Here is a 60376-nt window from a genome sequence, read left to right as displayed (position 1 = left end):
AGGTTATTTGTCAAAATAGCGTGCTTGTTTTGAAAGAAATGTCTTCATTACTCCGGTATTTATTAAGAAAGCCTAGTGCATGCTCAGTTACTCGTTTGTTTTATTGCTTGTTTGTCTTATTGCTTGTAAAATAATTACAGTTTCAAAAGAAATCAGTTGCGTTTCAGCCCATATACGAGGTTTATCCCAAACAATGCAGGACTCGACAAAACTGTGTCAGAAACCGTCGGATCACGATGATGTCGAATTTCTGAAGTCTGAGGACTTCACCGTGCGAGGCAGCTTTAAAATTTGCCAGCCAACAGAAGGCGTGCTGGTCGCTTACAACCTTTAAGGGCCTGCCACCGGCACTAAAGCCAAAATTTTGCCATAGCACTATTAATCGCAAGACATTCTTTTTTCGTCGTAGAATAATTGGCTTCCGCTATTGACAGCGACCGCCTAGCCTAGCAATGAACTTTTCAAATCAGTCTTCCCTTTGAACCAGCACAGCACCGAAACCTACGCTACTTACGTCGGTGTGTATTTCGGTGTCGGTGTTTTTCGTCGAAATGTGCAAGTATCGGTGGTGACTGCACGGTGTCATTACAGTTCTTGAAATGATTCGACTAGCGGTGCTTCCCACTTGAACTCGACGTCATATTTCATCAGATGGGTCAGTAGCTTGACGATGCACGAAAAGGTCTTGATAAAGCACCTGTAATATGCACCGAGGCCGAGTAATCTGCTCACTGCCTACTCATCGATCGGCTGTTAGAACCTTGCAATGGCAGCTGTCTTCTGCGTGTAGGACGGACTCCAGACTTGCATTTCACGTGCCTATAGGGACAGGTGCTCTTCGTACGCGATGCCAGCAGTTTTCAGGCTTCAGGGTGAGCCTTGATGACTGCCTCTATAGTACTGTTCCAAGCCACTTAAGGTGTTTGTTAAATTTTGCGGAAAAGACGATGACGTCGTCCATGTAGGCGAAACAGATGTGCCACTTCAAGCCGGCCAACACCGTATCTATCACGCGATTGAAATGTTGCAGGTGCAGAGCAATGTCCGAATGGCATCACCTCGAACTCATAGAGGCCATCCGGCGTGATAAAAGCTGTCTTCGCTCGAGCCCTCTCACCGAATTCAATTTGCCAGTGACCAGTCTTGAGATACATCGACAAAGACTACTTTACACTTCTAAAACGGTCCAGTGCGTCGTCTATCTCTAAGGGGAGGGGCGAAGGAGGGTGGGTTATACGTCTTTCTTTATGACGTTGTTGAGGCGACGATAATCGACGTAAAAACGCATAGTTCCGTCCTTCTTCACTAACACCACGGAGACACCCATGGGCTATTCGACAGCTGGATGATTTCTTCGCGTTGCATTTCATCGACTCGTTGCTTCATGCCCTTTCTCTCTATTGTCTAATCTTAGAAGACGACGAAAAGTTGTCCTTATATTGCAGAAGGAGAATTTTGAGCAGTCGTTGTTTATCCTCCAGAAGAGACTCGGGTTATTATGGAAAGCGGGTTCAGGTACATGAATCGTCGATGCAGGTAGGTAGAATCCAAGAGCACAAACATATTGCTTGCCGCAGTAACTTCGTCCATGTTTACGATATTCGCGCCCTTGTTAAGGCGTTTGCATTTCTGGCTCAAGTTTCTCACCATTACCTGCGCTTTACCTCCCCGCTATTGTATGATTCCCCTTGGATGCCGATTTTATGGTCGAACAGCAGGTGTTTGTCGTTCTTTACGACGGCTTAAAATCATGATGATGGCGCTAGATGGGATACTGGCTTGATCGTCAACTGCATTCAATGCACGGCGACTGAGAGCCTTGTCCGGCGGTATCCTTTGGCCTATAGACAGCGTTACCGACTGGTACTTTAGGTCTATGCCTGCGCCATGTTGCCTCAGAAAGTCAATGCTGAGGACTAAGTTACGTCCCGTGATCACTGTTGCAGTGAAACGAAGGTCGCAGTGTAAGCCTGGCCATGCAGATTCCAGTCAACGCTATTAGTTGACCTTCAGCTGTCGGGATGTAAGGGCCTGTCCCATGCAGACTTAACTTTCTTCAACCTCGCGGCACTGCTGTCGGAGTAGTCTGCTCCTGTTTCTGCAAGAGTGGTGATTTGTCGTCCTCAAGAAGCACGTCGAGGTCGGTGGTTCTTGGTCTTGCATTGCTGCTAAGGTCGTGGCGTCGGGTCACGGCTGCGTCACATCATGCCGGTCCTGTTACGTCGCGTCATTGGGTCTTCTTTATGGGGCGTTTATTTTGCTTCAAGGTTTCGTCTGGATGGCGGCATATCGTTCCTACGTGGTCAGGATGGTCTTGCACGCCTTCTTCGGCGGCGGAGGATCTTCGACCTTTCGATGAACAGCAACCGCAGCTCTATCTGTGGCTGCTTTAATTTTTCCGGAAAAGGACTCACAGACCGGCCACGAGTTGGGCCAGTGAACGGTCGGCGCTGCGGCTAGAAGAGGTACTGGCCTACCGATGGCGTACGTGAGGATTGTCGAGGTTTTTGACCGTGCTGCACCGAGGTAGTCGATAATCTCACGAGGTCGTTCGGCGCGTTGACGGCGAACCCTCGTAGTCCCATCTGGTGGTATTGGCACCATCCGTTGACGTGGCTCGCTGCTGGCGACGAAATTGCAGCGTTGGGCACTGAGGTGGGCGCGGAGGAAGCACGTGACGGCGGGCGACGGCGGCGTGGGTCATCACTTCTGGTTGAGGCTGTGGTGGCTCAGGCTGCAGTTATGGAACTACTGGATACTGATGGATCTCTTGGCGGGCGATGTCAGAAATCGAAGCAACCTGTGGATGTGACAATGGGAACATGTTTCTTGCGCTGCTGAGCACGAGCAGGAGATTGCGGGATCGAATCCCGGCCCCAGCGGCCGCATTTCTATGGAATCGAAATCCAAAAACGCCCGTGTGCTTGCGTTGTAGTGCGCGTTAAAGAACCGCAGGTGGTCGAAATTAATCCGCAGCCCTCCACTACGGCGCGCCTCATAATCAGAACTGGTTTTGGCACCTAAAATCCCAGAAAGAAGATAGGACCATGTTTCGTAGTTCTTCGCACACAACAGCTCTTATCGTCTACCGCAGGTCGTTGCAGCAGGATTCTTGAACTTGTGCCCACTCTGGCATCCAGCGGCGATTGTATTGCCGAATCCGAATTTCCAGCGTCTTCGAAATTGTCGTCGCCTCTGTCAGAAATTCTACCATGGACTTAATCGAATTGTGCATCAGTCCGGCGAAGAGCCCGCCCCGCTGCAACGTCAGATGCACACGCCCAGTGACAAATTTTGTGACAAAGTTTGAATGATGACATGCATGTCGGAGCAAATACTGACACGGCAACTCGCTGCAATTGCTTGCCAGTCATAACGTACCGTACATCAGGATCTGCCACCACTGACTACTACATTCAGTTTTACACTTCATCGCAATATTCGTCCTATAGCGTTTCTGTCTGGTCAGATACCGGTTTGACCTGTTTAGCACTGCCGTCGGGCTCGGTTTCTACATTGCCAAAATTAATCTTGAAATTCGATTATGAATATTTCGAAATAGGTGCGATTTTCAAGATTTCTAAAAAATCTGGTTATTTTAAAATGTGATTGCTTACAAATGTGCCTTATTGACAACTACTCTAAAGGCTCTAATAAAAAAAAATCAGCTGGTTTCTGTATCTAATAATGTTTTTCTACTACTACTACTCAGCATTTTTTATAATGTCATCTGAAACACGCGCTATTAGCGTCAAAGCATATTCACCTCGCTTAATAACTGATATGAAAAAATGCCACATTCGCTACGCTCAAAGCCTACTGATAAAAAATCTCTAAAATCTAAGAAAAAAAGCACCCGGTATACAAAACATAGGAATTAGGCTTCCAAATGTACCCGTAACGGATTGGGAAACCAGAGTGATTTCTTCAATTATTACAATGATAGCAATTATATGCACAGAACAGTCAGGTGTTCGTAAAGCAGTCCACAAGTGGGTGTCACGTTAACTAACATAATAATAGTGCCGAATTCTATCCCTTTGGGCATGTGCCTAAACATATGGCGACATTCCATGAGCGGTAGCGACGAGTTAGCTACTAGAAAGAACAATTATATAGGATTCATAATTATGCACTAGAATATATGCAGTTGTCAAGAGCACTGCGCGTGTTCACACTTGACTAGACATGAAAGTAATCCGTGATATCACAATTGCAGTACCAATCGTTAACTATTATACGGACGCCGAGCGAATAAGCTCGTGTGCACTTTTAATTTATCACTTAAAGGGCCTCTCACCAAGTTAGGGAATCGTAAACAGACAAGTACGGCACGTAGGCCACGTGGTGGCAATTGTGTCTGCAAAGTATCAATCAGCTGCACAGCGCGAAAACCGTTGAAATTTCACACGAAAGCCCGCGCGCTCTTCCTCTCGACGGAGCGTCGCTTACAGCCAGAGTGTCAAGGGCACACGCTCAAATGCCTCTACGCAAGACGCGCTGTCTGCATGGTGGGCACCGATTATTGCACGTGACCTCGGTAAATCGTCTGACGCAGAAGGCGCAATACCGCCACTGGGAGTGCCCCGCGCAGCAGAAGGACGAAGAAAAAAAAGGGGGGGGGGGGGGGGGGAGGCGGGGCTCTCGACGTAGACGTGACGCGGTCCCTTGACCAGACTATGGGAGAAGGCAGGGAAGAAAAGTCGCTTGCAGAGGCTAGTCGAGGTAAAAGGAGAAATAGCCTGCGTTGGCAGTGAAGCTCGCCTACTGACAGCAAGGCAACGCTATCTTTCCATTTCTTTTATATGGTCTCTAATAATGAACCAGCCTGAAGAACACTTGCAGTAACAAGGTGTCCTACAGGTCCCAATATTTGAAGTCAGAGCAGCGCAGAACAAAATTTGGCTTGGAGAAAGACTTATCAGCCAGGTATTCTAGAGCGCTCCTTCACTCGGCACTCAACTCCGACTCGAAAAAGTTGATCGATGTGCCACCCCTTGACATAATGGGTCACTTCATTGACACTCCACGGCCGTTCTTGAGAAGCGTAGTGTCTTCTGCAGTCGAGGGGCGGCGCTGTGCTCAATAAGGTGAAGTCGAGTATCGTTTGAGATACGAGGGGCAGGAGCATTCATGAAAAGAAATACGTGGCTAAAGCGCACAAAAATACTTGGTGTTCCTACGAAGACTTCTAGCTAAAAAAGCCGCTTTGAAATAAAGTAACGGTTCCTTCAGAGACGTTCCGTCCACGGTGCAGTTATGGGGTGAAAATAATAGGTGTAATTAGTCGCTAATAGCTAAAATACATGAATTACCTTAATTTTTTTTATTTCAGCGGGCTTGTTATAATTGGGAAATTCAAGCCAGCTCTCCGTACAAGCAATATAAGCTTTTGCATCTGCCAAAATGCTACTAGCCGCGAAACTGGCAGGACAAACTGCGGGGCTTCCAGAGTGCGCGATACCAAAACTGAGAGGCTGAAGCGGGCGCGTGGCTGCACCGCCGGAGGCTACGCTGCTGCTGACGTCACTGAGCGGCGGGCAGCCAACACGCTGCTCCAAGGTCGATCCACATAGGTCGCGAAGCTTCGGGCGAAAAGCGGTTCAGAACCAATTGTCACCGACATCAGCAAGGGTGGTTATGGGAGCAGCGATTGAAGCGCGACTATGTTTGGAAGGAATAAACACTGGGAAAGAAAAAAAGCGTTTTTAAGTTAAAGCGAGACGCAGTTAGATTCATTCAACGAAAATAAAATTCCTAATTTATTTTATATATGCATGGCGAGAAAAGATACAACTGTATTTTACTAGATCATTGTCAATATATACCTTTTTTCGGGGCCCACCGTGAGAGCGCCCATCGATAGCAGCGGGTGTTGACGCCGCTATCACTTGCAATGCCATGCAGCTCTTGGAGTGCGTGGAAAGGGGCACTCGTAAAGTTCACCTGTTACAATACGCCCCCGTCACCTGTGTTGTGTTGCATGTCGACGTTTGTCTGAATTAGGTGACGCGGGTAGTTTTATTGTTTCTTAGCCTGTGCAGTCAAAAGTAGTGAGTTGCGACCGTCAGATACTTGTTTACTTTAGTTGTTTTCGTGCAACAGCGCTGGCCGACGGGCTTGGCGTCCGACGAAAGGACGAGCACTCTACGCAATCTACGCCCAAAATGTTCGTCGGCCTCCAAAGAAAGTATGTTCTGTGCAGCGATGCGATTTCGACACCTGTACGGCTGATCTTTTCCGGCATCGCTTTTCGCGCTGAAAACTCGGAACGCCCATGAAGTCGAATGGCGGGGCATTTGAATATACAGCTCTAATGGCAGGCCTCCGAAAACAAATTTCGCGCCTATGAGAACAAAATGACGTCACTTCTGTTTTTGGCGGATATGACGTCAAATTATTTTTTCTTCCGCCGGAAGTGTTCCCTCCTCACACAGATGGCACTAAGCCCCATGAACCACCGGTAAGCAACCATGTTTTGAACGTATGGGCTTCTATGGAAGCTTCGCTACCAGGTATATCCACCTTGGCTGCTCCTCCGTCAGCATCGCGCGGCTCGCTCAGATGAGTAGTCATCGAGAGTGTGAAGCGGCGTTGCTGCTAGGTGCACTTGTTTTCCGCCCGCGGTTTCGTGTTGCGGACAGAGCAGGAACGTCAAGAGCAGGAATAATGTAGCACGTTAAGAATGGGAAGAAAGGAAACAGATGGTTGCAATGTGGGCTTGCTGGTAACGCATCTTGAAGGGTTTAAAGTAGCGCGATTAGGAGACAGGACAAAAGAAGACACACAGGGACACACACGGCGCTTACTTCCAACAATGTTTATTATCGAATACCAGCTAGGTCATACTTATACACTTTAAGCCAACAACCATTATTGGTAGAAGTAAGTGCGAACTTACAAGAGTTATAATTGAAGCTGAGCAGATTGCTGTCGTGGGGGAATCCTGCGTCAATAAACCGTGATTGGCTCTCTCTGATAAAGAATTGAAAATTTTGCGCTAAATTAGCGTTGCTTGCACTAGTGGCGCAAGGCTAAAGAAACAGCGGAGCTGATCGGCACCTAGCTGATCCTCGCCTTACGGGTTAGGGTATTCCGGAATTTATTGAATAATGATCGATTATCGATTACCTATTGATTGGCTATCGATAGGCTATCGCAAGGTGAAGCGAGGCGCAGCTGTGCGCAGTGACGTCATCGCTAGAAGAGTTTTTTGCGAACGCTACGCGGGGAAGCAAAAGGCTTAAACAGCTCCGCTGTGTAAAAAAAATCGCTTTGAATCTTTCACTCTTGACGAGGCTGTGACTCATGATGGCTGAGTGTATAAGTACGACCTGGGGGGGGGGGGGGGGGGTATTCTGTAAGAGTCCACCTAGTGGACTGTCGATTTCGGCTGTCGCGATTGGCTCCAGGTGCACGAGCGAGGAGGAGCCAGCCAGTCTCCTTCTCGCTCGTGCAGCTGCAGCCCATCGCACGCAGCCGAAATGGACAATCCACTAGGTGGACTGTTACAGAATAGGCCCCCTGGTCTTCGATAATAAACATTGTCAGAAGTTGGCGCCGTGTGTGTCTCTGTGTGTCTTCTTTTGTCCTATCTTTTAATCGAACTACCGTAAACTCGTCAAGAAAACCGATGGGTTCGATGTTTGGTTGTCACAATTGTGCGAAGCCAACAAGCAATGAAACCAAGGAAAGCATAGGACGAATAGCTGTTTTAAATGGATTGTGGAAACGAGCAAGTGAGATGTTGTAAGCAACGCATGTGTCAGTGACGCATCTGCATCGGCGTGTAATTCAGAAATAAAACATCTTGGTGCCTCGCTGCCATGAAATTTGCGAGTGCGTTTGAAATATATCGGTGCTTTTCCTGGTATGATAGTTCTGTGCGCGGCATCGTCAATCCCTTTCAAGACGAAGAAAATAAAAGCTAAGTAAACGAAAAAGAAATATTACGCAGATGAAACGCACGTGTTTGAATCGCACATGCTGCGACCGCTTTCGTCAAGCGGGTAATTGAATGCCATAAAACTTAATGGGATGCGCACAAACAGATGTCTTTGATGCCATCCTATGCAACGTGTAAACTCATTAAATGTTTGTGTTTATGCGCCGCGCAGGTCGCAACTTTAATGTCATGCAATGTGTATGCTCCACACCGTCCCAAGCTACGCCGGAAGGCAAACAGCAGTTCATGAGAGGAGAAGCTTTTAATGAAGAAAGGCGTGTCTCTAGCCTGCCACTCATCACTGGGATAAGGCGAACTGGGAGACAGAGGAAAAGAGAGAGGCAGATGGAAGGTAACTGTGATATAGTACAACTGAGCAACTATATACACGTTGTCCAATACGCGCATGTGCATTTTAGACGCCCAACTCGTGGCAGTAATTGCGTCAACACAAAACATTTCGCACAGTTTTCACAACACACGGGTCCTAGAGACAAGGGTCTGAGGCCGTCTCGCATAGAAAGTTCCGTAGTGATGTTATGGCGCGTTGTGCACATGGTCAACACTTCTCCACGTGCCCAAAATCTTTCGAAAGGAGGCAGCGGGAATGCAAACGGTCGACATTAAACGTAAGTTCTCTGCGTACAGCCGCATATTGAGGGCACCCGCAAAGTATATGGCATATTCATACCTTCCAAGTTCGAAGAAACTAAATCCGGGAGATCTCCGACCGGGTGGGGGGGGGGGGGGGGAATCTGTCAGACAACCCACCCCCCGCTACGTCTATATTTTCAAGTACTGACAGGAGAACTTCATTACAATTTCATGTACAGATATATACAAGTGACCACATGAACATCAAGGTCTCACTTCTTACGTCCCACAACCATACGTCCCATAAGTCTCGGGTCTTACGTCCCACAACCACCATCTGATCGTGAGGCACGCCGTAGTGGGGAACTCCGGATTAATTTCGACCACCTGGGATTCTTTAACGTGCACCCAATGGACGGCACACGGGCGTTTTTGCATTTCGCCCCCAAGTAAATGTGGCCACGCTGCCGAGATTTCATCCCGCGAACTCGTGCTTAGCAGCGTAATGCCAAAGCCACTAAGCAACCATGGCGGGTGTTCAAAAATTCTTCAGATAATGTTTGATTGTAAGAAATTCCATTTCTTTCACATTTTGCGAGGATGATGTTTCCCAGCGTCTTAGACGAGCGATACATAGACGAGCGGCACGGCGTCCTCGTGTTTTTCCCGATGTTAAATTACCTCTCGGACTCTGCATTGCTCTGTGGCACCAACAAAATATTCAGCGTCATTTCGGCTGAGCACTGCATTGAAAATACTTGATACTTTTTGCGATAGCGCTCCTTACTTTTAAAGCCATGACTGACCGCTGACCTACGCAATGCCAGAGCGGCTGACGCTGAGAACGATGGAGACTCGAGTGTTTCTAGTTGCGAAACGCGACATTGGCTCACTAGCTTAATGAGACTAGGGCCACTAGGGCACCCAACAACCCCGTCAGCGTAAGGAGCGGCTCCGCGGTTAACGAAATCGCGCATGTATAGGGTTTCCCTACTACTTTCTTAACAATGTCTTGCGCGATGAACTTCCAACTGGATTGGGTTGGGTTCTTTTTGCCAATGTGGTCTGGCAAAGCGCTGGACGCGGATAGAAACGGGACAGATCTGCAATTTCCTGAAGATTTTCCTGTCAACCGTACAACCGGAAGAAATGGTACAAATCCGGGAGTGCATATTATTTCGGGAGAGTGACAAACGCTACAGTCAGGGTCCGTTCCCATTCGATCTTAAGAAAGCGTAGCCGAGTGTACGCCACACCGAGCCGTAATCGATGGAGCAGGGTTTCCTGGCCTCTCCGCAGATGAAGTGGAAGCCATAATTGAAAACCAGCGTCAAGTCTGTCCGTGGAGGTGCTTTTTCCGATGGTCGTGGTCGTCCCATTCCCGCGCCATAGATGTTTTAAAGCGACAGCTTTAAGGGCCCCGTTACGCAGAAAATCCGGCGATGACCGTGGGTTGACCGTGAGCGAAAATTTTCTACCCATCACAGCACCACCAGATAGCGCTCGCCTCCGCCCATCCGCGGCAGTGGCAGCAGAGGAAAAAAAAGAACCAGAAAGCTCCCCTTCGTGCATAGCCTTCGCCGCAAACGTTTCCCGGCAAACATTACGCTCACGTAAGCTGCAGTTGCCGGGAAGCGTGAGAAGCAGTCAGGGACCTTTGAATTCTATCGTGTTTTAATTTTAAAGGCGGCCAAGCTTAAGCGTTTCCCAAGTTTTTGATGTAGTTATAGAACAAGGCGTTGATGTCATACCGGGAAAACTTAAATTTATTGCGATTAGCATTCTTAGGATACTTCAAGTACTGTGCGGAGTCTATCTATTTATTTATCTATCTATCCATCCATCTATCTGTCTGTCTATCTATGGCTATCTATAATCGTTTTGCCGTAAGTCTAGGTCTCTGGCTAGTCCATGGTGGAATGGGTAGCTTGTCGGGCATTATTGCTGAGGTAACAGAGTTCAAAACCAACCGTCGCATCAACTTATATAACTTGTTGTGTGGCACTGTGCACCTACGTGCCGCTCTTCATCGAACTTCTTTGACCTTGACATGGGTCACTGGAGATTGGGGACTGGGTATGTGGCATAGTCAACATAGACGCAGTAAGGGTAAAAGCAGACAAATTCAGGTTGGTGATCGCAAACAAATATTCATCTTTAGAACAGGAAGATGAACACAACTTAGAGCTAATGAATGAAACCGTAACTGTAGGCTGATTTCAGAAGCAGCTACATAAGTGGGAGGTAAGGTACCGAGGCAGCCAGTAGGCAAGCTTTCCCAAGTAACAAATGACCTAATAAAAAAACAAAGCATGAAAGTGTAACTCAAGAGCTCAGATAGAATTCACTGAACTGTCAAAGTTCATAAACAAGAAGAATGTACGCGATGTTCGAAATTATAACGTTGGAAAGATTGCGGAAGCAGTAAAAAACGGCCGCAGCATGAAATCAGTGATAAGAAAGTTTGTCATAGGACAGGGCAAGATGCATGCAGTGAAAAGTAAGCAGGGAAATGTCGCCAGCAATTTCGATGATATAATAAAAGCAGCAAAAGAATTCTGTGCTGACCTGTAAAGCACCCACAGCAGCCACGCAACCTTCATTGGAAGTTGTGATGAACGGGATACTGAGGCTCCTTCTATTGCTAGTGATAAAGTTAGACATGTTCCGGGAAAAAGCGGCAGGTAAAGATGGAATAGCAGTCGATTTAAATAAAGATGGAGTAGATGTTATGTTTGCAAAGCTTGTGGCCCTTTATACGCAATGCCTCACGACTTCAAACGTACCAGAGAGCTGCAAGAATGCGAATAATTTACTAATCCATTAAAAGGGAGACGTTCAATAATTAAAGAATTAAAGACCAATTACCATGTTTTTAGGATTGTATAAAGTATTTACCAAAATAATTTTCAACAGAATCAGGGCAACGCTTCAATCAACCAAAGAACAGGCTGGCTTCAGGAAGGGGTATTCTACATTGAATCACGTCCATGTGAAGAATTTGGTAATTGAGAAATCTGCGCAGTGCAATCAACCTCTCTAATGGTTTTCATAAATTATGCAACCGATGCTGGGTGCATTCAGGTGTGTGCCATTACTCCAATGTTATACGGTGCGCTAGCTTGCTTAGTTGTTGGGCTGCGTCAGACCCCGATAAAGGCACAAAAACAAGGTTTGCTCCTTCGTGTGCTTTCCTAGCAGGTTCGTCGGCGAGGTCGTTGCCGGAGATACCGCAATGACCCGTCAGCCACTGAAACACGACGTGGTGGCCTGTCGCGATCATATGATGGTGCATTTCCCGTATCTCCGACACGAGTTGTTCTCAGGGCCCGCGACGAAGAGCCGACAAAAGACATTGTAGGGCCGCCTTTGGGTCACAGAATATTGCCCACCGATTAGCCGGTTGTTTGTTAATTTAATCAAGGGCATCTCAGAGGGCAACAAACTCCGAACCGGTCGATGATGTGACGTGAGAAATCTTGTATCTGATGCTACCTGACCGGGATGGTATAACCACTTCGCCGGTGGACACAATCTCTCCAATGCTATTCACTGCATGTTTAGAAGAAGTATTCAAGCTATTAGACTGAGAAGGCTTAGGAGTGAGGGTCAGCGGCGAATATCTCAACAACCTTCACTTTGCAGATGACATTGTCCTGTTCACCAACACTGGGGATGAATTGCAACAAATGATTGAGGACCTTAACCGAGAAAATGTAAAGTATAAGGTTGAAGATTAATATGCAGAAGACAAAGGTAATTTTGAATAGCCTGGCAAATAAGCTAATGTTCATCATCGCCAGTCAGCCTCTAGAGTCTGTGTAGGTGGTGGTGGTTACAACATCTTTATTGAAAATCATGGTGGGGTCTCAGGGTGGCCCCTGTTGGGAGCGACTCCCTCGGCCCAAGTGACGATTTTCAGTTGTTCCCCGAGATCAGCGGCAGTCCTGAGTAAAGTCTCCCAGGTAAGTTTGGAAATCAGGAAATTTCAGGCGCAGGTTCGAATAAGCTAGCGCAAGACATGGGTAATTTGAGATCGCTGGGAGAGGCCTTCGTCCTGCAGTGAACATACAAACAGGCTGATGATAATGTGCCATGGATATGCACCACTTGTTCTGCAATGAATTTCTTTCACGCTTACTTAGAGCACTGTGTAGGTGCCACTCAGTCTGTGCGGCTCTTCCTTGAACCTCTTTGATACTAAGTTGGGGGAATGGTTGTGTGCCGCTCATCAGCGAACATATTTGAAGCCGTATTTGCTAACTGGGTCATTGCCACTATAGGAACGTGTCGCTCTATAATGGCAAGAAAGGTACTTTTAATTTCTCTGATGATCGGTGGAATCAAACCCGCAGCGAGCGTGGACATTACGACGTTACCGATAGACGGCGCAGCGTGTGCGCTGGAAAGCTTGAAGTGGGATATGCTCAAGCACGAACTCATGCATGATTTCGTGGAGCTGCTGAGGGAGATATATAGAGGCAACCGAGGACAAATTGTATGGAAAGGCCGACGACCCCGTGGCCCCGTCCGAGGCAGAACCCTGCATTGCCTGCCGGGGCAGGCGGCTTGTCCTAGTAAGGTTCAGCCAAGAGCAGTGCCGTAGTCATAAGGCACGGAGGCAGGCGAGGCTCGCAGGTAATGGATTGCGAGCCGGCACTATACGAGTATATCAGTCGAGATTCACGGAGTGATCGAAAAACGACCGTTCTTATCAGCAGCTGATGAGCAAGGCCGCTTCGCACTTTAGGCGAACTTCAAAAAAAAAAAAAGGTTTCTTTGTTTTTCTCACCGGGTTGAGTGTACGCTCGGTCACTTTATCTCAGTCAACTGCACCGATCACAGACACAGTGCTATATTTAAGTAAACTGACCACGGAGATGCGGTCGTATTACGTAAAATTATTCCATTCTGTATTTATCCCACTCTCCTGGCATCTAATTTATACGTAACCTACGACGCAAGCATCGGGCGCAGACGCGCTACGTTGTTGGAACAGCAAAATTAAACGCTCCCCCGTTTATAGGGGGTCACATTTGCTTGTTTTGAAAGCTAATAGCATTGCCTACCTTGTCAGTTATGTTTTAATCTATTTGGCTGACAAGAGGCGAGGAGTACGCACAAGAGGGTTTCGGTGGGTCCGAACTAGTGCAGTGGAACTAGATAACCGGATGAGGAGGTTGCGGTGGCTGGTAGAAAATCGCGACGGCGTGCAGCGGAAGGTTAAAAATACCGCTAAAACGGGTCTTCAGCGAATAAGAGTTGGCAGAGTGATGCCGTATACGTGGCGATATTGTTCGACAACATTATACCACCCCCGAAAATTTTTATTATACGCAAAGAAATTCATTCTCGCCGGCAGCTTCGAGTAACCAGTGCCAGAGCGATCGGTGGGTAGCCATCTTTTATTCCTATCGGAACGAGCAGCCTCCGGCTATTCCATAAAAATTCCGTTTTGTTCAGCATACTAATGCATCCCTTAGTACGTAAACGTCACTTTGAAGCTGGGAGTTCTCGCCGTTTTGTGACATCGCGCGACAGGCAGGTGAAGTGAGTGCAGCCCGCAAAATTTTGACCAACAGCGAAGGGCTCATGGCGAAAGAGGCGTAAAATCATAAATAATTGTTTTTGGTTTGTCCGGCCTAATCATGCATAATCAGTGTGAACACGTCATGTCAGACTGGAAGTTCTCGCGCTTTTCGTGGCGTCGGGCGACCAACAATGAAGTGCGGGTGGTCCCCAAAGTTTCTCGCCAATCGTGGAAGGGTAGTGGCAGAAATTGAATAGAAAAATATTGGAATAGGTTCACGTTAGAGTACCCCATGTGTATCTAATTAAAATAGGGCCCATCCAGGAGGCTGTGTAATCCATGGACGCGTGGGTCACGTGAGTCGCGTTGTGGAAGTTTTCACGGTAGTGTGGGCGCTTGGGTGGAAAAACGTTGGCAAGGTTGAGCATATTAAAAGCAGAATTGTAGGAGTGCGTGGATTTTGCACTTATGCCATGGAACCGAAGCACATTCTCAAAGCCAAGGAGAAGCGTCTTGCGGAGCATGCATGTATTCGGCTATGCTGCACAATGCTGTGAAAAACACGAACAATTACATGCACGCGAGGCCGAACGTTAGAAACTTGAAAACGTGAACAGTTTAGTTGAGAATAAGATAAATAGGGGTGTTCGAATAGGAGAAATTTCCAAATCGAATCGAATACAAATATTCGCGAAAAAATATTGCAATATCTAAGTCGATTTATTTTTTTTATTTCTGACCAAAGGTAAGTTCGTGTGGAGCTTGCTTGGTGAACCCCAGAGGCCTAATTACATTATGCGATCCATGAATGTACAGGCGTTTGCAATGGCCGTCCGGTCAACTCAGGGATGGGTAAATGAAAAGCAACTGCTTTCAGTTATCTGGTACATTATGACAATGACAGTAATAAAAAAAATCTTTAGCGTGCTGTGTTTTCTGAAGGAGAAAATTGTGATACTGTAACACCTCACAACGTTTTAAAGGGACGCAAACGCGACTAGTATGGAAAAATCATAAATTGATTCGCCTGAATCCAGACAACAAATTTGCATATTATATGAGTAACACGAGAACATGGTGAGAGCAGGAGCCAACGTTTCGACAAGTGGACTTGTCTTCTTCAAGGCCACTTGTCCACTTGTCGAAACGTTGGCTCCTGCTCTCACCTTGTTCTCGTGTTACTCATCGTCTTGAATCGCCATCTCCCGCATTCCCCTTGTTTTCCCTGGATTGTATACTATATGTTACCTAAACGCGAGGGATTCTTATTGAATGGTTGGTAGTTCAGTTCGCTCCGAAACTGGTCCCTCTGCGCAACAAACGCGGTTCTCCTGCAGCAGAATGGTTTCGGAACACTACTTCACTGCATCGGGCTGTCTATAACTGAGTTCCAAAATGTGCTGTTGCTTCTTATATTCGAATAGGAACGAATATTTGACAATATCGAATAGGCAATTCTCGAATTGTAAACGAATCGAATAGGAAATACTGTTCATGCATCATGCATATCTTAGCATAGAATTCAATTGAAACGTTTCGACAATGCTTTGCTTAATGTAGATTAAACAAGTGCGCTTTAGATCTTCCTTTCTGTTTTGTTTCTTTCTTTTTCGTCGTTTCAGCGGCTGTTGGCCCCTTCGCCCCTCTTTTCTGCCTTCTCGGTGTCTCCCGGAAAGCCTATCGCTTCGACGCTATCAGCTGTAGTGCTCGAAGTACCTGATGCGCCCATGCCGAAGGTATATATGGCACGCGTGCTACCCGGAGCTTCTGAGAGGTTGAAGCACGTCACAAGAAGGAGTAGTTGGATAGCATGCAGTGACACATTCACCGGTGCGGGAGCATGCTGTGGATGCGCACTCCACGTGACCGGAAAGCCTAGCAGCATTCGCGCATTTCTCGGAACATTGTGCATGACGTATGACATGGTGGCGGCCTTCAAGGCAAGGAGCATCCCTTTGCACCTGACCAATCGAGTCAACGGCGCCGCTTTAATTTGCGATTTCAGCGCTGGCTTAGCTTCTGGAATTCTTTTAGTCACTTGCAGCGATTCTGTCAGCGTCAGTTCTCCTTCAGTCCTTCGTCCTCAAATAATCGGTAGCACTGCTTATCGCGTTGCGTCTTATTTCTTGAGGGAAAACGTGCAATCAAATAAACATTTATTATTTCAAATCAAGACTTATTAGGATCTACAGCAAAGGGTCTGATGGTCGCCGTCCTTACTCTTGATAGAAATAACAAATATATGTGGACCGAAACTGACATAATTAACCACGATATAAAGTTGCGAAAATAAGTAAGGCAAAGAAAATCTGCAAAAAAATCTGCAATGAGAATATATAGATGAGGTGCCTTATCACTCATCTCAGTTTAGCACAATCCGCATCTTTTAGATACGAACTAAACAGGACGCCTAAGCGGAAATCGTAATTGAGCTCTACGGCTTTTGTGAGATGCTCGGAAGATGCTGCAAAAATAGAAATATGCAAATAATCGTAATTCACATCGAATACAGTTATTCGAGTTAAGGTATTCAATTCCGAAATCTGAAGTTCAATTTCTACTTGATTCTGTTTCACGGTTCCTGCACTTCAAAGAATGCCTTACCTCACCTTTCTGTAATGCCCGCAATGACCCTGAAAGGGCCCTTTGTACTGCCGAGTACAAAAGCTGCTACGATTACTGGAACATCGCAGTAAAGGAAACAGCATCACACATGCATACGATCCACCAGTCCCTCCAGGTAGTCGTTGACAGAGTGTAAGGAACGACGATCCTTCACTGTTAGCTTATTTTAAATCTGCCAATTTGAACGGAATAGCCACTTCCCAGAAGCGCCTGGGTATTCAAGGCAATAAGCAGGATGCCCTTGTATTATCTTTCCTCTCCATGACGTCTTTGTTTTCACTTGTGGCGGTTATTCTTTTCACTTCTAAAGGCACATACTTTAAACATTAAATTTGACATTCTAATCAGCGTACTTCGAATATTATCTCACAAGGTTGAGCAATTCTTGTAATTTTTTTATCGTCCGCGTTTTTCTGCTTTACCTGTTATCCGTTTTCGAGAACAGTCATATGTTCATGAAAATTTATTGCGAGTATTCGCACATTATATCTTATATTGCCCGTTCAGAGGTTCATTGAGGAAAGGTTAGAGAAATGGTTATCGTATATGTGCGCAATGTCCACGGAGGAAAAAAAATATGTGGACAACATACAGCACTTTCAAAGAGCTTATGGTCATTATAATTCACCTACATCGTAATTTCTCTACTGCTAGGTGGTGAGCTCTGCCAGTTCGCGCCAGCCGACCTCCTCATATGTCCGCAAATCCTCAAATACGTTTCCATTTTTCTTGGAATATATTCGGTTAGTATAGATTACGGTTGTCTGCTCTGCGTAATACGCTGTCTGCCCAATTCCATTTCTTTCCCTTAATCTCAACCAGAACATCAGCTGCATCCGTTCGCTCTCTACTTGATACGCCCTCTTCCTGCGGTAACATACTCCTATAATTTTTTTTTCTTTCCATGGTCTCATTTTGTGGCCGTGATGACCGTCGTAATGGCACTGTTACATGAGCGCAGAATGTGTTCTATATCTGCCCTTATCTCCAGACAGTTGGGGCAGTGAGCTGTGCTACGCCATGCGAAGTTGTAGAGCCTTAGTGGGTGGTGAGGAGAGGGTTAGCTTGAACTTTGCAAGGACAGGTGCTCATTCCGTGCTGAGTGAAGGGTGAGGTTGGGGTGAAATAGTGCGCTTTTCCCTAATGTTCTTGCAGTGTTCGCCTATTTGCTTTTTGTACGTGGCGGAGTCTTCCGCTGTCGTTGGATTTGGCCAGGGAATCGAGGGAACCCGGAGGTTAATTTCGCGGGCACGTTCACGAACCAACTCATTTCTCTCGATTCCAACATGACCAGGTATCCAGTGCAGTGTGATTGTAACGTTCGGGTTGCGGTTACAGGATTCTATATGAATAGCGTGTAGGAGGGTTTCCAGTAGTCGGCGTTGGAGTGCTTGGTTTCACTCGGGCTCGGCGGATCAAAAATTGGGCTTAGCGGAGCAAGCGCTCTTCTTTACTGGGCCTTAGTGCTGGCCTTAAAAAAGTTTTTTCCTTATCCTTCTCCTGACCATCGCAGTCACCATCGTTGTTGTTTTTGTTTCAAAACATGGCTCATGCTCACTAGGCTTATACTGGCCACACTGGAGGTGACGAAAAGCAGATTGAACAAAAACAAATGAAAAAAAGAGCCCTCGAAAAGGAAATATTGGGCAACACACGGACAGCAGAATTTTGATACAGCATACAGTTAAAACATATATGTACGCCATGGTTGGCACCCCTACGAGCGTAACTTTCCAGCTGCTTCAATGAGCTTGTGCCAAGCTGGTTTAATGGACCTATGGTCAGTACCCAACTGACACTCTCAAAATGGGCTTCATGTCGATAAACTTAACCCTAGATTGCTAGTCGGAAGTACGGAAGTATGCATCAAACTAAGAATATACAATGTTCATTCTAGTCTTAAGTGGATTTAAAGGTTTCTCGTAATTCCCTCTAAGTTCGTTTAGGCTAACAACATTAATTCAGAATTAAGCGAAGTGCAGTATGGCGTACCACAGGTCTCGGTACTGGTTCCTCTCCTATTTTTTCTCATTTATCAATTAACAATTGGCTCTCTTGAGTGTCTTTACGTATTGATTTGCAATTGACCGCGTATTTTTTTTAATGAAGGGCCTTAACACATCGTCCTTCTTCAATCTTGTATTAACGATGAGTACCTTGCATTAACGATGATGGTGTGGCGTTTGGAATTAAAGTAGCAAATGTAAATTTGTGCGTGTGTCTAGATCAACTACTGATTTACTTAGCTATAACTTAAGCGACATCTTATAACAAACAGTGCGCTGTCTTATAAACACCTTGGCCCTGACATTAGTTATAATCCAACATAAGATATCCGCAGAGCACACGTTGTCGACTTCGCTAACTGAATGTTAGGATGCTTTCACCATAGCTTCGCCAAATCACCTTCGGTCGTTAAATTAATAATGTTGAACAAAACACTCGTTCACACAAAAGTAGAATACGCCACGTCAGTCTAATAAATGCATGTCACGCTAATTTAATATACTCTCACAAATTGGTCCAGAATATCTCGATCCGTTCCATACTCTCTAAATATAACCGAACCGCGAGCGTCAAATCCATGAAAAAAAATCTATTGAACTACATTATCTTGCTTCTAGATGTAAGATATTTCAACTAAACGTATTTCACAAAGTTTTTCATCATCCTTATCTGCACGATCCACTAGTCCTTTCTCCCCCGATCAACTTCACGCCACTTGGATTATGTTCATAGGCGCGGAATTCCAACCTGTCAAACCAATTTATTCCTGCAATACTACTTACCGCGCATAAGTCGATAGCCGCAGTGTGGAAGCTGCAGGGCTCCTAGCCAATAGGAAGGCCGGATGCCCCTCGAGATGTATTCATCCGCGCCGCTTCGTCTGCTCAACGTCAGATTAATTCGCGCTATATACGACGCACTATATACGACGAGTTACAAAATGGATACCAATTAAGAGAAGGGGAGCGCAGTCGAGGACGCCAGAAAACGAGGTGGGGTGATGAAGTTAACAAAATTTGCAGGCGTAAGTTTGAATCAGCTAGCGCAAGACAGGGGTAATTGGAGATCGCAGGGAGAGGCATTCGGCCTGCAGGCACACATAAATATAGGCTGATGATGATGATGATGATGATGACAAACGTGTCCTAACATGTCACCTATCGCTGTAACGTACGTATCGTGTACGAAGTAAAAATAAAGCTTTTAACCCCACCAATAGTGAGACAGTTACGCCCGGAACTATATTCCGCTGTGAAAAGATATTGCATGCGTACGCCTCGTACCATCGACAGTGCTGAAAACTACTTGTGAGATGGAGCACACAAAGGTTGGATGTGTCTTCCCGAACCTATCGCAACTTTTCAAGAAGATATCAAATTCGGGACCGAATATTTGATGTCTTGTAGCACTTATCGTTGTGCATTTTATTTTGTCCGGCGCTTAACATTTTAAACGTCGGAAGAATATTGTGACTTCTTCTAAACACTTCTTTTCTGTACTGTATAACTCGCCACTTCCCTATGCATGTTGACCCTGAACGAATAATATATAAATGAATAAACAAATAAATAAATTCGCGGCTTGCGAGTAAGCAGTTAAGCCCAGCAACGAAGACTCGTGTTCGCGAAACTCCTCTTACATAAAAGCGTTCCTTCATTGACAGACACATACGCAAGCCCGCCACAGCAATGACAATTAGCATGGTGACAAGGCGATCGTCGCCGGCACTTGCGTAAGGGGATTCGTGCGAATACGGGCCCTAATTTGGGCTCCCAGTGTAGCAAGGTCAAAAGAGCATCAACGCCTGCGTATACGCGGTTCGCCTCTCTTCAGTGCCGTTGCGTAAGCGCTCTCCCTCAGCCGGATGTACTTACGCGACCCCCAGCCCCTCTTTCTCTAAACGTGTGTCACTTAAAGAAACAAGTTGTATGAACAACCTCTTCTTTTTTTTATTGTTTATTGCGAGCGCCAACCGCCTGCCCGTGGGCGCGCGGAGACCTTTACTCTCCCACGTTGGTCTCTGCACGGGCAAAGAAACGAAACAATAAAAGACGGACGTAAATGCTGAATGACGCGCGTAATACCTGTCGGCAGACAAGCATCGGCCACCGAGCGGGCAGCGACAGCCACTTCCAACCATCGGCACCGGGCGGTTTGCAGGCCGAGCTCTCCTGGAACGCCGTAAATCCGTAAGTGACGATACCGCATGCTTCTTTCTCCAGTGATTAAGCAGGAAAGATGATCAAAGTTTGTAAAACTATAAGAGAAGTCGGAAACAACCAGTAACTATATCAAATACGTGAATACGATGCACGCTGGCTAGCAAAACCTTACTTCCTTAGAGACACAATATAGCTGATCGAGTGAGAAACAAAACGCTGTATAATCATATAAAAAAACTGGGCGCGTATTTTGTAATATTTTTATTGACAATTATTCTTGCTTTTAATCACTGGCTCGCGCGAAGCCGCGTCCCAGCTATCACCAGCATAGGCTACTCGGCGGGGCAGCTGATAAGAAATTCGCAGAATCGGAGGAAATTTCCTCATGAAATCGCAGCTTTGGATTTTACACCGTCGCATCAACGATACTTTATCTAATCAGGTAACTGGCGAACTAAATATTAATTCGGATAGCGCTATCGACACCGCTTAGATAACAATTCGTTTGCAAGATAATTACGCATAATCAGATGGGGACGGTAAGAAGCGAGCAGTGCTGCTTATAGCCATTGTGGAGCCGGATTCTCTAACGTTTCTTATCAGTTTACATTCTTTCCGGCCTTCCTCGTTTGTTTGTATACGACGCCGCGTAGTTATCGCTGGGATTGGTCACTCGGTGTGGCGCATGATAAGATGGAACGTTACAAAATACCGCCCCTGCTATTCAGTAAGCCACGCTTGATAGTCGAAATGTCGGCCCTGCTATGTGACCTGTCGGCTCCAGACTCTCACGGCTGTGTGAATGGTCCGATAAATAGAATCGCCTTTGTCTGCCACACAGTATTTAGGCATATACGTCGGGTTCAAACACTGCGACAACCGCCTTTATCTGCCGTCAGGATGTCTTGACCCCATGAAAACCAACTATTGTTACCGCGCCCTAGAGGGCGCGCTGATCGCATGCCGCTCCGTAATCTCCTGTCCTGTTCTCTAAGTGAGCTCATGGGGTCAAGTCATTGTTTTTCTAGAAATAAAGATTATATTCGTTCATACACGCATGCCTGTCGCTGGCTCCATCACACTGTGCAGTCTAAATGTTGCCGTGGACATCCCAGCAAAGGCCACCACTTCCTAATTAGGTTTCGGTAGCATTTATGTATATAACACAAAGCGTATCAGGTCAGGGCCTCTTGCCTCCCAATGCAGATACGGCGGATGTGATCCAAAGCCAGAGGGAGCAACCATCATTATAGACCAGAAACAAAAGGGCCGAACATTTTACACGCTGATGAGATTTTAGGGCTCCAAGACACGTCTACGTCCCTTCCACTGATTTCTACTTTAGGGAGCAAAACATAATACACATCAGTGGTCACTACTTATTAACAGCGAAGCTGTTTAAGCCAGCCGTGAAACGTGTGCGTTTCAAGACAAGCCAGCCACGCCGGAGCCATGGCAATCAGCGACGCCGCAGCTGCCTGCCACTGCGTTGCCTAGCAACCACCTCGCGGAGCGTCGCGCGCTATGCTCGGAAGAGAGAAAGCTAAAATGAGAGCGAGAAAGAGTGCGCGCGTCACGCGCTATGCTCGGGAGTGAGAAAGAGGAAATGATAGCGAGAGAGAGAGAGAACCAAATTGTAGCAGCACCAACAAGGCAACGCGCAGAGGTGCTGCCGACGCCAACCGCGCTTCTCCGTTTCCCCGCATTAGTGCCGAACGCTCGCGGTGTCCGTGACTCTAACGGGCGTCTCTGGCGGCAGCTCGGCTGAGCTCCCACCAGCTGCGTGCTACTGTGCATGCGCCGTGACGTCATCCCGGCGTTTCGTGTGCTGCGCGTCGCCCGTACAATGTGCATAGCTTTCGCCCCACTTCCCCTACATGTGCTCGGACTGCAAGTGCTTCGCGAGGCGTTCCCCGATGCCACGAACCACGAGGAAATGCTTATACACTTCGTATAACTTAGCATCACTTGGCATTACTTCGTATACCTTAACATCACTTTGTATAGCCGTGACCAGCTAGGAACCGATCAGCTCCGCTGCGTCTTTAGCCTTGAGCCGCTACTGCAAGCTAGCCCGATTTTTTCTTTCGTGTAAGGAACTGCAATTTTTACAGATGTTTGCGTATGCTGCACTTGTGGAAGTCGATGAGAGTCAAGAGATGCATGTCAATTTCCTTCTTTTTGTATGTTTGTATGTTATTTATTTTGTATGTTATTTTGTATGTTATTTATTTTCCGGCACGCTTCGTCTATATGCCTTGTCTGATATCGAGCTATAAAATTAAACTTTTATAACAGCGCTCGCAACGTACACTTTATCGTCTTTTCTTAAGGAAATTTTCGTGTCGTTGGCGTAAGAAAAAACGCCAGGCTAAAAATTGAATACAGACAGCATATCTCCTTTGAAATCAGGCATAGAGCATACAGCTCAGCACTCGTTTTCAAAAGAAAAACCACAAAACAAGCATCAAACCACATGATGGATGATAAGGCGCGTGTGAACAATGGGAACACCCTCCGACGCGTTCCTGTAAAGATTAGGCTTACAGCTGCTTCGAAAGGGGTTGACGTCATGCAAAACCATCGTGTGAAGTGCAAAACGCGTATAATGTATGCTAATGACGTCTGCGAATAATGCGAATCACGTTCCTTCTCCCGCGTGTGTTTCCCGGTAAAGATTACGGTTGCGTAAGGTACTCCGAGTGAAAAAGCACCCAACAGCATAGAAATCACGTAGTGACGTCACCACGTTCTAGCAACTCATGCAGTACATTCCAGGCTACCATGGGTAGACCACGAAAAGTAAAGACGCCAGAAGAACAGCATGAATATAATGTCGTTATGGAGTAATAAAGGGTGTGGTTAAGTACATTTTACTTGTCTCTGGTTTCACTTTTTGTAGAGCCACGTGTGTGAATTCAAGTGACGTCACAATGGGTAATCGTTGTCGCTGTCGTTTACAGCTTCGCTGTCCAACCACCTTCACAGCGTGGACTGGAGCCACAGTTTTTTTTTTTTTTCATTCTCTTTTCACACTTCCGACGAAATGAGGACTTCGGTGCAAACTTCTCTTAGACAAGGGTTCTGCACCGGGCTAATTGGTTTACACTCATTATGACGAAACTGCGCCGACGACGACACAGTATATATGAGGCTGAGGACACAAAGGGCACTACAATATCTATAAGTGACTTGAGCACCCGGCACGAGAAGGCAGTGAAGAATAATCATTGATCAGGTTATACTTGATACCAAAGCCGATTTAACAGAGGTAAAGGCTAGAAAGAAACCACAAACACAACAAAAGTAAAAGACTACAACACGAACCAACAAAGAATATTTGTAAACACGGTTTTCACAACAGCCGTATAGAAGCTGCAAAATACAGCAATTAAAACAATATACATAATAAAAACAGGCCAGCAAGGTGAGTCTACACAAAACTAGGAGTCGAGATGACCTAACCTCTGACAAAAATAGTGACAGATGGTACCCATGCTGCTCCCTTCTCATAAATGATGTTCGCTGCACAATTTTCGCGTGCACGCTGGTCCTAGTACTTATTCAATGCACGTGCAGTCGCATTCAGTGTCAGCTGCAACACCGGTGCCCGTGGTCGAAAGAGCTCCAAGGCTGCAAGGCGGCTCTGATATACGGTAAATGTGTTCAATAAATGCGAATAATTGGAAGCGTGCTTTGATCTGCAATTTTTCGTCTGTCGGCGCCGCCATGCTTGGAGTCCCTTCAACCACAGGCACCGGTGTTGCAGCTCACATAGAACGTGACTGTACATTATCAAACACTGACGAACAACCACGTGTGCTGCAATCGACAGCCAGATTGCTACATGTTGTTCCTTTAAATAAATTGGCAAGCTCGCCCAATTTGTATTAGCAACCTGTCTATCCATTACAGCACATGCATGGGGTTCTCCAACAGTGTTTGTGCATTGAAGAAATACCATGACCAGCGTGCCCCCAAAATGTTTGAAGCGTTACTGTATTACTACCTGTAAAAACTGGATTCACTACGTCTTACTATACTGTAACGGTGTTGAGGAACACAGGTTAACAAAACAACGATATTTATTAAGGGAGAACCTGTTGACACGTCAGTTCTCCAGCGTGCAATGAGGGTTTTGTTCTTTTGTCGTTGCTTGAAGTTCGCAAATAGAGCTGCTCCATGCAACGGCTGTGTCAAAAAAGTGATTATTTGTTTTCAGCAAGCTTCCCGACAGCGGCGTACATTAGCGGCTATGGTGCTGTGCTGCTAAGCACAAGGTCGTGGAATTGAATCCCGGCCGCGGCGGCCGATTTCTATGGGGGCTAAATGCAAAAACGCTCGCGTCCCGTGTATTTGGGGCGCGTTAAAGATCCCCTGGTGGTCAAAATTAATCCAGAGTCCCGCCACTACGGCGTGCCTCATAATCAAATCGTTGTTTTGGCACGTAAAACCTCAGAATGCAATTCAGCGCGTGCCCGCAATTGCAGCTTAAGCGACTGTAATCTTTGACGGGAAACGCTTGCGGCGAACGCTATGTACGAAGGCGAGCTTTCTGGTTCTTTTTTTCTTTCCCCCGCACAGTCGGCGCCACCGCTGCCACGGGCGCGAGCGCCATTTGGTGGTGCTGCACGGAACCGAGCAGCGCACGCTGCTCTGTGATTGGTAGTGAAGCGTGCTCAAGCAGTTGAAGAAGAAGAAAGACAGAAATTATAGCAAAGGGACCAGGTGGCAGAGGAGAATAAAGAAGTTAGTAATGGCGACGGGAAGAGTTAAATAGTTTGGCGCAGCCGATGAACAGAACCAGTATGTGAGTGACTTTCTTTGCGGCGAACTGCAGCAGCTCTGTGGTATTCAAGAAATATCAAGTCGAGGACGAAGCCGCCACTGACCTTCCCGAACACGTCACTACAGACGAGCTTCTGATTCTTGTTCTGAATGAAGCCTCAGTGTCTTCATAGGAACTTTTCGAGCAACATTCAGTTAAAGTAAATATTCCGCTGCGCCTGTTCAACAAGCTGGTGTTGACACCGATAGAAAGAACTTTCATGCTCCGGCAAGCTTCATCTCACGAGCTGCCGTCAGTTCTTCGAACCATATCAATTCAACAACAGCAAATTTCGCAACAAAGCTCTATCACTGAGACTCCGGCTTCTGCTTTAACCAAGCGGGCAAACGATTCATCACAAATAGTTCGTCCTGAAACGTTCGACGGCTCATCCGACAGTCCAGAAGGGTGGATAACTTTCTATGAACAAGCTGCGAAGAACAATGGATGGCTGTCTGATGAAGACCTTGTGATCAACATGCGACCATTGCTTAGCGTGATAGCAAGAAAGTGACACGAGTGACGACTTTCGCAACGAGAGCCTGAACCTTGGTTTAAATGGAAGGATAATTTCATTCTGACTTTCAGCAAGAATCCGGTTGACCGGTGGCATGAGGCGCTATTCTACCGTTTCAAGTCTAGCACGCCACTCGAGTATTTTCTGGAGAAACAGCGACTTCTTCGCCTCGCTGAACCTGGATTGTCGCTGTCATCGCTTCTTGCGCTTATCATCCACGCCTTACCTAGACATTTGCAACGACAGGTTCCACCACAAGACCCGAAAACGCTCGAAGAGCTCTTGGAGCTGCTAAAACTATTTCCGTATTGCTGGACTGAGCGAAGCTACAAGACTAGACAAGATCTTTCAGGGACGCCAAGCGTCAATCGCTTTGATGAGAAGTGTCTGTCGGTGTTGGACGGTGTCAGGTCCAACTATGGCGCGAGCATCGCAAGACCTATAACTCCCGTACAGAAACGCACAGAGTTAAAAGATGAAGAGCAAGAATAAGCAGAGGGGAATTCTAAAGATGTCTCTACAGCAAATGAGACCGTCCAACTTGTGTGATCAAGTTTATTGCATATACAACTCGAAGTGGACGGTGAGACAATGCGAGCTCTTGTAGACAGTGGAGCTTCGGTTTCAATTATAAAAAGAAGCAGAGCCAAAGCAGAGAACATCTTTACAGGAAAAACAGTGGTTGTGCGAGGCTACGACGGGCGTGAGAAGGAACACGGCGAATGGATGCGCCTAAAGCTTAAGTACCAGTCACGAACTGCAGAAATACTGGCACTGGTTATATAAGGCATTGAGTATGACTTTCTGCTCTCCCGTCAGGACATGAAGTTGCTCAAGCTGAACATACACTGCGATGACACTGTGTCTGTGAGCCAAGATGGACATGAGCCGCAACCTGTTAGAAAAGAAAATGAAATTCGCGTTGTGAAGAAAGGAGATGACATCCCTCTAATATATCCTGAATTATACTGCTGCGGAGGCTATCCTCCAGGTACTAAGAATTTTGAAGTCCCGTTTAAATTACATGACAAAACTGTAATACAGCAGAAACCTTACAACCTCACCAGAGAAAAGAAAGCATGGCTGAAAGAAGAGCTTGAGAAGATGTTGTACGCACGTATTATCCGTCCGTCCGTATCACGTACCATATGCATCGCCGATAACCATAGCACCCAAGGAAGATGGAAGCCTCCGACTTCGCACCGACTACAGAGCAATTAACAACAGACACAACTCATTCCGTTCCCTATGCCAAGTATAGATGGAATAATTGATGACACAGGCGGATGTACTTGGTTTTCTAGGATAGACCTTTGTAAAGGCTTTTGGCAAGTACCACTTCAGGAGGATGCAAAGCAGTATAATGGCGTTCATAACTCCGTTTGACATCTACGAATACAACCGCCTCCCCATCGTATGGAAGAACTCGCCCAGCTGGTTTCAGAAATGATGAATATGGTTCCGGATCCGTTCATTAGCCGCTTCTGTAATGTATACGTATTACGTAGACGATAGAAGGAATAGAAGGGATAGTTCTCGGAAGGGATAGAAGGGATCAGTTTTCGGTCCTCTTTTCTTTTTAATTTATATTAATGATTTACCCCTACACGTATCTTGCAAGATACGAATTTTCGCTGATGATTGCGTGATTTACCATCCACTTTCTAATGCTACTGACGAAAACACCTTACAACAAAGTCTAAACAACGTCTTGGAGTGAACATTTGCTGATGACTCTTAATCCCAACAAATGTAAACACATACCTTTTACCCGCCGCCGTAACCCTTTGCTGTCCATTTATACAATAGTAAACATTCCCACAGAATCAGTAGAATCATTTACGTACTTGAGCGTGACACTTTCTCATGATCTCAGTTGGGGAACGCATATTTCTAACATACTTTCATCAGCTAACTCAGCGGTGGGTACGTTTGGCTTCATGAGACGACACTTGCGCGACGCCCCGCTGAATGTAAAACTCCTATCTTTCAAATCCCTTATCAGACCGAAAGTTGAATACGCATCACCCATCTGGAATCTATATCAAGTCTATCTTGTTAACGCGCTCGAGTCCTTTCAGAACCGCGTCGTCAGATACATCCATTCATCATACTCATATGACGTAAGCGTATCATCCTTAAGAGCAAAATCTGATCTCCAGCCCCTTGCACGTCGTCGCGCTACAGCCAGCCTTTGCCTCTTTCATAAGTTTTTTTTTTTTTTACAATTCCCTAATTCACGCGCCATATATCACACCACCCGCACGCATATCGCTACGAACTGGGCACCCATTAAAAGTCTTACGGCCACGCTCCCATAAAACTACTTTTTCTTCGTCTTTTTTTTTTCCGCACAGCATCAGACTGGAACGTCCTTCCCCACCACGTCGCTGAAATCACTTGCCCGACATCGTTCTTCGAAAATGTGTCTTTGTTGGCTGAAAAGTAATCTGCTTTTCTCACGCGTCATTTTTTTTTCCTTCTTTCTGTTTTTATGCACTTGCGAAATGTAGCTTTCTTGTACAGCTTTACTGAATACCTGTGTTTCTCTTGCATTATCAACTGTACCCACCCCTTATGTAATACCCCAAGCAAAGGGGTCTTTAAGTAAATAAAACTGAACTGAACTGATATTAACGTGTATTCTAAAAGCGAGCGTCTCCATGAACAACACCTGGCACATGTCCTCGCAGCTTTGTCAGAGCCAACCTTCAGGTCAATTTTAAGAAGAGTGAACTTTTCAAGGACAAGGTGACTTTCTTGGGCAGAGTACTGGATGGCACGACAAAGAACACAAAGGAAGAATCGGTAGCACACGTTGCGAAACTCGTGAAACCTTCTGACGTTCACTCACTACGCGTGTTCTTAGGGTTGGCAGGACATTTTAGAGCATTTGTCCAAGACTATGCTCTCTAAACTAGGTGTCTGACTAGAGTAACACAAAAAGACGTACCATTCCAAAAAGACGTACCAAAAGGACGGGTGAGTGCGAGGTAGCCTACCAAGAGCTGGTACGAATTATCTCGTTTGATCCAGTCCTCAGACTTCCGGACTTTGCTCTACCATTTGAGCTTATTACGGACGCCTCGCACTATGGAACGGGTGCGATACTATACCAGCGAAACGCAAGTCAGCCGAACAATCGCCAACTAAGCGTAATTGACTACCATAGCTACACATTTAACAAAGCGGAGGTGAACTACACGACGACAGAGAAGGAAGATCTAGCCGTTCTAAAGGCAATTCGGCACTTCCGTTCCTACCTGCAAGGTACCAGATTCAAGTTGTGCACAAATCATGAGGCGCTCACTCACCTCTTGAAAATGGCGGAGCCGAAAGGAGAAGTCGCACGGTGGGTGAGCCAGCTTCAACAGTTCGACTTTCAAGTGAATAACCGTCCAGGAGCTTCTATGAAAGATGCGGACGCAATGTCTAGATTGGGGGTAACAATTGTTGATGTGCAACACGAAACAATACGTGCCGGTAAAATTTGGGAAGGAAATGAACCTTTGCAACATACGCAGACAGGAAAAATTGCAGTGCCTCCTACAGTGGTTCAGAAAATCTGGACCTTTGCCACATTCAGGTGGTCATGATGGTTTTTCGCGGACCTAGATGAAACTGACGAAAAGGACACATGGCCCTGCATGAAAGAAGACACGAGAAGATACGTGCAGTCATGCCATAAATTCCAGGTGAATAAAGTAAAGCTTAAGCAACCAACTCAACAGATGACATTACCGACGCACTCGAGCGTACCATTTGAAGTTATTCACATGGACTTCGCTGAACTCTGAAAAAAATCTGAAGGCGTGAAGAAAACCCAAGCATTCCTTTTGTGTGTGGATGAGTGCACCAGGATGGTGGCAGCAAAACCGGGGAACGAGGACGCCAACATTGTGATTTTCTTTCTAAGCCGAAAGATGTTTGACAACGTTAAAGCACAGCAGTGTCAACAAAGGACCTGCCTTTCGATCGGAGCCATCACCTTAAGAAATGGGCCGAGCGACGTGGAATTACGCTCAGGTTCACAGCACCGTATCACCCAGCAGCTAATTGGCTAGCTGGGCGAGCTATTCGTGACATCAAACAGTACATAAATATGTATCCAGACTTGCCAGGTAGATGGAAGTGCTGCCTTGAAGCGGCGGTAGCTCATCATAAACGATCCTATACAACAGCTCTGGGATGCACATCGCTCTTTGCTGCTACTGGGAACCAAACCTATTTACCAGCCGACACGTCTCTAGGAATCCAATCAGCGCTGCAACTGACAGACGAGAGAAAAAACGAAGAGAGTGAAGTAGCGTGAAAGATTGAAAAGGAACTTTGACGAAACAAAAAACACAGCGATACAAAGAATAGAGGTTGGAGATTTGATGCTAGTGAGAAAAGGGCTGTCGAACTTAAGCTCAAATCACCGAGAACCATTCTCTGTTGCCAAAACAGCAAGCCAACAGGGAATCTTAAAGACTGTCTGGTATGTAGGCGCCAATGGCACCGTTGAATCAGCCTCTATAGCAAACGTTTTTAAATACCATCCCAGGGGGGGATGAAAACAAGGTAGGGGGGAGTGAAGCGTGCTCAGGCAGTTGAAGAAGAAGAAAGACAGAAATTATAGTAAAGGGGCCAGGTGGCAGAGGAGAATAAAGAAATTAGTAATGGCGACGTGAAGAGTACTCGTCTCTTTATTATGTGTGGGCTTGTTACAAGCAGAAACGCGGCGCGCGCCGTGCTGTGATTGATAAGACAATTTTCGCTCACGGTCAAGGCCGGATTTCTGCGTAGCATGGCCCTTAAAGCTGTCGCTTTAGAAGTCAATTTTTTTTTCGCTGCTCGTGATTTACACTTCCACTGGTTCATGTTGTTATAAACATTTCAATACCTTCTCAATTCGCGACTACGTCTGGCTGCTTCTATTTAAGCGCCTATGAAGCCTCACTTGTTCGTAACAGTCAGCACATTGACTAGCGAACTTTTCTTCGTTCACTAGTGGCTCGCAGACGACTCGTTCAGGTATTTTGCACACTTTTGGAAACGTTCGGTACCGCGACTTTTTTTTTTTTTTGCCCTCTCATACTCTACTTGTTGTTCTGTGCTTGATTTCTGCTAACATCGTAAAGTTTAATAGTTATGGATCCTTTTATGATTTCACGAATGTTTCATCAAGTTTTACGAAAAGTAAATTCTGTTCGCGAAGACGTTTCACTCATCGGTCTCGTAACTTGCCGTTTGAAGTCTTCTCATGCTGAAGGATTCCAGAGGGGTACTTGCTTCGAGCAAGTTTATAGAGACAATTTCCTGATGAAGGCGAAATCAACAACGCCCAAATCGCTGAAAAAGTCACTGCCACCTGTTTTGTTGCTTCTCAGTCTCCCCTGTCCCAAGTTTGCTGCATCTAAATGTTTGAAATGTATAAAGAGTCGTCAATAAAGTGCACTTAGGTTGTCCCAGTAATGTTAGCTAACTTGTGCAACAAAAAAATATTTACAAAACGCAGGGCAAGATACAACTATAAGACATACGGTTCACCGTAGGTCTTATGATTGTATTCTGCACTGCGTTTTTTTTTTAATAACTTGAGTAACGTTAGCAGGGACACGTGGGCATGTACCCCTCAACACTGAGTATATATGTTAAAGCAAGCTCTAAAAAAGAAAAAAAGTCCATGCAACTACCCCTCCCCCCTTTGTGTGTGCGCGTGTTGTATCCGTGGGATTTTTCGATTCTAAAGTTGACCAAGTTGGCAGTATGATAAAATGTTTCTTAATTTCATTGCACAACATAGGGGCAGTCTAACTGAGGTGCTCGTTCATTACCCTTAACTGATTTTTGTTACTCCAATAGACCTCTCCCTGTTTGCAAACAGCGTGACGTCAGTGCGTGGGCCCCTACCCTCTGCCGCGCCTCCGATCGAAGCGGGCGCTGGTTGGCAAAAAACGTTCGTGCGACCTCTTCTCTCTGCAGAAGAGCGCTGCTTGTATATCAACTGCCGCGATCGTAAGTCCGGCATATTGCGATTTTTTGAAGTGACAGCATTTACGTACTGTGCTTAGGAAGTATAATCGTCCCCGTATCACCTGTACAACGACGTAGCGTTGTTGCCGAGTGCATGGTTCCCGCAAGTCAGCGTGTGATGATTTCGTAAAAGTGCGCCTCTTCCGTACACCAAACGTCCACAAAAATGTATTACACCTCGAAAATTAACATTTTATCACAGATTGTGCACATTTTCACGGTGGCACAGTGCTACTTCGCTAAATGAGTGATCTTCGAACACAAATTTGCATTGCATTGTCGCGAGTGCACCGATTTGCGCCCCGTTTACACTGTACCAAACGATATACAAGATGAAGTTCGTCTGCAACTACACGGCGGCTCAGTGGAGCCACACCAAGTAGCAGCGCCTAAATGCAGATGAGGGAGAAATGCAGAAAATCTTATTAGCCTGCTTTAGAAGCATGGTAAGATACACTAGGTGGACAAAATTAGCCCGGAGCCTTTCGTTACACTGTCCCCCATAAGCCGCTGTGCAGCTTAGGGATGTTAAACACCATAATTTAGTTTTAATTATTAGTCTCGGTCATGTGAATGTACAAAGCAAAATTTTACATAAGTACATAATCCGTTGCGCGCTAACTTCGCTGTGTCTGCAGCACACTTTGCTGCTCTAAACTTTACAAGACCCAAGTTTGGCATGTTTATGTGCATCATCACGGCATAAAGTCCGTACCATGATGGTGAATGCACCAATAACGAAAAAAAAAGAGTTCAATTTTACTTCAGACCCGTGAGATCTGCGTTAAATCACGATAATTTCAGTGGCTTGCCTTTAGGGCATTCCCCGTGGTTAAATGTATACACACAGCTTCGGCAGCGGTCAAAACATCTTAAAAGTTCATTCGTAGCCATACCTCTCACTCGATATTTTTTTTCTGCACACAGCGCGAATGGCCCCGAAATACAAGCGCTCACTAATCATCGCGTCTCATTTAAGCTCACCTGTTCAATAATTAAGGTTCCTGAAGTTCTATCGGAGCCTGATCACTACGACTGGTTTTATTACACGCAACACGCATCCACAGTCACGCAAGCGAGATGTATTGCTTATCGCGTAGTACACCACGCGCGCGCACACACACACATAATGTGGTCCGCGTCCCTACGCTAAGATGAGCCGATATCGTCGCTGTTCTCGCCGCACACTTTACCACAACAAATGTGGCACACATCCATGGAAAAGCCGATATTCTTCATTGCACAATCCATCGCAGACCACCACCAAGCGGTTCATGTTCGCAAGTAAAAAAGGCCAGCGTCGCCACATTTTCATCATGCAGTTTACCACGCGCCGATGTTCTCATACACACATTATTCCTAATCTGGCTGGCAAGAGAATTGTGGAGGTTCACGTAAAAATAAAAAATAAATCAAAGAAATCAAAACACACGTCCACGTGGCGCCCACCTACACCAACTAAAACCGACTGCACCACGCAGAAAGCCGGCGGCGGCTGTTTTTTGCCAACCAGAGCAGCCAGAGTCACCGCACGTGCGCCGGTGACGTCACGCTGTGACGTCGCCGGTACGGTGTGACGTACCCCAGGAGAGGTCTATTGAAACGTGATGTTCTCCCCTCTCCTGAAATAGCGGGGCTCAAGAATAAATAAGTGAATCAATCAATCAATAAATATTTGCCTGCAGCTGTCCTATTCATCACCAGCATGGTTGGCAAGACCATCGTGGCAGGCGTCACAATCCTGACTATCGTGATGGTGGCGTGCCTGACAGAGGTCCAGGCCTGCGACAATTCGGAGTGCTACTCTCGCTGCATCGGCGACGGCGCCCGCTCGGGTCGGTGCATCGGGGGCATCTGCCAGTGCAGACAACACGGCAAACGCAGCGTCGACAGTCACCTGGACACGTGGCCAAAGAACGGGATTGCGTCATAAACTGTGGAAGCTTATGTGGTGCCAGCATTCAATAAATACGTGCTTCAGTCATTTTAGCTGCCTTTGTGAAGTGCTTGGGGCATTTTGTAGAACTTCTGAATTAGAAGCCACAGCGCGAGTGCATAGAACCCTCGCCGGAGCCATTGGATGGGCAGTTACTATAAGGGGCAGCTACACGGAAGCTTTCTTCATAACAGCAGCACCCCTGCGCAGGGGCGTAGACAGGGGGGGTCGGGGGGGGGGGGGGGTTTAACCCCTCCTGAAATTTTTTGCGCCCCCCCCCCCCACTTACCCACCCTTTGTTCTCGTCACTTCGCGCTGACATAATGCAAGAAACCGGTGCTACTGTCACTATTTCATTCCTGGGCGCTTACGTTTGTGTTAGTAATTTACAGCGAATCATGTCTGCATATGGAAAAAAAACTGTCACGGTGTTTGTCAAGGATTTGACACTCTGTGAGGTTTTGGGCGAGAATGTGACGGCCGCTTTGCGGCGGCCGCATTCTGAAGCAACAAATGCGCAACAAATGAATCGACAAATGCGGCAGCCGCATTTTAGATGAAGGCGAAAATGCTCGAGGCCCGTTTACTTGGATTTAGGTGCACGTTAAACACCCTAGATGGTCGAAATTTCCGGTATACATTTGCGCCGCTTCCCTTCAGGTGCCGGTTAGGCCGCGCCCTCGAGCGCGCGAAACGTCTCTTGCTTGCGATTCCGCCCCTACGGAAGGCTGGTAGTTACTGTTGTGTTGCTGAATCCCATACCAGCAATTACGGAAGGCTGGTAGTTGCTGTTGTGTTGTGGAATCCCAAACCAGCAATGTATGCACGAAGGGGTTGATGCCAGCAGTGAAATTCCACCGACTCGCAACAGAATGCACGAAACAGACAGCCGATCGACAAGCATGGATTACAGCTGTGCGCAGTACAGCGTAAGTAAACTCTTGTTGCAGGCGCTTACAGTTCTCGTCGGAGTTCACGCGTCCTGAAAAATTGATTATGTGCACTATGCACTGAACAAGACCGGAGTTCATTCCTGCATCACTAGTACACCAATCAGTCGGGATTCTGTGAGGTACAAGGCCGCTTCCTGTTTGCACAGGCGTAAGTGAAGCAGAAATGAGTTGCACACACTACTTAAAATGCGTACACATGCCATATGTATGCTGTGCGGTGAAATATTTTGTGCAATTCTGAATGTGTTAACGTAAAGGCAAATGACGGCTGCCCGCTCGCACAAAGCGGAAGACACAGCGGCCTATGCACTTGCCGCCGGAAATGCTACCCTCTCGTGTGAGGTAGCAGGGCGACGAAAGCTTCGGAAAAAAAAAAGCCTTACGCGTTTTTGCGCGTATTTAAGTTTTCTAGCGCAAAGACGCAGCGAACAAGCTATTGCTATGGGAGTAGGTATAGCCTGGTCACACGTGCATTTTCACGTGTATAGCCGTCCTTGACTTGTGAATCGCACTTCGCCCCGACGAGGACGACGCCATTCACACCGGCGACTTGAGGAGGTCGCGCAACCATTTGCGACTCGCGAACAAAAAGCGACCGAAGGCGACCGATGTTCACACCGGCAAGCCCGGCTGAGCGCGACCTGCAAGTCGCAATCCCGGACATTCTCGTTCTTCAGCGAGAATTCTAGGTATCTACGCAGTTAGCGCGCACTTCGCTGGCACTGTGTAAATTGGTTTCGCGTTCCGGCAACAGCCATGGATTTTGATTCGAGTGATGGCTGGATTTTGATTCGAGCGAACAGGAAGACGTCGTCCCTCCCAGGAAGCAAAAGTCGGCTACAAGCCTTCTTGACTCGGCTTGACCCAGCTTGACACGGCTAGTGCTAAGTTAAGCTCCAAATTAGACGTCTTCTGTATAGCTTATATGTCTAGTCTTGAAGACTTCTGCTGTAAGACCTGGTGGAGACGTACAGACGACACGTACGTAAGACCTGGCGGTACACGTTTTTAAAGTCAATCTCCAAGTCTTGCAAGCAAAACTTGCGCACATTTTTACTACCAGCTTGCAACGATTCCTTCGACAGCACCATCAGTGGAATGATTACATCGTTATGGTATCGTCATATAACAGCTCTCCGCACAAAACAGTGTATTACCAGCGTACTGCAAGGTATATGCTCGAGTCGATTTCGCATAGGCCGCTAGTTAGATGGTTACAGCGCGCGTACCAAGTATCAGCAAATGAGGAGGTACCTTCCTCCATGGCCAATTCAAACCTACCGCGTCAGCTCAAACTAAAAGCCGGGCCATAGTTTCGTGTGCCCGTGATGGCAATACAACAAAACCTTTCAATAAAATGTGTGCCGTTATTACGCAATTCGTAAAAGCTTTAATAAAACATTTTGAACGAAGTTTCACAGGCTAGTATAACATGGTGAGGCACAACAGTTGGTGCGCTACTATGGCTTGGCCGCTTCCAACGCTAGCTCCCGCGCCTGCCATGCTGCCGTTGCCGTGCATTGTCTCCGTTCGCGCTTGCCGTGTCGCGCATGGCCGCGCGCCCGCACTTTGCAAAGGATTCAACGGGTCGGTTTCGTGCGCACATCGCATTCTCTGTGTGTTCCTGCGTTGATGGCTCAGCTTTGTTTTGGTAAGTGGTTAAAGTTTTTCTCTCTTTTGAAAGCGCTGTCACGATTGTAGCACCATGACCCTCTTGGTTGATTGTTTCTCATGCAACGGCTGTTGTTTCGAATTTCCTCGCGGCACGTCCGATGTCACGGACACTATATATAAGCTCGTCAGGTTGGGATTACATTTTGGTTGGTGTGGGATCATTCACTGCCGTTAGCATCGACTGACCGTGCTAAAATTGTTACATCGGGAACCACTTCTCGCGGAATCGCCGCCGAGTTTCCTCGTGGTCGAAAGTTGCGAATTTTTTAAGCTGGTGCGCTGTAATTATATAAACGCGAGCTTATGCCGCTTATCGACTTATATCACTTCGTTGATGGTCTTAGAATTGCATCACTATGCGAATAATATATCTGCGTCCCCGGCTGATTGCATCGAGACGTAAGCACGTGCGTTTTATATACGTCCGCTGCATTCAGTTTGTGAAGAACAAATGCAAAGCAACAACAGCTTGATTTGGGCGACTTGGTACATACTGAATAACGTAGGTACAGCGCAACCACTTTTGTAAGGAAACGGATAGGCTGTACCAGCGTTTTCCTGTCTAATTGTTTCCTTCCAAAAATTGTTGCGCTGTACCTACGTTATCCAAAAGCAAAGCGGCGCACACAAAAACAAAATGAGACTTTGTGCGAACTCCCTTGTTGCCCGTTGTATAAGATACGCTTTGATTCATTTTTTGTAGTACCCAAGGCCTTGAACAGCAAAAGTATGACAGCCTGCCCAATGCAAGCACTTCTATGGATGAATGCTACCCGTAGTGCAGTGAGGCCATGATTTCAGCGAAGAATACCAACCACAGTGACATAATCTTGAGCCAGGTTGCACCTCAGATAGGGAATGATGGCACTAGTTCCCAAAAGCTTAATTGGATGGGACTTGAAGTACTTACAACGAGCAGAGCAAGATCGAACATGTGCAGCTGTATAGGAGTATACTCATGCATGTAGAAGTTGCGTCGTGCAACATGTTATTAGCTACCGTCCAAGCTGTCAAAGTGTGCATGGCTCTTGTCTATCTTTTTTAGGTGCTTTCAGACATTCACGTACTAATCACAGACATGGGAAGACTATAAGACGTCAAGATGAAAGGCTCCTAGCAGCTCTCAGTGTTCCCAACTAAACTGGCAGAATGGCAGTGGCCGATTACAAGCTGCCTTTGGTGAACAAAGAAACCGTGACCACATTAGAATCCGAGCAGAGCTCCAATCCTGCATTCTGATGACACCTTGTAAGTAAAAGCTTTATGAATTGACTACATGAGCACATTTTTATAATAACTCGTGCCAGGTGTAACTAATGCCTTTTATATGCATGTTAAATTGACTTCATTGTTTTATTGAAATTGTGTGGCTTCATGTTTTTGAGTTGTATACGCAGTAGTTTCAGTTAATACTTTTTTATACTATGGCTGTTTGCATCTTGGCAGTTCTTGTGTGTAAATATTGCTGCAGTAATTTCTCTGGAATGCATAATCATCTAGTGTCATTTGCTGTTCTGCCTTACCTTTTCTGGGGATTTCATACCCACCTTCATGCAGCCACTGTAATATCCACAGTGTGTATATTTGGTGTTTTCAGCATTGAATCCCTTTTTTTCTCTTCCAAATATTTTTTTCAGACACAATGGCTCTCTGTTACGTGGGGCTGGTACTTAAGAAGCTTTACTGCGGGCATCCTACCCACTATTTTCAGACAGTTTTGGCGGAAACTTAAGCTGGACTCTAGGCCAGCGGCGGAAAAAGAGCTTCAGGGACGTGCATGTCTACAGTGTCATGGAAGGTAAGTTTAGAGGGCTGCTGTTTGACTGGGCCTAGAGATAAAGTGCACTGACTCTTACTCACAAAATACATGCTGTTTTGAATGAAAAAAATAAATAAAGACATGAACACATTTGAAAAAAATATCATCCATCCAGTGTAGCTAAGTCGGGTGGACATCTTTTTCTTTTATAAGCCTTCCTCCCCCTTGCAGTTCCATAGAACTGATGTTCCACACATTTTATTTATGAGTTGCAGATCTGTTTGTATGTAGCAATGGTTCGGATATCAGCCACAACTGCTGATACCGTGTACACGTGCTACTTGCACTGTTTGACTAGATGGTTTGGTATTCCAGAAGCTATTCATAGCAATACCACGTGGGAAAATGTGATGACCGATGCCATTCGCCAAGCAGCAACTGCCTGGTTGAAGAATGGCAGTTTGCGAGCGGATAAAAAGCCAGCACATTACATTAAGCTTAGTGTTCAGGTAGTTTTATATAGAAATTTAAGATATACTTACGTTTTTAACTGAGTCAGCATCATGTAGCATGTTTACATCTTATAAAATCGACTGTTGGTTCTATATCAGAAGTGCATGGTATGGGATTAAGATTTTGTCTTGGCATTCTAAACTCTACTTATATCAGTCTGTTCTCAATCGCCAGATAACTTCCAACGACCATCTCTGCATGATGTTGTGACATCATGCTTTACTGTGGCCATAGGGAAACTTGTATACATTCTGAAGAATTTTACTTTAGACAATAAATTCTGGGAACCCCAAGTAGAGTTGGCGTTCAGGGCCACTTGCTTACATGATGCAGTGTAAAAGAAAGATATAAATATTTGCTTTCAGGCAGCAAAAGGACATGGGAAATGCTTTAGGTGAACGTGAAAAGGCATTTTAAGTTAAAGAATGAATTATACCTGTCTTCTGGCACTATGCTTATGCCTGCAGATTTTAAGCAGTTTTTTATGTGTTGTATTTGTTTCTTTTATGCCATTGTTCAGTCTTGTGAGGACAGCCACTGAAAGGCCAGGCTTAAAACAAGTATAACTATGCATCATGAGTGCATCAGTCCTATAATGTTTGAAAGTGGTGTGCGCATTACATGCCCTTAACAGTAGTCACCGAGAGAAAACAAAGTGTATTCGCTATTTTTCTAATATCTAGAGATTATTTCTTAGTCATGTTTATGCTAAGCATTTGGCTTTTATGGCCTTACTATAAGTGAGTCTGGTCTTTTTTTCCCTTTTTTCGACTGGCGCAGATGCATCAAAGGATACTGGACCTGCCGCCAGCTGACATGCCTTTCTTCCTCCTTAGTTCTGTTAAGATGTGGGTTCAGTTTTTCTAGACATGCAATTCATAATATATGCAGTCTAGTCAATCAGTGCACGGCATTGCATGCCATTCATTTCCTATGTATATATTTAGTCAGAATCAAAGCAGGACAAGCACATGTACATAATTTGCAAGAATAAAATTTTGTTTTTGGTAATTTTGCTGCCTCTTAAACATTGTTATGAAATGCTGGCTATAGAAGAGGCATTTTACAAGATGTCTTTTCAATGTGCCTCATTCAATACCCTTGTGTGCTGCATGAATTTTGCTTGTGTTATCAGTATACCCAAATTAATTGTGCGCTAATGCAGATCACTGGTACTGCTATTGTTTTCTTGGAACCAGTGGTGCGATTCAGGATTTCTCGGAAATGTACATATATTGAATGCGACTGGCTTTAACTTCAAAATAAAAACACGCAACGCTACTAAGCTGAAAAAAGTGCAGTATTATGTGCCTAATGCATGCTTTTCCAAAGGCATAAATATTAAAGGCTGCATAGATTCCATAGTTTGGTAATGAAATCTGTCAAGGTATAATAGTGAGAGCCCATCTGTGACATGCAAACATGTATACATACATATGCCAACAATGTCATTTATGCACTGAAATAACATTCTTCCGAAGTGAATAGACTCGCAAGAACATTAATACACTTTGCAAGTGAACAGCACTGTAGAAATTGCATGTCGCACACGGCCTCTCAACATTATACCTTCACAGATTTTATTACAAACTGAAATCTATGTGGCTCCTTTTAATATTTATGCCTTTGCAAAAGCCTGCATTTAGACCATTATACTGAACTTTTTCAGCTTAGTAGCTTTGGTGTGTTTTAGTTTTGAAGTTAAAGCCAGTCACATTCAATATATCTACATTGGTTAGAAATCCTGAATCGCAAGACTGGTTAGAAGAAAAGCATATCAAGACCAGCGATCTGCATTAGTGCATGGTTAGCATATGCATTATTTAACCTTTTTTTTTGCTAGGTGGATTGCATAATTTCTCCGGCAAGCAAAATAATCCTTTATACGAAAGTTCTACAGATAGTCTAACGAACAGCTTGCCAAGACTTCCCCAAGACGAATACGGAGGGAGCATTAGCTTGGCTTCAGGAGTGCTTGTGGAGTTCTAAGGCTACTACTCGGCTTGTAGAAGCCGGATAGTAGACAACCTCTTGGCTTGAACAAGCCCAAATGTAGACGTCTTCTAGATGGGTTTGTGCTACCTGGGAGATCTGCTGATGTGCTCTGCCGTGGTGTCAGCTGTGGCAGCGCGGAAGCCTCTGAAGAAAACGCGACGCTCGTTGGTGCGCCCGTGCCTCCGCTCGCGTGGACTGACCGGCCACGCAACCCGCCTCCTGCCCGAACTTTGTGCGCATGGCAACGAGTATTATCGAGAGCAAGTTGTAATTTCTAGTTCGCATTGCGTGTTATTCGGTGCATAATATTAAAGCGAAGCTGTTCACCCGCTGTTTACCTTTGGGTGGCGTGCTCATCCAACGAACGGCAGCTGGAAAAATGGTTTGTGTTGTGCTTTCTTTTCCTGCTGTTTAGCTTCCAGCGAATGCGACCGCGTATATTCGACACGCTGCTGCAACTGCTGCGTCCCAGAATCACAAGACAAGACACCAATTACCGGCCTGTAGCCTGCATATCGTGACGCGGACATTGCATTTGGCGTGGACGACGACACACATCACTTTCGGCGCGGCGCTGATTGGTTGAGCAGCTTTGCGACCACGGTCGCGCGACTTAAAAATCGAGCAGCTTTGCGACCAACTTGGTCGCCCGACCACTGTCAGTCGCCGGTGTGAATGAGCCTTAACAATTATTGATGTCTTCTCCGATCGGGCGGGTCGTCTCAATGACGCGTTTTCGAAGACTGGTCCATTCAGTGGCGCGATGAGAGACCGTTGCTCCAAACGCCCACTGTACCTGTCGTACTTACTGTATTTAACTGAGCTTACTTTACTTTTTACTTAATTTCTTCACAAGCACACGCGCACGCGAGGGGGGGGGGGGGGGCTCCCACGTCTTGAATATACATGTAGAGAGTCTGTTTAAACTACCAATATTTATTATCGATCACATCACGTAGAGAAAAGCAGACGCTTGCCCCCCCCCCCCCCCGAAAAATATTTCTGGCTACGCCCCTGCCCCTGCGTATTTAGTATAGCCAGCGGTCGAAGCATTTTGCAGCATGACGCATACGTTATGCATTTGGGACTCTCATCATCCATCCCGTTAAGCTGGATTCACACGACAGGGCGGATCGCCGATTCAGACCGCAGACGAGCATCTGGGCAGCTGCGATGAATCTCGCCGCTAGCATCTCGTGTGCAGCGTTATTGTGTGTTTCATCATTCAGCGGCAATCAGCCATGTCATGCCTGTCAGAGGACTGAATTAACGATCCTTCTCGCCAAGCCGCCATGTAAACCCAATCTGACGTTTTCAAAGTCGGTCAGTGACACTATAACTGTCCCTGTTTTCATTTTTTTTTTTCATTTTGGCACTGCTATAGCACGGTGCCTCCAGTGTGTTCATCCGCTGAAAAAGGCGTTCTCGCATATGGCATATCAAGTTGCTTTCGCGGATATTGAACGCCTTAGTCACACGTGGCAGGTTGCACGTGTTCGGCTCGCGATGCCACTGTATCAGACGGGGCCCCCTGGACTAATCGGAGGCGCCTTTGTGGCAATGGCGTGGAGTCAATGCCGAACCACCATATGCATGCATGGTCACGTTGCGTCTCGCCAGACGGCCTCACCACATACGTGCCAAAGCAGCACAATGCAGTCGTTATACGCATCAAAGCAAACTGTGACATGTGGGAGTGATGCGGTACCAGGCAGATATGATCCCCGAACGAGGACTTGTGGAACGTATATACGGTCAGGACAACAAAAAATAGGGAAGAAGACCCTCTATAGGCAAGACAAGCTGGCAGTTGAGTATCGTAGACAAGCTGGATTTTGTTGTTAATATACGTAAAGGACGGCGTGCCTCATAATCAGAACTGGTTTTGGCAGGTAAAGCCCCAGAAAGAAGAAAGAAGGATAACGTAACATAAACGTGAACGAGTACGTTTATCTAGGCCAATTAGTCAGATGGGACCCTGATGACGAGAAGGAAATTTACATAATAAAATTGCGTTGGTGTGCATACGGAAGCCATTGCCACATACTGACGGGGAGCTCACCACTGTCGTTTAAAAGAATAGTGTACAACCATTACATTCTCCCGGTGCTAACATATGGGGCAGAAACTTGGAGGTTAACAAAGAAGCTCGAGTACAAGTTAAGGACCATGCAAAGAGCGATGGAACGAAAAATGTAAGACGGAACGTTAAGAGACAGGAAGAGAGTGGTGCGGCCGGATCAGAGAGCAAACGGGGATAGCCGCTATTCTGATTGACATTAAGAGAAAAAAATGGAGCTGGACAGGCCATGTAATGCGTAGGACGTATAACCGGTGGACCATTAGAGTTACAGAATGGGTACCAAGAGAAGGGAAGCGCAGTCGAGGATGGCAGAAAACTAGGTGGGGTGATGAAGTTAGGAAATTTGCAAGCGCAAGCTGGAAACAGCTAGCGCAAGACAGGGGTAATTGGATATCACAGGGAGAGGCCTTCGTCCTGCAGTGGACATAAATATAGGCTGATGATGATTATGATGATGATTATAACAAAGTGCGCGGGGTACGTGCTATCCCAAATGTGGCGCCCTGGAAGAAATTTACCGCGCAAGCGTTGGCAGTGCCGAGAGGTCTGGGTGACGTGCAGCTCAACACAAGCGATGCCCGTGGCGCCGGCGCTACACACTCACCATCAATCTTCCTGCCAGAGTTCGTGTACTGGAGATGCGCTGTGTGCCAGCAGGTCACGTGCTTAGGAAGCCAACCAGTGTTTTCTATGACCCGCGGTTGTTAGTAAAGTGTAGCGGAACCACGCCTTCCCATGACAACGCTTTGTGCGAGGTAAATGCAAATCCCGTCCCAATATTCGCTTCAGAGACAAACAGACTGTCGCTGGGACATTCAATTTCGGATATCGTGTCAAGCACGTACCAAGCATGTTGCATATGGACCTCAATTGGACAAAACGTGGAGCGTTGCCCTCACAAATGCTTGACGTTTCAGCTCCCTATTGAGAGAACTACATTTTCTCGTATGTTCAAATTACAATCCGAAGATATCATCCCTGAAGCCCATGCGCACGCCACCCTCTTTGTATTTTTCTGACGCAATGTACTTTAGAAAAATAATTTAGTTGAGCATGCCGCCTAATGTGCCTGGCCGGAGGGCCTATAGAAAAAAGTACACTGCAAGGAAGTGTGCGCACGACATATATGATTTTTCTGCGTGGGGCACTGTCCGTGAGACGCAAATAATGCATGACAAAATGTCTACGGCGAACATAATATTCATAGCAAACTCTTCACAAAAGGCACATACGTGTCCATGCAATGTACTTGTACGCGTCCCCGTGATGTCCCTGACGGACGTTTAATGGAGGCTGCAGGACACGGAATGTGCAGTCAAACGTTCGTGCAAGCTAGGGGGCGTCTGCTGGACGTATTCAGCGCATCCAGCGATATCCGCAACTTTGCAGTGAATGCATACAGAGGTCATCCGGTGGATGTAATTGCGGTGATTGGGTTCAGAGGCACGGCACTAGTTTTCAGTCCGTTTCTTATACTGCACTGCGATTGCCGCAGCGCAGCTACAGAAGCCTGCCACGCGCCGAAGCTACGCAGAAATGTTTACGGCCGCACTGCGTCTGAACAGTGGCAGCATGGTTTCAGGGTACGCACTTGAGAGCACCCTGTGTTCGGCCTACTGGCTCGGCGATAAAACTGAGGTTATCCGTAATTCAGATGCACAAACTGCAATTGCCGTGTAGAATTGAAAGTTCGCAACGCCAAGCTTGGACTGCGGTCCTCAATTTCAGATAACATTCACACGTGTATTATATATATATATATATATATATATATATATATATATATATATATATATATATACGTGTGAATGTTATCTGAAATTGAGGACCGCAGTCCAAGCTTGGCGTTGCGAACTTTCAATTCTACACAGCAATTGCAGTTTGTGCATCTGAATTACAGATAAACTCAGTTTTATCGCCGAACCAGTAGATATATATATATATATATATATATATAGTTCAATTTCATAACCTGAGTCCCCTCGTACCACAAAGAGACTCGCGTCTCTCGGATGAGCCATGCGAAAAGCCGATTAAGTTATTCACGTTAGGGAGATATGTGTGATTTGTGCCTATAAGTCGCACAACTACACATAAATGAAAACAGCCATGTAACGACTTGTGAAAGTTTTAATATACAAAGACACAGTCAAGAAATATTTTCCTGACAAAAGGTCAGTTGAAAAGATAAGACATAACGTATATAAAACATACACAATATATAACAATTTCTGTACACAACGTATGACTACAATTATTAGCATAAAACAACGTGACTCCATGGCGCAATACTTTATTTACTTGTCAAAGCATGCCTTATGCCACTGGTTTCATTTATTTCCCGGCGGCGGAATAAATGATTATAGAGTAATAAATTATCAGGCGCAGAAATACACAGTCATATTAACAAATAAATAAATAAGTCACAACGATATCTCAACAGTGGGAAATGGCACGAGAGGAAGTAGTAAGAGCGTGGATTGCGTTCTTGAGCAGCTAATGCAGCATATGACAAATAAATATTAATAAGGAAAAAGCACAGCATAGACTGGGAAGCTTTAGAAATAGCGCAACGAAGCGTCTTTGCGTACCCAAAAGGCCTCACCCTACTTGCCCTATCATGCACCCCGTTTTCGTTCCTGGAAATAACTTTTTGCTTTGTTTTCTTAGCCAAATGGTTAGCTTTAATTGTGAGTTGGCAACTCTCTCTTTCCTATTAAAGACATCATTTCGTTTTCTGATGGGATGGCTTCACCTTGAGGGAAAATGTGTTCATTCGGGCACTTGTTCTAGCAATGAAGTCGTCGGCAATTTTATTTAAATTGATTTTGTGGGAGAGTTCTTTGTGAGTGTGCCAGATGGTTCATACGGGCTTGTCCAGTCGTCGACCACACGTACGTTTTCAGTCGCTGAAGACAAGAAAAGGACCTCTCGGATGTGCTTGACGAGAGCGGTATGGTCAACGCAATTTTTGTTAGCTTGGCCATTTCCGGCAAAAGGTTTCGCAGGTGTTCGCCCTTCTCCCCCGAAAACATCTGCACGACGTCCTCGAATGTGTGCAATGGTGCCGACGTTTGTTGGCTTACGATGTCAATGAGCATGTCTCTGTGCAAAATCAGCCGTCCTCGTTCAAGGTCGTCACCGTAGAACTTTGTTATGTATGCTTCGTCTTGCTTTCCTGTGGCAAACTGCTCAATGTGTGACATATGCTGCCACATCTCAGGTGGATATCTGTCGCTTAACGAGGACAGTACAGTGTCAAGTACTTCGTAGTACCTCTGGCGGTACATGTCCTCCGCTGATGTGAACACGTGAGCTGAGGAACCTTCTTGATAGCGGTGTGGAGTTTTCTTTCGCCTACCAGCTGAAACACACGGGTCCTCAACTCCTACTTTTCCTGCCTCTGCCAACACCTCCTCCCAAACCAAGGGAAAACTTTGCCTCAGTTCAGCGACGCTTGCAGTGACTGATTTCACCATTCTCTCCGCTTGGTCAAACCTGAGCGTTCTTTTTTGTAAGGCGGTATTCAGTGCTTCCATTCGTGAAAACACTTTTGTCAGAAGCGTCAACATGAAAAACGATTCAAACTTGAACAGCATCCTTAAAAATCCGCTCGCTTTCGCACCGGCCTCAGTTCACTCTTCGGATGCTGTTTCAGAGAAAAACGTTATGAGACTGCTATAATGTGAAATAACTGATCGCAGTGATGAAGCCTTTAGCGTCCACCTTGTCGGGCAGAATTTTCGCAAGTTCACATCCTCTTCTACCTGAATCTCTTGAAAAGAAGCAACGCGCTTTGGAGAGCAGGTCACGAAGTTTATCAGTTCAGTGACGGCGTAAAGAAAGTCACGGCACATGTCTACTTTCTGGCCGACATCATGCAAAACCAAATTCAGGATGTGCGCTAGGCAGTGTACATATAGCGCGCGAGGTTCCTGTTCTTGCATGAGAGCTTGTACTCCTCGGTGCTTTCCTATCATGTTTGCCGCACCATCATAGCACCGCCCGCGGCACTTTTCAATGAGCAGGTTAAATCTACGAAGAATGTCTTTCAATATAGCAAAGAGGCTCGTCGCTGTGGTGTCCGTCGTGTTGAAAAACCCACAGAACAGCTCCTCTACTTCCAGCCTTTCTGTGACCACCCGAAAACAAACTGAAAGTTGTTCTTTGACAGAAATGTTTGTTGTCTCGTCCATAATGACAGCGTAGTGCTTTGCCGCACGAACTTCGTCTGTGAGTGAACGAAGGATGTCATGTGCTATGAGTTCCACCATCTCGTTTAAAATCTGGTGAGAAATTCATTTGCATTTTGTTCTTAAAAGCCACGATCGCAATGAAGGAATATCATTAGCCCGGAGTTTCAGCAGCTGCCTCAAATTACTCTCTGTGTCTTCGTGGCCACGTATTGCTAAGCCTTGGGTCGACAAGTACAGTAGTGACGACAGTGTTGCTAGGAGAGCCTGTCGGGCGTCGTCCATTTCTTTCGCCTTTCCCTTGGCGCAAGCATATGCCACATTCGCGCTGCCTTTTGCAGCTACGACGGCATTACATGCCTCCTTATGAAAATTAGACCTCTCATGGGATTTAAATCTGTCAATTGCCTTTTTCCAGTTTGAGAAACCATTTTTCACAAATGCCAGGTAAGAATCCTTGTCTTGGGAAGTGTTAAGGAGCGGCAGTTTCATCTCTGATGCCGTGCAATAGGTCTCGCAAAACGCCTTGTCACTGTGGACATTGTAAGATAACCAGGTACTTTTCCAGGTAGGCTGGAAGCGCCGCCCTTGTTTTTCTGTAGATGGTGCATCAGAAACCTCGCCGATGGATCGAATTTTGGAAGGACCGGCTTCTGCAGTGCACACAGAGCTTGGTGTGCCAGTGTCATCAGCGCGCGGTGGAGCTTCAGCGACTGAACTGGAAATGCTGGATGAGGGACGGCTCTCCTCGCAGTCTTCACCGGGGGCTTTCCGTTTCCTGATCAGATATATTTCCATTCTTTTGAACAGTCTGCAAGGGAAATGAATAACATTCTGAATAGACGCTCGCATAAACATACAAAGTTTGGTATAATATTCATATTCAGAGTTGGTCAAGCGCGTAGGAACCCAGCTCAATTTTTAAAAAGACAAAAGAATCTTGACCATTTCTGGAAGCATGAAGAATTATCCCGCGGTAAAAAACCCCAATTTTCACACCAAAAAAAATTGGATTTGCCAAGTCTGAATGACGGCGCCGCCTGTGGCAATGAGCTGTAAAAATTTTCGGCTACCCATAATATCATTTAGGGCGCGCTGCAATAAAGGTACGCGTCTTCTTGAAATTAGAAATACATTTCTTCAGAATATGGGCCGACCAGCATGCGAATAATTTTATACCCTCACGTGGCAATGAATATGGGACGATCAACCTACATTTGTCTACAAGCTATACGCGAATACACATGGCATACGTACTATCACGATGAAAAGAAATACGAACAGCGGAGCGCGTGGCCGAAGCATAACAAGCCTGAAGGTATAGGGCGCGCCGTCCAGTTATCACCATTGACAGGCGCGCACGTCCGGTTTGATCGTGCTGTGCGATGATGCACCCCCTATACTGCGATATTTTTGTTTGCGCTGTCCAATTTGCGATGCCATCATTACTGCGCCGTCAACTTTTCTCGTTTTGAAATAAAAGAGAAGCAGAACACAAACAAAAATATCACAGTATAATCATCGGTCGCGAATAACCAGACACTTGTGATCTCTGCAGCTACATTATTATTGCCACCAAACAAAAATATAAAGCAGATAAGACGTTTCATGTAAAAAGAAGATGCAGGCGCTACATTTGTGAACTACATCCACACGTCATGTTATTTTAATTCTTTGAGCGCACTGCCGCACGACGGTGGCATAACACGCTCTATCTCCTGTTCCTAGTCCCTCAAAGCATATAGAAAGAAATTCAACAAGAGGCGACACTCGGCAAAAACTGGCAACAGGAAACACGTCACCATACGTCACGCTATACTTTTGACACCGAACGTTAGCTGCCGCGAGCATCGAAAAAAAAGAAAGTGAACTTAAGTTAACAGGCATTGATCTATTTTTTTTTAATTCTCTGGCGCGAAAACTAAAGCGTTTTGCGTATAAATGAACTTAAGCTTTGCGACTTATTTTCCTTGCCTTACCTAGCCACAGGTCAATGACGCGCCAGATGCATGCGTCATCCACCAGACACTCCCCCGAAGCCAGCGAGGATGGCTGCGCGCGCGTTTGAGCGCTCGCGCGCGGCGACCCGTCTGTCTCCTTCTTTTTTTCTTTTTTAAATGTAACCTGGTTTATTGGGCTCTCGGCATATTCTTGCGTTCCTTCTGCACTGGGACAAGACACCACTGCACTATTGGACTACGGCAGGGTGAGAAATCTTGTTTCACAGTCTACGACGCAATTAGGCTTACGGCACGGGACCGAGACTTAAGACGCAGTTAGCGAAAAACAGCTCGGCCATCCTGGCGCAATTAATTTGAGTTAATGAATCGTACTGAGACATGTTTCCGACGCTTCCTATGGGACTATTGTAACGTATTTATGTTTTTGAGCCACACTGTCCGCACAGGGCGCCGTGTCGCAGTTAGCGAGAACTCGGCCGTGGTGTGTAGTCTAGTGCATCTTGCTAGGAGAAGTTTGTGCCGCTTTCTCTGACGCCAGACATTACTGAAAAGTAATTTCGTTACTTTCTGGGGTACTTTTGAGGCACGCTGGCCGCACAGCGCGCTGTGACGCAGTTAGCGATAAGCAGCTCGGCCGTGGTGATAAAGTTAGTTTGGCGTGTAATGAATCTTAGAGGGACAAGTCCGTGACGTTTTTTGTGGCACCGCAACAACATATACTTTCTTTCGGTACTCACGCCTGTTGAAAACGCGATGGGCGATTGCCAAGAGTAATAACACTGGGGTGTGCTGCTGGCGCCGGCAGAACGCGCGAACGACGAACATATCAAAACTTGTAATTTTCGAATTACGTCTTCTAAAGGACTGAAAAAAGGCATTGCACCCACGCATTTGTCTTGAGTGCCTGTTGCGTCCGTCTCTGTGTATGTCGCGTACCGTCGCGTCGCCTGAGGCCAGGTTTTGGAAAGTCGAAGTCGCTCGTGTATTTGTGCTGCCTAAGTGCAGGAAATAATGCCCGGAAATTGGGGAACGCTTGGAAATCAGATGTTTTCATATATGTTTGGGATGAGTCGGGTATTTTCTACGCCATGTATGTAAAAGCGAATTGCTTTTGTTTGTAATGCCGCCCATACACCGCTTTCGCACGTTTCGCCTCGCAGTATTCCTATGTCTAAATACCAAAATGACTCATGCTTGTAACATGCTGTTACGTGCTTGCAAATGTAACATGCTTGTAATTCACTTCTTTTTTTCAGCTGGTACCGTCCGGTGGAGCTTCATACAGGAACTACTGCCTTACCTGCTGGTGTCACAACGTTGGATGAACGCACAAAAAGCGCGGAACGAGCTTTTATATAGAGCAAAATAAATATTTCCTCATTGCACAAAAGGTCTTGCGTCTACTTTGTGAAATTGCACGTGGCACAGATTCGATGGGACTTTGAGATCGTTCGCAATCATTTTTACTAAATAATAAACCGATTCTGCACGAAGAGCAAAAAAAGGAAAGGAAAAGGGGGGGGGGGGGGGGCGCAGCCGGCGTGCTAGCTTGCGTTCAAAATACGCGCGCCCAAAACCGAAACCGCAAGTGATGTAAGTGATTGACACCGACCGCTTGGCACGCTGCAGTCAATTCGGCCGCTGGGCCCTAGGGGAGTGTCCGCTCTTGTTGAATTCCTTTCTCTATGTTCAAAGTGCCACCGGGCCATGATTGCCCCGTTAGATCTCTCACAGGCGTGCAGACGGTGCAGTTACTTTGCTTACAGGCGCCGTGACACCGCGGTACATTAAACCGCAGTCGGCGCGTTTCTTTTGCCGAGAGCCGCGAAAACGAATTGTTTACGCCTGAGTGTCTACCCACTTTCGTTGCTGGCGCTAGCATGCGCGTTTTAACTTTCGTCATGGCAATGTGTGCTGGCTTCACTGCGAAGGAGCTCGGGCTCAAAATTTGACACAGGAATGACTTTTCGGGCGCGGGAGCGGCATGAGGACGCTGAACAAAGTGTCACACGTTAAAGAACTACCACAAAGGTGCAGATCACGGCTGTTGTGAAAATAGAAATAAGTTGTGCGGCTGTTAGCGTGTTTGTGAATACATTGTGCAGCATGACCATACATTTTGGAATACATTATTCAAACTACATACAAAGCCATTTTGTCAATCTATTGCCACTTGAGCAAACTGTTGCTATTTTTAAAGGCTATTCTCTCAATTTCTTAAACTGGAATAATAGATCTGCCACTGGGAACCAATTTTGCGAGAACGAATAATCCTCAAAGGCCGATTCTCTACGTGATCAAGCATTCCGCGCCTACACCATCCTTACATAAACACAGTAGTTGTCTTACACAGTAATTGCCTTACACAATCAAAGCGCGGCGCGTATCTGCTAGTTTGTAGTGACTGCGGCTGTCCGTGCGCCTGGGGAGTACTACATTAAAGCCCCTATATATAAATATAGGGGCTTTATACTACATACGCGGGTCGCGCGCTTTATTTTGGCGGTAATCTGCGCGCGGTATCTTGAAAGCGATCCGCAGACGGCTAATACCTTTGTACGCGCTGTGTTTTTGCCGCTCAGTTTCCGCTGAAGCGATGGACAGTACGAAGATCACTGCTTGCTGCTGCTGGTGCCGCACTTTCATACGCCAGCGTTTTGACGGTTTGTGTCAGAGGTCATCGAGTGTGATGTGTTCATGTTTGCTTGGGCGCGCTGACAACATGCTTGATAATTCAGTTAGTAAGCAAATGTTTGTAAGTTTATACGGCCGATAAAACTACTATCCTTACTTCATATAGCTGTCTACTAATTTTCTATTGCAATCGATGCTTCGCCGTTCGGGCGACACTGCGCCTCTTTCTTTTTTTCTTCTTTTTACGTTTAGTGCGAGTATAAGCGCTGCTCCGCATGGCGGCTATTGATTCTGATTGCGAGTGAATCCGGCTTAGCCTCACTTCGGTTACTGAGTAAATTGTTTTTATTTATGACTGCTGCAGGCATGTGGGGATGTTTCCATCCCTAATAACTGTTGTAAATTATTAGAACAGTTTTTGGTTGGGTTTTTTTTTTTTTCGTGAGTCGTTAGCATTGCCTACTGGAAACAGTAGCAATACATCTCACACACAACATTCATGTGCATTTCACACGCCGCTGATAAAAGACTATGCTGAAGGGGCCACTGAAGACTGCAGGTTTTTCTTTTTCGGGCTCAAAAAAGCACGCAAAGCAATTTGAAGGGAGGTGAACATTCTTCTTCTTTTGGGGGTTTTACGTGCCAAAACCAGTTCTGATTATGAGACACGCCGTAGTGGAGGGCTCCGGATTAATTTTGATCACCTGGGGTTGTTTAACGTGCAGTAAAACGCAAGCACACGGGCGTTTTTGCATTTTGCCTCCATCGAAATACGGCCGCCGCGGCCGGGATTCGATCCCGCGATCTCGTGTTCAGCAGCGCAACGCCTTAGCTGACTGAGCCACCGCGGCGGGTGAGAAGTGAACATCATCATCATCATCAGCCTTTATTTTATGTCCACGGCAGGACGAAGGCCTCTCCCTGCGATCCCCAATTATCCCTGTATTCCAAGCGTATTCCAACTTGCAGGCGCAAGTAGGAATACGCTAGCGCAAGGCAGGGGTAATTGGAGGTGAACATAGAGCAACGTATTCATTCTCCAGGCATAACCTATCCTTACAATTAGAAATAATTGTTACTTGGCTAAATCCTTCTCTTTAAAACATGTAACAAACTTACTCCTGTGTATATATTTAAATATATTGTATGTGTGTGTATAGTGTTCACAGTCGAAATTAAAAAAAAAAAACACGTTGAAGTGAGAAAAAATGCTTATGAGGTAGCCGCCGCTGGCGCTTCTAATGCGCTTGTCGTCCTATGGTCAGGATTTGCAGAAATAAAGCGAAAGTGTGAATGTAAAGCCGTGCACGTCCACGCTGATGCAGTAAGCTTTCAGCCGCAATAAAATTTTTAGTGAAACGTTCAGGCAACTCTAAAGAAACCGCAAATGATGTGGGCAACAGAACTCTGGTGATGACACTTTGGCGAGAAATGGGGGGGGGGGGGGGGGGGGGGGGGGCTCAAGACCCAAAGCCCCCCGTAGTCGGCGCCTATGAGCTGCGCCTTTAAGAGTAGAACGCGATATAGTTGCGGGGACCCGTTCGCATCGCAACGCGCGGCTGTAGGTCTGGAGAAATGCTGGAAAACGGGTTTGTGTTTGAGTTTCCTCGTAGCATAATTAGGGTTTCTCGTACATTCAAATTACAATCCGACGGTGAATCCGACGCCGAATGGTAAAGTCGTACTTTACCATTTTCCTGGCGGATTTTGAGAAATTCAATTTTTGTTCACCAAAACCTTGCACCACGGGGAGGGCCTGCGCGGTCGCGGTGGTTGGGGATAATTTTCACCGCCACCCGCATCGCACGCTGACGACGGTTGCCGACGCCGGATTTTCTGCCACACGGGCCCCTTAACGCTGTCGCGTTAACAGCCAGCCGTTCGGGAGCACCATATACCGTGGAGGCCCATCAGCATAATTTGGTCAAACAGAACACCATCCTAATTATCTGTTGACAAGTACCTGATCCGTGAGAGTCGAGCGGTAATTTTTTTTAATGGTTTCTTGTAGCACGTCCCAAAAATATGCCCCTTCCCAGCAGTGAAGAAAAACATGGTCTATTGTCTCAAGTTCCACGCTTGCAGAACATGCATTTATGCGAACCATATGTTGTTGTTGTTGTTGTTGCCTCAAAACATGGCTCGTACCCACGAGGGGGATTGGCCACACTGGATAAAATAAAACATGCACCTAACAACGAACAAAATGGTAAAGGAGAATAATCAAAACTGAAGATTTTGGTAACTCCTTAACACAGATTTTAAGATGTCCTATACTGAAATTAACTTAATAAAAATTAAGAGAAAACTAACTACAAAAATAACAAGGTAACATGTCCCACGGTCGGTGCCCTAGCAGCGTAACCTTCCGGATGCTTCAATAAATTTGTGAACAGCAGTGATCATAGAGCCCTGACTTGTGCCTAATTGACAGGCCCCAAAAGACAAAATGTTTGGCGTTGTAAGTGACAAACCCAGATTACTGCTTGGAAATAACAGAAACATTCTACGGAGGGAGGAGAAGCGGTGGCAAGAAAGAAAGAAATGGTCAATAGTCTCCGGTTGATTACAAAACGAGCAGAGATCAGTGATTGATAAACCGGATCTATGAAGATAAAAATTTAGGCGGGGAACTCTGCAGCGAAAAGTTGACAGCGTCACCTCACATTGGCGTGAAAGGCACTTGCTCGTGTTCCACCGAAATTTTAAATGTTGAAAATCGTCTGAAGAAAGTATGGACGAGTCATGGCAACTCAGCAATAAAAGGCGTTTAAATCTAGCTCCTGTTATAAAAGAGAAATCAGGAAGAATATTTATGACCGGACCATTTAGTGATGTCGAAGCGAGCGAGTCAGCTGATTCATTTAAAAAGATTCCACTATGTCCGGGGACCCAGACAAAGCGGACCTCGGATAAATTTTCTGGGGCAAGAGTCGAAAATATACTCAGTAGGTGTGACTGATTATTGGAAGTTAAATGTGTACAGACCGAAAGCGCATCTGTAACAACTATTACCTTAGAATTATGTGGACCCAATTTTCGGATGGCAAGAATAACTGCCAGAAATTCTGCAAGAAATATTGGAGTGTAATCAGCGAGACGGAGAGCAAAAGACCAGTTGAGTTGATTCGAAAAGATGCCAACACCAGCCTTCTCTAAATTTTGTGATGCGTCCGTAGAAATAACCAAATGAGACGGAAATTGACTAAGATGGTCTTGAAGGAGACCTTCAAGTATGCGCGCAGGAAGAAGTTTTGCGTGTTTTGGAAAAATATCATCAAAAGTTAGTTTTATCTTGAATGAATTAGATTTTGGAGAAATCAGGCGCGGAAGGCTAACTTGAAGTTTAGATAACAGCGATTGAACAAAAATAACTTGTGGCTGTCGGTAACGCCGCCATCCTGTCTCTGAAAAATGATTCTGGTGAATTGATGAAAACGGGTTGCAAATTGGAAAGGGGTGTATCATAAAGCTTCAGGAAAGTCAGGACAGTAAGTTGCTTAAATCTGGAATCAAGCGGAATAATTCCAGACTCCAGATAAAGAACATTATTAGCCACAAAACTTGGCAGCCCGAGGCAGAGACGCAGCGCTTGCCTTTCCAGTAGAATTAAAGGTCTTAGCTTGTATGCTGCACATCCTGAAAAAAGAACACAACCAAATTCTAGGATGGGGCGGACGTAAAGCTTATAAATCATCAGCAACGTAGATCTACGCATCCCTGTGTTTTTATTGCTGAACCGGCGCAACAATGCCATTGCACGTTCTCCTTTATTAGCATTTGCTTCTATTTGCTGCTGCCAGTTTAGCTTACCATCATAAGTTATCCCTAAGTACTTCAAAGTTGGAACTTGCGGAATCGGCTGATTACGATAATGAAGAGAAATAGAGACAGGATTTGACAATGGAAACACCAGTAGAGCGCATTTCTTTACGTTAAGCGAAAAAGACAGGCCGTCCAGCCAGGACTCGAGTTCAGACAAATAAGATTGCAAAATTTGGTATAACGTATTAATATCCCTCGCTGATGAGAAAAATGCAATGTCATCAGCATAGAGATAGAGTTGTACATCCTGATGGATTGGCACAGAAGATAACAAAATATTGAACAAAAGTGGCGAAAGAACTGATCCCTGTGGTACGCCTCTCGTCTGATTATACGTATCCGATGTCACCCCATCCTTGAAACAAAAAAATTCTCTATCTAAAAGGAACTCTTGTATCCAGGCTACTAAATAGTCTGGAACAGAACAGCTAACTAAGCGAGAAATTAAAATTGCATGTTCGACACTGTCATATGCTTTTGCAATATCTAAAGTTACCAATGCCGATATATCTCCTGATTGTCCTGCGAGTCGAATGCGGCTTTCTAAATCAACGTGAGCAGACCAAATGGAACAATGAGGCCTAAATCCTATTTGTCTCGAGCACAGAATACCACGAGAAGAAGTAAATTCAAGGAGCCGGACATGAATTACTTTTTCTACAATTTTGACTAGATTCGATGTAAGTGCAATTGGCCGAATGTTGTCCAAGATATATCCGAGGTTTTCTTTTTTAAGCAAAAGCACAATTTTTGCAATTTTCCAAGAGGTCGGAATCCATGTATATTGTAGTGAACAGTTAACTATATTTAAGAGCTCATCTGGGAAAGAGTCAAACAATAATTTAATCATAGTAATGGTGATACGGTCCGGTCCAGGAGCCGATTGATGGGCAGATAAGATGACATCGGATAATTCTGTCATGGTAACTTCTACAAATTCAGATGTAGAAATTTTGAACCTCCTCGGTCTGGGACACAGCGAAGAAAAGCGTGCTTCAAGCCCTTTCGCGATATTATTTAGTGAATCCGCCGCTTCCTTGGGGGATAGAACAGCAGAAAATGACCATACGGACTGTTGAACATCTTTTTTGTTGCGTAAGAACCTGAAAAGTGCCGATCTTCTTTCTCGTTTTGACAAAGACGTATGTATTGCATTTTTTTGTTCATCTTTAGCTTTCGCCACAGTTCGTTTAAATAGAGCTGCATAGAATTTATAGTCCATCCAATTTTTCGGTGAATGATTATGTTGGAGACTTTTCCACGCTGCTTTTCTTCGCCTATAATCCCGTGTGCAAGCATCGTTCCACCATGATGACTTCGACGGCGAGCTGCAAGACCTAACCGTAAACTCAGCAGGCTGAATAGAAGAGTTTAAAAGCGATACGACAGAGTCAGCCCTCCGTTGTTCATCATAAGTACTCAACGCTGATAAGCCTGCATTTATAGTTGATTTATAAGTTGTATAATTAATGAGTCGTCTTTGCCGTATAATAGGAGCCTGACGTGAAAGCATAATTTCAAAAGTGATGGGTAAGTGATCGCTACTTGTTCCATTGTCAAAGGTGTCCCAAGATGAAATAGACATGTTAGCAGAGGAGAAAGTCAGATCTAATGCAGAAGAGAATCGTCCACGTAGAAAGGTAATTTGTCCTGAATTGTGACATTGAAAATTGTTGTCATGCACCCAATTCCACAACCTCTTTCCACAACCACCCGTTTTAATTCCCCAAGAAGTATGATGCGAATTAAAATCTCCTGCCAGGAGCGTTGCATTTGAACAGTTTCGGAACAGTGAGTCCAGGTGATCAGTGTTCTTGACTCCGTTCGGGAAGTACGTATTAACCACTGTAAACACAGAGAAACCTGGCAGCAAAAAATCTAATCCTAAAATTTCGCAGTCTGAACACACATGTTCAAAAGTTACAGTTACCTTATGATACATTTTTGATGAAACTAGTATTAGCAGCCCACCGCCCCTACCTGGACGATCTAAACGAAATGTTCGAAAATTATTAATAGTAAATCTTTGATGTGACGAAATCCATGATTCCTGAAGTAAAATAACATCTGGTATTATTTTGTGTACTAAATAAAGAAGGTCAACGTAACCTGAGGATATAGAGCGGCAATTCCATTGGAGAACCTTTACTGATGCTATGACGATCCTAGAATGGATGACTCCACGGCAGAACGCAACGCATCCTGCTCGTGGTGATCATTGTTCTTTCCTTTTTTAGGCTTAGATTTAGGAGTATCCGTGGGAGAAAGTGGGGAACCCTTGCGTCTATTGCTGATGGTCCCAAGCCTCATGTGTCCAAATGGGTGGCTAGGTCCCGCAGTTGCTGAGACCGGAGAACAAACTGAGGTATCGGACTCAACCGCTGCCTGATTTTCAAAGTTCGATTCATTTGAATGGCGCGCGGGAGTACTACATTGGGTTGGGTCAGCAGCAGCAGAGTGCGATTGGAGGAGGCTATTAAATTTGGCAGTTAGCATCTCAGTTATACCTTCGGCAAAAGTATTAAACAGTCGCTCCATAACTATTGGCATTGCCTTGTCAATGGCTGCGGCTACAGCGGCCGAAACTGTGGCTTCTAGGGATGTTGACTGACGGGAAGCAGCTGCCGCGTAACCAACATCGCGCTCCTTTATTGCTGATATTGCTTCCGCACGGGAACAATGACGTTTCTCCGCGATCTCAAGCACCTGAATCTCATGGCCTCGCGCAGGGCAGTCACTATCTGTAGCACTATGAGATCCATCGCACAAGCAACACCTAGGTGCATCTTCGTCGCAGGCTGATGTAGAGTGAGAGCCGCCGCAATTACAGCATCGCACTGAAGATCTACATGCATTAGCACTGTGGCCAAATCTCCAGCAGTTTCGGCACTGCAATGGCCTAGGTGACAATGTCTCCACGCGGAACAAATACGGCCAAGCCTTCACTTCAGACGGGCGCGTTAAACCGGCGAACGAGACGATGACGCTCTCAGTTGGGACTCGGTTATCACCCACCGACCTATTGCATCTATAAACAGAAACAACACCAGCCGGAGAGAGCATCTTCAAAAGGGCCTCAGGAGTAATATCGGTAGGAACCCCGCGAACAATGCCTTTCACGCATGCGAGATGAGGAGGGACGAAAGCACGAACCGCGATGCTAGTGAATCTCGTGCAGTTAAGCAAATCATTAAGGCACTGAACATTAGAAGACTTACATAAAATGCCTGTCTTGCCAAAACGCCTCACCTCCGAGATGTCAACGAAGTGCTCGGTAATACCGCGCAGCTCCTCCTGGAACCTTTCTGATTCGGTTAGCCGAATGGAACCACCATCCGTGGGAACGAGCGCCACGGGCAAGGTACTGACTCCGTTCCGAAGAAAACACTCCAGGGGCACCGACTCAGTGGGACGGCTAGCCGACCAGGGCGAGCCCTGGCCGGGACCGGAGACCGGCATTCACGGTCCCTGGAAAAGAAAAAAAAAACCTATAGAAGAAACAACGTCCTACGAGCAGTTAAAATGTGGCCAATCCCCTTTCGGATACGAGACAAGAGGTAGAACGGTGGCCGGAACCACAGAATCGCCCAGGCTTTCGCAGCGGCTTTCTGAACCATATGGCTTTCGAACCATATGGTTGCGTTTGAGCGTCGTCGTCTTCGTCCAAGCTGGCGCCTTCGTACGCTCGTGCTCTGCGAGGTGAAGACGATTTGCGCACTATGAGAGCGAGAGAGAGATACGCATTCACGGAAGCGGGTCTCCTGGAACGCGGTGTCGGCGTTGCAAGCTGCGCTATGCAACGCGCAGTGACGGCCGTAAGTCCGAGACGCCTGAAAATAAATTATCATCATCATGAGTAATAAGATGAAAAGTTCGCGCGCACTTCCGGAAAATGCTGGGCTACGATCGCCCAGATTCACTGTTTCAAGCATTGCGCGGCAGAGTGCAAGGTTAACCTTTTTTTTTTTTTATTCTTGCGTTTCCAATGTTAACCCCCCCCCCCCCCCCCCCCCCCCCCCCCCCCCCCCCCCGTGTACACTTGTATGGCTTCATTTGTCTGCTAAAATTTGTGCTGTAAGGAAGAAGAAGTGCGTCGTGTAGAGCTCCGCAGCCGAATCGCCAGCGCTACTGTAGTGGGGCTCGTGCTCGACGCTGTTCCTGGCGCGCCTGGCGAAACCTACGCTGTTGTGTCTTCCTGTCGGCGTCCTTCGTGCCGTCCACAGCCGTGATAGACTTCCTTGTCATTATTGGTGGAGGTTTGCTGGGTCTCCTGTAATCCTGGAATTGCGCAGCCGGATCCTCCCTGCCATCATGACCTCCGCAAGCGCCACGAGCGTACCACCACCTGCTCCCCAGTCCTCCGTATGCCCCGGCACACTCCGTCAGCGGAACCCTCCCATCTTTAGCGGTGCTGATGACCACGACGTTGATGACTGGCTATCATCATACGAACGTGTCAGTCTTAACAACAAATGGGATGACACCACGAAATTGACCACCGTTCCTGTTTACCTTACCGGAATTGCCCACTTGTGGTTTCGCAACCACGAAAGCGAAGTCCCAAGCTGGACTGTGTTCAAGACAACGTTCAGCGAGGTCTTCGGCCGCCCTGCTGTTCAAAAGC

At 46.1% G+C, this 60376-nt stretch overlaps 2 long non-coding RNA genes across 2 annotated transcripts; both read left to right on the top strand.

Moving 5' to 3' along the window:
* Nucleotides 1-20746: 20746 nt before the first annotated feature.
* On the top strand, nt 20747-34215 carry LOC119441014 (uncharacterized). The gene is made up of 2 exons (XR_005189730.2): nt 20747-20890; nt 33912-34215. It is a non-coding gene; the product is annotated as an uncharacterized LOC119441014 (long non-coding RNA).
* Nucleotides 34216-49327: 15112 nt separating this feature from the next.
* LOC125943081 (uncharacterized) lies at nt 49328-50683 on the top strand. The gene is made up of 2 exons (XR_007465536.1): nt 49328-49538; nt 50550-50683. It is a non-coding gene; the product is annotated as an uncharacterized LOC125943081 (long non-coding RNA).
* The last annotated feature ends 9693 nt before the right edge of the window (nt 50684-60376 follow it).

This window comes from Dermacentor silvarum, chromosome 2, assembly GCF_013339745.2.
Source record: "Dermacentor silvarum isolate Dsil-2018 chromosome 2, BIME_Dsil_1.4, whole genome shotgun sequence".
NCBI lineage: Eukaryota > Metazoa > Arthropoda > Arachnida > Ixodida > Ixodidae > Dermacentor > Dermacentor silvarum.
Note: the sequence above shows the minus strand (reverse complement) of the source record. Positions and strands in the feature narration are given on the sequence as shown.